Source organism: Geotrypetes seraphini, chromosome 10, assembly GCF_902459505.1.
Source record: "Geotrypetes seraphini chromosome 10, aGeoSer1.1, whole genome shotgun sequence".
Taxonomy (NCBI): Eukaryota; Metazoa; Chordata; class Amphibia; order Gymnophiona; family Dermophiidae; genus Geotrypetes; species Geotrypetes seraphini.
The window spans coordinates 111,179,660-111,251,431 of NC_047093.1; the positions used below are offsets into that span (position 1 = coordinate 111,179,660).

Below are 71,772 nucleotides of genomic sequence, written 5' to 3' on the forward strand. Positions count from 1 at the left end.
AAAAGAAAAAAACATTTCCTGCACAGCTAAGTCCGTGTGAAGTTACCTTGTGCTGTATTTGACATCTAGCAAGGTCTCTGTTTGGAAGGAAAGATCTAAACTTAAAAATGAAGTGGCCAGAAGTTATGGTAAAAGCAGATAGTGTAGCTGGTTTTAAGAAAGATTTGAACAAATTCCTGGAGGAAAAGTCCATAGTCTGTTATTAAGACAAGGGGGAAGTGTCTGCTTGCCCTGGATCGGTAGCATGGAATGTTGCTATTCTTTGGATTTTGACCAGGTATTAGTGACCTGGATTGGCTACCATGAGAATGGGCTACTGGGCATGATGGACCATTGGTCTGACCCAGTTAGGCTATTCTTATGTTATGTTGTCATCTGTAGGGACCTTTGTTTTCACTTCTTATTTTAATGTATTTTTTTCTGGGAACTTATCAGTGTTTTTTTTATAATGGGAACAAAAATGGAAGAGAATTAATGTGTGTGGAATGGGGGTGTAACTAATTTCTTCAGCTAAATAATTCAATCCACCTCAACCAGACATAGGAGAACTCGCATATCATTCACACACCCTCCAACCAAAAACGTCAAAAGAAAACAACCTCCTAGTCATTCGAGCTGCAATACTCGACCCCCAACTCTACAACCTATTGACCTTGACCACAGACCACAAAACCTTCAAAAAATAAATAAAAACCCTTCTATTAAAAAAACACATAAAACCGAATTAACACAATCAGAACTGTCCCAAGCATCACCTGCAACTACTCCATATGTACTTCTGATGTCATGACAATTCAGACATAATTTATGTTATGTTATGTTATGTTATGTTTGGAATAATGGTTACTGTCTTAGATTTTAGGACCTGGGATTGGGGAGAGATGGCATCCTCAGTACTTTATAATGCAAGTGAAACGAAGATTTGGTCAGACTTTTGAAGGGCCTGCAGAAGAAAAATATTGTATAGGCCGGGGACATGAGACAGCAGGAAATGGGAACTTTTCTTCCTTCTATTTTTGTGAATGGCAAGGCTGAGGATGTCAGAGAGTTCAGTTAAAATATGTGCTTTATAAGAAAATATAATAATGTGTTTTATAAAGTTTATAAGCATTGCTGGCCTACCCGGTGAGATGTTCCTAATGGTAGTGGTGGTGGCAGCGTGTCAATGTGTTGAGAGGAAGAGGTGGTCTGGGAAATTCTGCTGAGCAAACTTCGGGCCCATTTCCACCCCTTAATTAGTCCACTCCACTCAACTGGTTCACACACTGAGTGGGTCTTTGGGTGTTGTTCCTGGGATCTCTTCCAGTGGTTTGTCAGTATCTCCTTCTGGTCCAAGGAAGGAAACTTTGTTAACCTTAGCATTGACCTTCAGAATATGTTTGTAACAGCGCTGCTTGTAATGTAATGTAATATATGAGGTTCAATAAAAAAAAATTTTCACTGCCTGTTTCTATTCTGACCATTTATTCCGTTTCATGGTCATTACAAAAAATATTTTTTTACATGGGGGGGTGTCAAAAAATTATGGGCCCTGGGTGCCACATACCCTAGGTACGCCTCTGTGTATTCTTCCCAATTAATATTTCCAAATTAATAAAGTCTTTTTGCTTATTTGTAAATAGGTTTCTACCAGAGCCTTTAATTCAGTAGCATAATTAAATGAAATAACTATTTCTGAAGTTTATAGAGATGGGCGGGTATGGAGGGGATTCCTCACGGGGACGGGTGGGGACGAAGGGGATTCCTCGCGGGGACAGGTGGGACTTTGGCGGGGATGGGTGGGATCTCTGTCCCTGCGCAACTCTCTACTTGGGAATCCCCACTAGCTCAAGTATTCATAAATTGCATTCGGGCAGGGAGAAACTTTGGTACCCATCCACTAATTTTGGGCTCCAGTCCCTCCCCCAAATCAGCTGTATATGACTATGCCACTGAATACAAAAATAATTGTGATGCACGTAACCCAAAGCTAACATATTCCAGTTAATAAATTCAAAATAAAACAATTTTTTCTACCTTGTTTGGATGTTTTGTTTTTCCATCATCTTGGTCCTAGTTTCTCTTTCTGCTTTTTCTCTATCTTCAACTAATTCTCTTTCCAGTGTCTGCTGCCAATTTTTTCTCCTCTTCTCTCGTTCCATTTCCTTCTTATGCCTGTCTCCAACGTATTGATTTTTCCCTTTCAGCTTTCATAATTTTTTCTGCCTCTGTCCACTCAAATCTTAAGCTAAGTTGAAAGTATTAGTGGCAACCTGAATTGCAAGAAAGTTTCTTTTGACCTATTTGCATACAGTAGTTTCAATTAAGTAATCAAGTGTTACAAACTTAGTTGATACACTTTTACACCTTTGAGCTGGTCTCGCTTTTAACATTTATTAAGCAATGATTGGAAGACAAACTCTTTTCCCAAGAGGGGGTAACCTCTCCCTCTTCAGAGTTTTATTTCTCTGAGCTAAGTTTTTGTATAGCGAGCCCTCCTCTTAGGCTGTGTATATTATTGAGTCAGTCTGTTTTTCTTATAGCACAACAGATGTGGCTTTTGAGGCCTCTATACTTGCTGCAGATTCATCTATCTCGCCCTAGCTTCCAGGGACTTCTTTGGTATACCTCATTTGTAAGGAATTGTATGCTATTTGCACAGAAAAGGATTAGGTCCTTACCTTGATAATCCTTTCCTACAGAACAGCAAATGATTCCTTAGGTCCCACCAGAATGGACTGCGCCTGCATTTGACAATTTGTCTTGGTGAAGTTCCAGTGGCTTGACTTGAGGCAGCCAAGAGAAGATATGACAAAGTTGTGTGTGAATGAGTCTCACTGCATGCTATACTTACAGTTGTAGAGCTACACAAAGGTGAGCTTGTACTCCTCCTCTATGTCCAGCAATCAGCAATTTGTTGTGATCTGCCCCTACTTCCCAATAGGTTTAGTAACAGATTGGCTGACTGCTTGATATCATAATTGCATCTTGGGAATTGTGGCAGAGCAGGATCCTGAAGATCAGGGGCTCCTCCAAATCCATCTCTGGCCTGAAGGCCCTCCCGAGAACTGGCAAAATAGGCTGGAGGTTCAAAAGTACCGTGACCTGACCCCACCTAGGGCAGGGGTCGGCATCCTGCGGCTTGTGAGCCACATGCAGCTCTTTTTGCATATGGATGCAGCTCTCCAGCCCTGACTCTTTAACGTTGCTTCCAGGGCCTAACGGTGGTCCAGCTGGTATGTTTGTAAGAGGAGCACGAGCCTCATTCCTGTCTTCTAAAATAGCTCAAAAAATAAAATCCCTAAGGACTAACGTAGCCAGTATTGTCCAAACCAATCTAAATAGAAATTGGCTAACAGTCTTCGTCCCTTGAGGGGGATGTCAAGGATAGAAACCAATCTATTAAATGGACATCAGTATGAGCCCTTCAAAAGTAAACGAGGGATTATGGGCTCGGGCAATAACTCATAAGTGACCAGCACCAGCCATAAGTCTAAATAAGAATTGATCCTTATATCATTTAGTCCTTTTCAATATAGCACAGTTACTTACCGTAACAGGTGTTATCCAGGGACAGCAAGCAGATATTCTTGACTAATGGGTGACGGCACCGACGGAGCCCCGGTACGGACAATTTTAGAGTGATTGCACTCTAAGAACTTAGAAAGTTCCAGTAGGCCGCACAGCGCACGCGCGAGTGCCTTCCCGCCCGACAGAGGCGCGCGGTCCCTAGTTAGGATAAGCCAGCTAAGAAGCCAACCCGGGGAGGTGGGAGGGACGCAAGAATATCTGCCTGCTGTCCCTGGATAACACCTGTTACGGTAAGTAACTGTGCTTTATCCCAGGACAAGCAGGCAGCATATTCTTGACTGATGGGTGACCTCCAAGCTAACAAAAAGAGGGACGGAGGGAAGGTTGGCCATTAGGAAAACAAATTTTGCAAAACAGATTGGCCGAAGTGTCCATCCCGTCTGGAGAATGCATCCAGACAATAATGAGATGTGAAAGTATGAACTGAGGACCAAGTAGCAGCCTTGCAGATTTCCTCAATAGGAGTGGAACGGAGGAAAGCTACAGATGCTGCCATGGCTCGGACTCTATGGGCCGTGACAGAACCTTCCAGTGTCAGTCCGGTCTGAGCATAACAGAATGAAATGCACGCTGCCAGCCAATTAGACAACGTACGTTTAGAGACAGGACGTCCCAATTTATTCATATCAAAGGACAGAAAGAGTTGAGGAGATGATCTGTGGGGCTTAGTGCTATCTAAATAGTAAGCTAGAGCCCTCTTACAGTCCAAAGTATGCAGAGCCTGTGCCCCTGAATGTGAGTGAGGTTTCGGAAAGAAGACAGGCAAAACAATAGATTGGTTGAGATGGAACTCAGAAACAACCTTGGGGAGAAACTTTGGATGTGTACGTAGAACCACCTTATCATGATGAAAGACTGTGAAAGGTGGGTCAGAAACTAGTGCATGGAGCTCACTGACCCTCCTGGCAGAGGTGAGAGTTATAAGAAAAAGTACCTTCCAAGTGAGAAACTTGAAAGTGGCAGTAGCTAAAGGTTCAAATGGAGGCTTCATTAAAGCGGAGAGAACCACATTGAGATCCCAGATAACAGGAGGGGCTTTAAGAAGTGGTTTCACATTGAAAAGACCCCGCATGAATCTGGACACCAGGGGATGAGCTGAAAGGAGTTTCCCATGGACTGGCTCATGAAAAGCCGCAATAGCACTGAGATGGACTCTGATGGAGGTAGATTTAAGGCCAGAGTCAGACAGAGAAAGCAGATAATCCAACAAGGTCTCTACTGCAAGAGACGTGGGATCATGATGATGACGAAGACACCAAGAAGAGAACCTTGTCCACTTTTGATGGTAACATTGCAGAGTGGAAGGTTTTCTGGAAGCATCCAGAATCGAACGAACAGGTTGAGATAGGAGAGAATCATGTGAAGTTATCCCGAGAGATACCAAGCTGTCAGGTGCAGAGATTGGAGGTTGGGATGCAGAAGGGTCTCCTGATGTTGTGTAAGCAGAGAAGGATACAGAGGCAGAAGAAAAGGTTCCCTTGAACTGAGTTGAAGTAGAAGGGAGAACCAATGTTGTCTGGGCCACCGTGGAGCAATCAGAATCATGGTGGCTCCCTCCCTCTTGAGCTTGAACAATGTTCTCAACATGAGAGGCAGAGGAGGGAAAGCATACAGGAAGAGATTGGACCAATCCAGGAGAAATGCATCCGCTGCCAGACGGTGAGGAGAGTATAGTCTTGAGCAGAAGAGGGGCAGCTGGTGATTGTGAGGAGCTGCGAAAAGGTCTATCTGAGGAGTGCCCCACTGACCGAAGATGGACTGTAGAATTAAAGGATCGAGTGTCCACTCGTGAGGTTGGAGAATTCTGCTCAGTTTGTCCGCTAGAGAATTCTGTTCTCCTTGAATGTAGATTGCTTTTAGAAATAAGTGGTGTGCTGTGGCCCAAGACCAGATCTTCTGGGCTTCCTGGCACAAGATGCGAGAGCCCGTCCCCCCCTGCTTGTTGATGTAGTACATCGCAACTTGGTTGTCTGTGCACAACAGGAGGACCTGAGGAAAGAGAAGATGTTGGAAGGCCTTGAGAGCATAAAACATCGCTCTGAGTTCCAGAAAATTGATGTGATGCTTCATTTCCTGTGCTGTCCAAAGTCCTTGCGTTTGGAATTCGTTCAAATGAGCTCCCCATGCATAAGGGGAAGCATCGGTGGTGATGACCAGTTGATGAGGAGGTAGATGGAATAGAAGACCTCTGGAGAGATTTGAGGATATCAACCACCATTGTAGAGATTGACGAAGAGATGATGTCACAGATATGTGTCGTGAGCAAGGATCCGTCGCTTGGGACCATTGGGTAGCTAGGGTCCATTGAGGTGTGCGCAGGTGAAGACGTGCCAGGGGGGTGACATGAACTGTTGAAGCCATGTGTCCCAATAGTATCATCATTTGCTTGGCAGAGATGGAACTTTGAGGAAGAACCTGCTGACACAGAACTTGAAGCGTGTGGAGACGGTTGGACGGCAGGAATGCTCTCATGAGGACTGTGTCCAGCAGCGCTCCAATGAATTGAAGTCTCTGAGTGGGGATGAGATAAGATTTGGGAAAATTGATCTCGAACCCCAGCAACTGTAAGAACAAGATGGTTTGATTGGTGGCCAGTAGCACTGTTTGAGGAGAATTGGCCTTTATCAACCAGTCGTCCAGGTAAGGGAAAACCTGAAGATGATGTGAACGAAGGAAAGCAGCCACCACAATCAGACATTTGGTGAACACTCTTGGAGATGAAGCAAGCCCGAAGGGGAGAACTTTGTATTGGTAATGACAGTGGTTGATCATGAAGCGGAGATACTGTCTGGAGGCTAGATGGATGGGAATATGAGTGTATGCCTCCTTGAGGTCGAGGGAGCATAGCCATTCGCCCTGATTGAGAAGAGGATAAAGAGTTGCTAAGGAAAGCATCTTGAATTTCTCCTTGACCAAGCATTTGTTGAGATCTCGAAGATCTAATATGGGTCTGAGATCTCCTGTTTTCTTTGGAACTAGGAAGTAACGGGAGTAAAATCCCTGTCCCTTCTGATCTAGAGGAACTTCCTCTATAGCGTTCAGAAGAAGAAGGGATTGAACCTCTTGAATAAGGAGAGAGGTTTGAGGAGTGTTCAAAGCAGACTCTTTTGGCAGACTTTGATTGGGATAAATCTGGAAGTTGAGAGAGTAGCCGTGGCGAATGATGTTGAGGACCCATTGATCGGATGTAATGATCTCCCAACGGCTGAGATAATAGGTCAGGCGCCCTCCTATTGGTTGAGGAAGATGGGCAGATGGTGGAATAGTGGCTATGCTCTGGAGAAACACGTCAAAAGGGCTGGATAGACTTTTGAGGTGGAGGAGGTTTCTGCTGCTGTTGCGTCGGCCTCTGAGGTTGACGTTGTTGTTGTCGCTGACGTCTAGGCTGTTGAGTAGCCTGAGGCAAGGGGCGAGCAGCATAGCGGCGTTGGTAGGCCGATTGTTGTCGGAAAGGCCTAGTAGGGGGAGTCTTCTTTTTATTTTTGAGGAGAGTATCCCAACGTGTCTCATGCGCCGATAGTTTTTGTGTTGTGGAATCCATAGAATCACCAAACAGCTCATCCCCTAAGCAAGGTGCATTCGCTAGACGGTCTTGGTGGTTTACCTCTAGTTCTGAGACCCTGAGCTATGCCAACCTACGCATAGCCACTGACATAGCCGTGGCTCTAGAAGTCAATTCGAAGGTGTCATAAATTGATCTTACTAGAAACTTCCTCAACTGGAGAAGAGAGGAAGTACAGGCATGAAAATTAGATTTTTTGCGATCAGGAAGATATTTCTCAAAAGTAGAAATTGTTTGGATTAAATGCTTTAAATAAAATGAGAAATGAAAAGCATAGTTTCCTGATCTGTTGGCTAGCATGGCGTTCTGATATAAACGCTTGCCAAATTTGTCCATTGATTTTCCTTCTCTGCCAGGAGGCACAGAGGCATATACATTAGCTCCCGCTGATTTCTTTAAAGTGGACTCCACCAAAAGAGATTCATGCGGGAGCTGAGGTTTATCAAACCCAGGAATAGGAATTACCCTGTATAATGAGTCCAGTTTACGAGGGGCTCCTGTGACAGTCAATGGAGTCTCTAGGTTTTTATAAAACGTCTCTCTCAAAATATCATGGAGAGGAAGTTTAAGAAATTCCCTTGGAGGCTGGTCAAAGTCCAATGCATCAAGAAATGCCTTAGATTTCTTTGACTCAGCCTCCAAGGGAATAGACAAGGATTCACACATTTCTTTTAAGAAAGATGGAAAAGATGTGGAATCCAGATGAGAAGAGGGATTTGTAACTAGGCGTTCCTCCTCATCAGAAGAGCATTCACCTTCGGACAGAAAGGGCTCTTCAGAATCACCCCATAAATCAGGATCCCTAACCTGAGAGCCATGGTGTCGAGACTCTGGTGTGGAGGGTTCCAGGTGTCGGGTTTTATGGGTGGACTTGCCCGACCTCATGGATACGGTAACAGGCGATGCAACCTGTTGTGCTGGTACCGAGGTTTGTACCGCCTGGTGGTGAGATTTAGGTTCTGGAGCTAAAACCGGCATCGAAGTCGATGAGGTGGTAAGAACCGGTACCGATAAAGTGGATGCCGATAAAAGAGGGCGTTCCACCATCGGTACCGGTGGCTCCGACCAGACCGGAACTGGAAGGTTCTGGGGTAAAAGGGCAGGAAGAAGCTGTTGGAGTTGCTCTCTCAGCTGTACCTGCAGAACAGCGGCAATACGCTCGTCCAGCGAAGGCACCGGTACCGCTTTTTTCTTCTGCGGTACCTTGGGTGCCGCTCGACACTCCGACGAAGAACCCGATGTCGAGGGGCTAACTTCGATCGGAGCGGAGCGCTTCCGTGGGCGCCTCGCGGTCGGCAGGATTGGACTCACTGCAGTGGAGACCAGAGGACGCTCCAGCGGGGAAGGCTTCTTAGCCGGCTTACCTGCTGGATGCGACGCCGGCGCGGTATCGAAGTCGGTGCCGATTGAGATTGGACCGATGTCTGTGCCGGTACGGTGGAATCGGACATCTCGGCACCGAAGAGCAACCGCTGCTGGATTTGGCGGTTTTTAAGTGTTCTTTTTTTCAAAGTTGCACAGCGGGTGCAAGTGGACGCTTGATGGTCTGGCCCAAGACACTGCAGACACCAGTTATGCGGGTCTGTCAGTGAAATTGGCCTAGCGCACCGCTGGCACTTTTTAAACCCGGGCTGAGGGGGCATGAAAGTAAAGACAGCCTCTGCCAAATCGAAGGCCGAGGCTTTGATTGTGGCAACAGGCCCCGCCAGGGCGAAACGAAAATTGAAAAAGAAATGAACTAAAGTTAGTTTTTTTTTTTTTAAAGAAAAACAAAAGAAATAAAGAAATCTTTATTTCAAGCAAGGTTTACGCGAGCGGAAAGATCGAAAAAATTTATTTAACGGCCGTTGAGGAAACGCGTCTTCTTAGCTCCGCGGAAACTAAGAAACTGGGGACCGCGTGCCTCTGTTGGGCGGGAAGGCATTCGCGAGTGCGCGGTGCGGCCTACTGGAACTTTCTAAGTTCTTAGAGTGCAATCACTCTAAAATTGTCCGTACCGGAGCTCCGTCGGTGCCGTCACCCATCAGTCAAGAATATGCTGCCTGCTTGTCCTGGGATAAAACCACTATAGCCAGTGTGAATATAGAATAAATGCCTTTTTAACATTACCATTAAGGGAGAAGACAAAGTGAAAATAATAAAGAAAAAATATAGAAAAAAATCATCAATAAACAACCAAAATCGTCAGTGTATGAGGTCCTTAAAGTGCAAGTGCTCTAAAAACGTTCATGCTAAAGTGCTCTAAGAAAATTCATACTAAAAAATTCATGCTGGAAATCTTCAGGGATACGCTTTGAGAGACGGCGTTGACAGATGAAATGCAACTCTGCTGCCTTATTTTTGAAAGCTTGCTCTATGTGAATCTCCGCTCCTGACGAAGGTGGTGAAACGGAGCTCTGTCGAGTGGTGATACTAATTTCTCCAGGGCAGCATATGTTCTCTAAAAGATTCAGCTAAGTATTTTTTCGTGTTAAACAGTTCTTGATGAATTTTTCACAATATAAAGTGGTGCCATGAACTGTCAAGCCCCAGGATATTATTCTCAACTTAACTTATGAATTATATTTTTACTTATTGCTAACCTTTTTAGTATTTAAGAGTTTTTCCAATACCACTTTTCTTCATTTATTGTCCACATTAATTTTCATTCTTTTAATGTATTTAGTCATGTTTTCAGTTTAAGAGACTAACAAATTTTAGCGACAATTTTTGTAGCCCTGAAGATTTCCAGCATTGTGACAGCACTGTGACAATTTTGAGAGTTTATTAATGATTTTTTAAATATTTTTTCTTTATTAGTTTCACTTTGTCTTCTCCCTTGATGGTAATGTTAAAAAGGCATTTATTCTATATTCACACCGACTATAGTGGTTATATTGAAAAGGACTAAATGATGTATGGGGCAATTCTTATTTTGACTTATGTCTGGTGCTGGTCACCTATGAGTTATTGCCCAAGCCCATAATCCCTCGTTTACTTTCGAAGGGCTCATACTGATGTCCATTATTTAATAGATCGGTTTCTATCCTTTACATTCCCATCAGGGACAAAGAGTGTTAGTCAATTTCTATTTAGATTCTAAAATAGCTGCTATGACCTCACATTTCCTGCAGTATTGTGAGCCATTTTAGAAGGTAGCTGCAAGGAGGCATAAGAGAGCCACGCTCCTACCACAGCGATCCCTACTGGACCACCAGGTACCTCTGGTAGGCCCAGGGGGAGGGGAGAGAAGCTATACCTTACGGATCTTAAATCTTGGGTCAAACATGTTGGATAAATTGGCTCTTTGCTGTAAAGAAAGGTTGCTGACCCCTGCCCTAGGGGCTCAAGGGCTTCTAACCAGTAAAGAATTCAGCTTGTGATCAAACATACTGGTCATAAGATCATCCAGACCTTTTCTTGTGAAAATGTTCCTTACATAGTAATTTATACAAGGTCACCTTGGAGAAGGAATCCCCCATCCACCGTGGGCCAAAATGGAATAAGCATTTTATTAACAAAACTCTGAAAAGATAAATGCAGTGCATCAGCTACCTAATCCACTCCAGATATAAGAAACTAGTGATGGCTCCTGCAACTGTAGTATCCAGCTCACAGTGCACCCTAGAGTGATGTCAGGTGACAAGATGCCACTGCAATTGACTCCAGCTCACAGTGCACCCTAGAGTGACATCGGTGACAAGATGCCACTGCAGCTTTGTTTAAACTGGAGGTCACAGCCTCTGAGATCTTATGAAGCAAAAGCAGCCTGTTGTCCTAGACACATTTTAATACCATGCAAATTTCATTAATCCACTTTCAGTTGAATAAAGAGCTGGTTAAATTCAGCAACCACTAGAAAGAGCTGGCCACCTGAAGGGGCCCCTCCAAGACCTCCCAATGTCCTATGAGCATATTTGTATATAATGAAGAGGGATAAACAGGTGGTTGTGCTTTTGTGCTGTTCATAAATGAACACTGTGTTGTCCCTATCTTTAATTCCTGGAGGAATTCCATGATCAGTTCCAAACACACTGAAGGAATTAACATCCTGTGCAGTCAGGTTCTTTCTGAGATTAAGGGCCTCTACCAGATCCAGTTCCCCTCAAGAAATGATGTAGCATCTTCTGCTATAGAAGCCCCTGACTGCGATAGTAAAGGCATGGGGGGGGGGGAGGTTGAAAAAGGGCCCTCTCCAGCCCAGTCTTCTTAGACTGGACCTTCAAGTCTTGGGAATTGTGCTCTTAGGGAAAGCCCTGCCATAATCGCCAAGGGTTCCATGTGGCCCTTATTAATCCTGGAAGCTTCAGACATCATATTGATGAATTCAAGGGAGAAACCCCTGTACACGAAATCACCTGCAGACATTCATGAGCTCCTTTCTGTGGCTTTGCAGCTTTGTCAATGCTGGACTTTTTTCCTGGCCCTCACATCATCTGGGTACTAAGCACCCCCTTGATGGACTAGAGGGAGCTAAGCCAGAGGCTCCTGCTGCACAGCATGTGGGACAGACTAGAAATCTGCATGGGAATAGGGATTACAGGAATCCCCCATAGGTCCATGGGACTCCCGTGGTGATCCCCCCCCCCCAGTCCATCCCCCTAGGTCCACAGGACTCCCGCGGGATGGACACTGGTTCTACGTGGTTCCCACAGAAATGCTAGCCTACCTTTGTTCCAATGTTACCTCTAAGTTTCTTAGATCCCTCAACGCACCAGTTGCTGATTGCCACTCACATGGGAGAGCTCTGTACATCCACCCATTAAGGAGACAGAGCTGGAGTTTGATGGCCAATCATGAGCACTTCCTTGTAGAAGTGTTCCCAGATGGGTGGATGTGCACAGCTCTCCCAGTAGTGAGCCTTGGCATGAGACCTCCTCTCAAGAATCTTGTTGGCTCAAGCCTACCATCACTCACTGTGGCTGTGCAGAGGAGCACAGCAGAGACAGGGCAGCATAACAGTGCAGCTCCAGAGCCAGACTACCCTGCATTAAACTACTTAAATATGTAACCTTAAAAAAAAAATAAATAAAAAGAGCGGAGGGGAAGAGAATTGCTGCACTGGGCTGCACAGGTATGTTAGATAGATTGCAAGCCCGCCGGGACAGACAGGGAAAACTGCTTGAGTACCTGAATAAATGCATGTAAACCGTTCTGAGCTTCCCTGCGAGAACGGTATAGAAAATTAAATAAAAATAAATAAATAAAAATCTTCTTTCTGTTCATCAAATTCTGCCTTAAACCTATTTCTTTGGGATAGCATTTTGTTGATATGCCAACCCCACTTGACTGGGGGGGGGGGAGAAGGAATATTGGTTTTATGCCTGAGTTTTCTATAAAACTGGCAGATTTTTATGGGGGGAAGAGGAGATTCTGGTGGGGATGGGCAGAAGTCTTGTGGGGACAGGTGGGATTTCTGTCCCTGCACAACTCTCTAACACAGACAATCATCAGATGGCCATCTATTGCAAATGTGACAAGTGTGTGACAGTATCTTGGCTTGAGTCCATCACACCTGTTTTTAATGAAATTTTGAATTAAGCAGACAGAAGCTTTCATTTTGAAATCAGGAAAAAATAAAAAATATTGTCACAAGATGGCCACAGTGGCAGCAATTTTAGTTCCAAAGGCAGCCCAGGGAAGCTACACTGGAAGAACTAGCAATTTTGAAATTTTAGAGATGAGGGGGGGGGGGGGGGGGGGAACATTGACTAACCCCAGAACTCCACCCCCGATTTTTTTTTTTTTTGGGGGGGTGCAGGCAGTCATCTTATTATTCAGTGTGCCATGCTATATGCTGGAAAATGCAAATAGCTTATAGGGAGAACTTCTGCCTCAACAAGACTGGAATCTGAATTGCTTGTCTTCTGACTGCCTCTTGGGCCTGATGAATCAGCCAAGATCTCAACTCCCATATGCAAATGTGGGAAGAAGCAGTCAGCCCCAATCCTGTTAAAAAAAACAAAACCCACATAGCTTGTGCTCAAGCCTATTGCCGATGAACCTGGGGGTGAATTTTACTCCCAAGGGAGTGATCCCTGAGCCGTCTCCCCCCCCCCCTTCCCCAACTTATAGGTTGTCCAACTGGGTGCACTGAAAAGCAGTCTGCTCCTCAGAAGACTCTCAACCCGTGTCTCTGCTCTCCTGCAGCCAGAGATCTCTCAAGAATGCAATCCTCTGCAGCACCAAAAAGCCTTGCAAATGGTCCAAAAACCAAATAGAAAATACCGACTCCTACCATCTCACTTGTAAGATAACTAAAAACAGGCCAGAAGGATGAGGCAGAATGAAGCTCCCTACATGAATTCTCATGAAAAATATTGACTACTCGCACATCGCACTAGAAATCCTTTTACAATAGTAAATTAAATCACTAAATGAAGTTGAATGGGACTTGTATATTGCTTTTCTTGCGATTACAAATTTAAGACGTGCATACAAAGTATTATTTTATACCTGGGGCAATGGAGGATTAAGCAGGATACAAAGTATTATTTTATATCTGGAGGATTAAGCAATTTGCCCAGAGCCACACATTACAGTGCTGGAATTTGATCCCATAACATCAAAGATACTGTATTTCCTGGTCACTTCTACCATCCTTGCCCTCATGGGTCAGCTATGGCCAACCCCTCTCAAAGGCTACCTCTTATGACCTCCATGAACCTGGAGTCAGACTGTCCTCTTAGTTTTGTAGGCCTTCAGCTCATGTGCTTCTTCCTCTACCCTTATGGACAGGACTTATCGTTTCATCTTAAGCCACTCAAGCACACATGACAAAATAAAATTAATCTCTTGAACTTTGCTTTCAACTATTCCTTCATCTTAAATCTCTACCATCTTCAGCTGCAAAATTCAGAGCCATGTAATCTCTGCCTTGGGCCATCAAACCTCAAAATCCACCGAGTAAAATCTACTATATTTATTCAAATAAATTTCAGAAAATTATAGAGACTTGTGTGCTGGAGTGCTAAAGTTTAACTCTGGAAAAACTAGCATGAGTGCTTAAGAGTACAGACTAGGATGTGAAGTGTTTAATTGTACTGCTGCCTACTTTAAAGTGATCAACTCTAAAGGGCAAGATATCTAGGGCTGCTCCTAATACATTCTGAGAGTAAAACGAACTTGTGTTCCGACAACCTTACCTACTAAATGCTATGATAAAGTTACAAATTATGACCTTTAAAAATCCCCAATGTTTTAACAGATGAATATAGAGCTTCATTTAGCAAGTGCTATCAGAAAGCATACCAGCGCAATCCATTTTGAAACCCCAGCTTAAGACAACAAGGCAAGGTGCTATGAAATATGCTTTTAATGTGATGTTTAAGTCTGTATGGCAAAGAGAACAAGAATATCAAGAGCACAACATGAAGATCAACAACGTGTTTCAACATGAATAAAGTTCATTCAGCATTCAACATAATTTACAAGACAGCTAATGCAGTTTATGCTACTTCCTCTTCAGCCTCTTCTTCAAACTCGCCCTCTTCTTCAGCAGTAGCATCTTGGTATTGCTGATATTCAGATACCAAGTCATTCATATTACTCTCTGCTTCTGTGAACTCCATTTCATCCATACCTTCCCCCGTGTACCAATGCAAAAAGGCCTTTCTGCGAAACATAGCTGTGAACTGCTCAGAAATGCGTTTGAACAGCTCCTGGATGGCTGTGCTGTTACCAATGAAGGTAGCAGACATTTTCAGGCCACGGGGTGGGATATCACAGACAGCTGTTTTAACATTGTTGGGGATCCATTCAACAAAGTAGCTACTGTTCTTGTTTTGCACATTAAGCATCTGTTCATCCACCTCCTTCATGGACATACGGCCTCTAAATACAGCAGCCACAGTAAGGTAACGCCCATGACGAGGGTCACAAGCGGCCATCATGTTCTTTGCATCAAACATCTGCTGTGTGAGCTCTGGTACAGTTAAAGCACGGTACTGTTGACTACCACGGCTAGTAAGTGGGGCAAAACCAGGCATAAAGAAGTGCAAACGTGGGAAGGGAACCATATTTACTGCTAGTTTACGTAGGTCAGCATTAAGCTGACCAGGGAAACGCAAGCATGTTGTGACACCACTCATAGTTGCTGACACCAAATGGTTCAGGTCACCATATGTTGGTGTGGTCAGTTTCAAGGTTCTGAAACAGATGTCATACAATGCTTCATTGTCAATACAATAGGTCTCATCTGTGTTCTCTACAAGTTGGTGGACTGAAAGGGTAGCATTGTATGGTTCTACAACAGTGTCAGATACTTTAGGAGATGGCACAACGCTAAAAGTGTTCATGATTCTGTCTGGGTATTCTTCACGGATTTTGCTAATTAAGAGAGTACCCATGCCAGAGCCTGTACCTCCACCTAGAGAATGTGTAAGCTGAAAACCCTGGAGACAGTCACAGCTTTCTGCTTCTTTTCTCACAACATCCAAAACTGAATCAACAAGTTCTGCACCTTCTGTGTAGTGACCTTTGGCCCAGTTGTTTCCAGCACCACTCTGACCTGGGGGGAGGAGGAGAAAAAGACACCAAACACTGGTCAGTAGCATACTGTCTCCAAAAACTATATCCATATTAACAGGGCTTGACATGCTACTCAAAAGCCACTTCCTCCTAAAATCTAGTTCGGCATGGTTGAGGAGAAAGACAGTAATCCCTTCTAGTGTTTTGGAAAGCTCATTAAAAGCCTGTTCTCTACAGAGCAGTTGTTTCCATGGTCAGGCCTGGAGTACCCCTCTACCAGGTTTTCAGCATATTCACAATTCATATGTATGGAGATTAATTTGTATATAATAAACTCCAGTGTATACAAACCTTGTGATATTCAGGACATCCTGAAAACCTGACTGGCACTGGCTTAGGTGGAATCAGGCTCTTTATATGCCCTTGTTAAGGAGGGATTGGGAATTTAGCATCCACCCCCCCCCCCCCAAAGCATACTATCAAGATCATCTAAGCCAAAAAGCATAGAGTTGCTTATTTTCTAGTCCTATGTTTGAGTCTAAAACCTTGCTTTTCTCTGTACTATTATATTATAAACAAGGTTTCCTTACTTTTAAGGCAGCCAGGGTTTAAATAGAAGGACAATTACAAGGTCCAGTTTTTAAGTACTATACTAGAGAATGGCATGGTGGCTGTTACCTGCGGCTAGCCCACCAAAATTGAGAGGGGGGGGGAAGTCGCTACGGTTAAGGGGACAAGGCTCATTTACCACCCCGTGGAGCGGTGAATGGCCTTGTCTCCGCAGATAATTGAAGGAGAATGAACGCAGTTACTGCACGATCTAGCAGCAGCAGTAGCCCCCCCCCCTCCCTTTCGCTGTCGCTTCTGAGCTGCCTGAGCCTTTAAACAAGTCGCATGGCAGCTGCTTAAAGCTTCTTCCAACACAACCGGAAACAGGAAGTTGTGTCAGAGGAGAAAGTTTGGGTAGCTGCACGTGGCTTGGGCAGCTCAGAGAATCGCCAGTCCTGTGTATCACACCATGTGTCGGTCCATCAGGCCAACTACAGGGGAGACAGATCTTTCACACAGAGAAAACAAAGGTAAGACGCATAAGCTGCCACCATTCTGGATCAATCTCATAAAGAAAGCTTTTAAAAAAGAAAATGATAAATGATCGTTAACACTGGTGGGGACTCTAGTACAGAAACATTTGAACTTTTGAAGTACTTGTTGCCAAAGCTTTTATGCTCTAACATTGCAATTTATGTGTTGCCTCTGACTGTTGAGGGCACTTTCAGCAAGTTTTTTTTTTTTTTTAAAAAATAGCAGCCGTATGTAAAGCACAGTTACTTACCGTAACAGGTGTTATCCAGGAACAGCTGATATGCTAACTGAAGGGTGATGGCACCGACGGAGCTCCGGTACAGACACTTTAGAGTGAATTACACTCCAAGAACTTAGAAAGTTCTGGCTAGCCCGCACCGCGCATGCCTTCATAGAAACATAGAAAATGACGGCAGAAAAGGGCCATAGCCCATCAAGCCTGCCCACTCTAATAACCCCCCCTGGCTTTATACCCTTAGACCCCACGTGACTATCCCATTTTCTCTTAAATTCTGACACACTGTTGGCCTCGGATCACCTGCAGAGGGAGTTGACTCTTTTGGTGAAGAAATACTTTCTGGAATCACCATGAAAGTTTACCTCCCCTGATTTTCAGCGGATGCCCTCTGGTAGACGAGGGGCCTATAAGGTGGAAAATATCATCTTCCACCTCGATACGACCTGTGATATATTTAAATGTCTCAATCATGTCTCCTCTCTCTCTTCGTTCCTCAAGTGAATACAGCTGCAATTTATTTAGCCTTTCTTCATACAGGAGATCCTTGAGACCTGGTGGCCATTCGCTGAACCGATTCAATTCTCAGCACATCTTTCCGGTAGTGTGGTCTCCAGAATTGAACACAATACTCCAAATGAGGTCTCACCATGGATTTGTACAACAGCATTAAGACTTCAGGTCTCCTGCTGACAAAACCTCTACGGATACAACCCATCATTTGCCTTGCCTTGGAGAAAGCCTTTTCCACTTGATTGGCAGATTTCAAGTCATCACTGATGATTACTCCTAAATCGCATTCTGCCGTGGTTCTAGCTAAGATCTCACCATTTAGTGAGTAAGATCTGCACGGATTTCTTTTATCCAGGTGCATTACTTTACATTTTTTAGCATTGAAGCTTAGCTGCCAAGTCGTTGATCATTGTTCCAATAGTAGTAGGTCCTGCTTCATACTGTCATGCAAAGTGCTTTTACCTACTATGTTACATAGTTTTGCGTTGTCGGCGAACAATGATATTTTTCCTCTAAGCTCTTGGGTCATATCTCCTATGAATAAGTTGAATAGAATCAGGCCCAAGACCGAGCTTTGTGGCACTCTAATGGTCACATCCGACGTTTTGGATGAGATACCGTTTACCACCACCCTCTGAAGTCTACCGCTCAGCCAATCCTTAACCCATGCAGTTACTGTTTCTCCTAATCCCAGCGTTTTCAGCTTGTTCACTAACCTGCGGTGCAGGACGCTATCAAAAGCCTTACTGAAGTCCAAATTCACTATGTCTAGGGACTCCCCGGCATCCAGTTGACTTGTTACCCAGTCAAAGAAACCAATCAGATTTGATTGGCAGGACCTGCTCTTGGTAAATCCGTGTTAGTGGGGGATCACGTAGATTTTCCTCGTCCAGGATTGTGTCAAGTTTCTGTTTGATCAGTGTTTCCATGAGTTTGCTCACTACGGATGTGAAACTCACTGGTCTGTAATTTGCAGTCTCTGTCCTGCAGTCCTTTTTGTGGAGTGGAATAACGTTAGCTGCTTTCCAGTCTGAGGGGACTCTTCCCGTGCATAGGGAAAGATTGAAGAGCTCGGATGATGGTTTCGCCAGGACTTCACTCAACTCTCCGAGCACCCTGGGGTGTAGGTTGTCTGGTCCCATGGCTTTGTTCACTTTGAGTCTTGAAAGTTCGCAATAGACGCTGCTAGACGTAAATTCGAAATCTTGAAATGGGTCTTTCTGGCTTTCCCTTGTCTTTAGCTGAGGACCGGCTCCCGGTGCTTCACATGTGAAGACTGAGCTGAAGTATTCATGAAGTAGTTCTGCCTTAGTGGAATCTGATTCTGCATATTTCCTGTCCGTTTGTCTAAGGCGTTCTATCCCATCTTTGTTTCTTTTCCTATCACTAATATACCTAAAGAAAGATTTATCCCCTTTCTTAATGTTCCGTGCTAGATTCTCTTCTACTCTGAGCTTGGCCTCTGACTGCTTTAGACCTGTCCAGATAGTCTTCTTTCGCCTCCCGCTTTCCTAAGTGTTTGTAGGCAATAAATGCTTTTTTTCTTCTCTTTGACGAGATCTGAAATTTCAGTACTGAACCACTGGGGTCTTTTGTTTCTCCGACTTTTGCTTACTGTTTTTATATAGCGACTTGTTGCTTCATGCAGGGTGGATTTCAGAGTTGACCACATAGCCTTCACATTGTCTGTTTTTGCTTGGTTGTGCAGCTTCCGATGGACAAAAGCTCCCATGCTGTTGAAGTCTGTGACTCTAAAGTTGAGGACCCTCGTCGCTGTGTTTAATCTAGAGAACCCTTTCTTGAGGTTAAGCCATACCATGTTATGGTCACTGGAGGCCAGCGTATCGCCCACCGAGATGCTGTCTCCGTTGGTGAGTGCCAGGTCCAGTAACGCCTGGTCTCTAGTGGGCTCCAATACCAGTTGTTTGAGTCGAGCACCCTTTATAGAGGATAATATTCTTCTGCTGCCACATGTAGTCGCAGAGAGTGTGTTCCAATCTGCATCGGGCATGTTGAAGTCACCTAACAGTATTGTGTCCCCACGAAAAGGGATGTTCTCTATGTCATAGATTAATTCCATGCAGATCGCCATGAGGAAATGGCTGTAGGGAGTTCCCGACGTAGTCTCGAGATACTACGGGAACTCACAACAACCATTTCCTCATGGCGATCTGCACGGGGCAGGAGCGTAGGAAGATCGCTCCTGCCCCGAAAGCCCTCTAGACCACCAGGTAAGGCCGGGAAGGCGGCAGGGAGGAAAAAAATGTGTTATTTTAAAATTAAGACTGCTTTTTTTTTTTTTAAAATTCCCCCCCCCCCCCCCGAAAAAAAATCACGATTATATGAAACCGCAAATGGATAAACCGCGAATGGGGAGGGAGAAGTGTAGTGAGAAGTGAAGGTATGAACGGAGGATCAGGTGGCAGCTTTACAGATTTCCTCAATAGGAGTAGATCTGAGGAAAGCCACAGAAGCTGCCGTAGCTCTAACTTTATGGGTTGCGACACAGCTTTCCAGTGTCAGTCCGGTCTGAGCATAACAGAATGAGATAAAGGCAGCTAGCCAGTTGGAAATCGTTCTCTTGGAAACAGAATGCCCCAACTTTTTTGGATCAAAAGAGATGGAAGAGTTGGGGAGAAGCTCTGCGAGGCTTTGTGCCATCAAGGTAATAAGCCAAAGCTCGTTTACAGTCCAAAGTATGCAAGGCTGCTTCTCCAGGATGAGAATGAGACCTAGGGAAAAATACTGGTAAAACAATCGACTGATTGAGATGAAAGTCGGAGACAAACTTTTGGAAGTAACTTTGGATGTGTACGCAGAACCATCTTATGATAGAAAAAACTGTGAAAGGTGGATCTGCTACTAATGCTTGTAACTCACTACTCTTCTGACAGAAGTGAGAGCAATAAGAAAGACAACTTTTCAGGTAAGAAATTTGAGATGAGCTGAGGCCATTGGTTCAAATGGCGGCTTCATCAGACTGGAAAGAACCACATTAAGGTCCCAGACGACAAGTGGAGGCTTGAGAGGTGGTTTCACATCGAAAAGCCCCTTCATGAATCTGGAGACCAAAGGATGAGCAGTAAGAGGTTTTCCTTGTACTGGTTCATGATAAGCAGCAATAGCACCAAGATCGACTCAAATGGATGTTGACTTAAGTCCAGACAGAGAAAGTAGATAATCCAACACCAATTCCACTGCCAAGGAAGTTGGATCATAATTATGAAGAAGCCACCGGGAAGAAAATGGAGTCCACTTTTGTTGTAAACATTGCTGTGTGGCCGCTTTCCTGGAGGCATCAATAATCTGACAGACTGAGAAAGGAGAGTTTGAGAGAAACCAAGCTGCAGGTGTAGAGACTGCAGGTTGGGATGTAGAAGCGATCCCTGATTCTGAGTAAGCAGAGTAGGAAATACTGGAAGAAGTATGGGTTCCCTGGAACTGAGTTGAAGAATAAGGGAGAACCAATGTTGCCTGGGCCACTGTGAAGCAATAAGAATCATGGTGGCTACTTCTCTCTTGAGCTTAAACAGAGTTCAACATGAGGAAGTAGAGGGAAGGCATATAGAAACTGACCTGTCCAATCCAGAAGAAAAGCATCTACCGCCAGACAGAGAGGAGAGTAAAGTCTGGAGCAAAACTGGGGCAACTGGCGATTGTGAGGGGCTGCGAATAGGTCCACCTTTGGAGTGCCCCACTGAGCAAATATGGACTGGAGAGTTGCAGAGCTGAGAGTCCATTTGCGAGGTTGAAGAATTCTGCTGAGGTTGTCTGCTCGTGAATTCTTCTCTCCTTGAATGTAGACAGCCTTCAAGAACAGATTGTGAGCTGTCGCCTAAGTTCAAATTTTCTGGGCCTCTTAACACAACAGGAGAGAGCCCCTGCCTCCTTGCTTGTTGATGTAGTATATAGCTACTTGATTGTGCAAAGGAGGACTTGAGGGCAGAGAAGATGTTGAAACGCCTTGAGGGCATTAACATCGCTCTGAGTTCCAGGAAATTGATGTGGAATTTTGGCGCCCTGGCAGTCCAAAGACCCCTGAGTCTGCATATCGTCCATTTGTGCCCCCCATGCATAAGGAGACGCATCTGTCATGATGATTTTATGATGAGGAGGCAAGTGAAAAAGGAGACATCTGGAAAGATTGGATGAGGTCAACCACCACTGAAGTGACTGCAGAAGAAACAATGTCAAAGATGTGTGCTGTGAAAGACGATCCGTCGCCTGAGACCACCGAGAAGCCAGTGTCCACTGAGGAGTGTGCAGATGGAGTCTTGCCAAATGGCTTGACATGGACAGTGGAAGCCATATGGCCTAGAAGTACCATCATGTGTCTGGTAGAGATGGTTTGAAGTGGACGCAATTGCTGACAGACAAAATGAGTCTGAAGACGATCTGGTGGAAGGAACGCTCTCATGAGAGTGGTGTCCAGAATTGCCCCAATGAACTAAGACGCCGAGTCGGAATGAGATGTGATTTGGGGAAGTTGACTTTGAATATGAAGAAATGGTCCGAGATGTTGCTTAGACCATTTTCTGGGATGAAACAGCCTTGATCAAATCGGTCATCTAGGTAAGGAAAGACTTGAAGGCCGTGTGAACGGAGAGATGCGGCCACTACAATAAGGCATTTCGTGAATACTCTTGGACAAGATGCCAGGCCGAAAGGGAGTACCTTGTATTGGTAATGGCAATGATTGATTTGAAACCTGATGGATAGGTATATGCCACTACCCAAAAGTTAGCGGCTCATGAAACCAGGTGGGATACTTTAAGAACAAGAAGCCTCCACCTGCTCGTCTTTTCAGGCCACAGTCTTCTTATCAAAGATGTTTTACTGCTCGACCTCTGAAGACCTCTCAGTCTCAACCTCCTAGACTAAGGCAGCAGCAACAACCACGTCAGCTCCTGGAAGTGTACTGTTGTAAAAGAGGTACCTTGCGCTTAGGTAGATACTTCTGAAGGGCAGACACTTGCTGAACCAAGTGTTTAAGATAAAAGGAAAAATGGAAAGCATAATTGCCAGACCAGTTGGCAAACATGGCATTTTGAAACAAACGCTTGCCAAATCGGTCCATTGTCTTACCCTCTCTGCCAGGAGGAACAGAAGCATAAATACTGGCCCCTGCAGACTTCTTCAGAGTGGACTCCCACCAGGAGGAACTCATGAGGAAGCCGAGGCTTGTCAAAGCCTGGGACAGAAAGCACAGTTACTTACCGTAACAGTTGTTATCCAGGGACAGCAGGCAGATATTCCCACATATGGGTGACGTCACCGACGGAGCCCCGCAGCGGACAGCCTCGAAAGCAAACTTGCTTGAAGATCTCGAACTTTCGAGTGCTGCACCGCGCCTGCGCGCGTGCCTTCCCCCCGAACTAGGGGGCGCATCTCCTGAGAGGATCCTCAGTTCAGATACCTAGCCAAGAAGCCAACCAGGGGAGGTGGGAGGGTTGTGGGAATATCTGCCTGCTGTCCCTGGATAACAACTGTTACGGTAAGTAACTGTGCTTTATCCCAGGACAAGCAGGCAGCATATTCCCACATATGGGTGACCTCCAAGCTAAGTAAAAAGGGATGGAGGGAAGTTGGCAATTTACGAAAAAAGATTTTGCAAAACAGATTGGCCAAAATGGCCATCCCTCCTGGATAAAGTATCCAGACAATAATGAGAGGTGAAAGTATGAACCGAGGACCAAGTGGCAGCCTTGCAGATTTCCTCAATAGGAGTTGAACGGAGGAAAGCTACAGATGCCGCCATAGCTCTAACTTTATGGCCCGTCACTCGACCTTGTAGAGGAAGACCAGCCTGAGCATAGCAAAAAGAAATGCAAGCAGCCATCCAGTTGGAGATGGTACGCTTCGATATAGGATGACCCAACCTGTTTGGATCAAAGGATATGAAAAGTTGAGGAGACGTTCTGTGAAGCTGAGTGCGTTGCAGGTAGAAAGCCAAAGCACGTTTACAATCCAAAGTATGAAGAGCCGCCTCTCCTGGGTGAGAATGAGGCTTTGGAAAAAATACAGGTAGAATAATAGACTGATTGATGTGAAATTCTGAAACAACTTTAGGCAAGAATTTAGGATGAGTACGGAGAACAACCTTGTCATGGTGAAAAACAGTGAAAGGTGGATCAGCCACTAGCGCTTGTAATTCACTGACACGACGAGCAGAAGTGAGGGCGATCAGGAACACAGCTTTCCAAGTGAGATACTTGAGATGAGCTTTGTCAAGTGGTTCAAAAGGAGATTTCATAAGTTGAGCTAAAACAACATTGAGATCCCAAACCACAGGAGGTGGTTTAAGAGGAGGATGAAGATTGAGAAGTCCTTTCATAAAACGAGAAATCATAGGATGTGCAGAAAGGGATTTTCCATCCAAAGGCTGATGAAAAGCAGCTATAGCACTAAGATGGACTCGGATAGATGTAGTCTGAAGTCCAGATTGTGATAAATGAAGTAAATAGTCCAGAACTGATGTCAATGAAGCAGATCTGGGTAGTAAATTACGTGTAGAACACCAAGCAGAGAATCTTGTCCACTTTTGACCATAACATTGCCTAGTGGATGGTTTTCTGGAAGCAAGTAAAATATCTTGTACAGACGGAGAGAATTGAGAAAAGTCTGTTAAAGAGAAAGGTACCAAGCTGTCAAATGTAGAGACTGTAGATTGGGATGAAGCAAAGATCCTTGATTCTGCGTGAGTAGAGAAGGAAATATTGGTAGAAGTAGAGGCTCCCTGGTGCTGAGTTGAAGTAGAAGGGAGAACCAAGGTTGCCTGGGCCACCGAGGAGCTATCAGAATCATGGTGGCATGGTCTGATTTCAACTTGACCAGAGTCTTGAGAATCAGAGGAAACGGAGGAAAAGCATAAAGGAACTGATTCCTCCAGTCCAGTAGAAACGCATCCGCTTCGAGACGTTGAGGAGTATAGATGCGGGAGCAAAATTGAGGCAGTTTGAAGTTGAGAGGTGACGCAAACAGATCTATCTGCGGAGTCCCCCAAAAAGCAAAAATTTGGCGAAGAGTAGGAGAATTGAGTGTCCATTCGTGAGGTTGTAGAAGACGACTCAATTTGTCCGCCAAATAGTTGTGTTGACCCTGAATGTAAACTGCTCTGAGGAAGATGTTGTGGAGAATTGCCCACTGCCACAATTTCAGAGCCTCTTGACAGAGGGAGTGAGATCCCGTCCCTCCCTGTTTGTTTACATAATACATGGCTACTTGGTTGTCGGTACGTACTAGAATCACCATGTCGTGAAGAAGATGCTGAAAAGCTTTGAGAGCATAGAATATCGCTCTGAGTTCCAACAGATTTATAGGACACCTCCGGTCTGCTTGGGTCCAGAGCCCTTGAGTGCAAAGACCGTCCACATGGGCTCCCCATGCATACATTGACGAGTCGGTTGTGAGGACCTTCTGATGAGGAAGAGGGTAAAACATTAAACCTCTTGAAAGATTCAAAGAGAGCATCCACCAACGGAGAGACTTCTTTAATGAAGGAGTGATGGAAATTAGTCGAGTTGGTGGATCCACTGATTGTTGCCATTGAGATGCCAGTGTCCATTGAGGAATGCGAAGATGAAGCCTGGCAAAAGGAACCACATGAACTGTAGAAGCCATGTGACCGAGCAGAACCATCATTTTCCTTGCTGGAACAGTGGAAAGTTGGAAGAATTGTTGAGAAATTTGAAGGAGTGCATCCTGACGTGGTTGTGGAAGGTATGCTCTCAGATTGATAGTGTCCAGAGTTGCTCCTATGAACTGGAGAGACTGAGAAGGAGTCAGTTGAGATTTGGGAAAATTGATGTGAAATCCCAGACTTTGAAGAAAAAGAATAGTCTGTTGGGTCGCTACAATAACCCTTGAAAGAGAGGGAGCCTTGATGAGCCAGTCGTCTAGGTATGGAAATACTTGGAGACCCTGGTTGCGAAGAGCTGCAGCCACAACCACAAGGCATTTTGTGAAAACTCTGGGAGAAGAAGCCAGTCCGAAGGGGAGAACTCTGTACTGAAGATGAAGATTTCCTACTTGGAATCTGAGGTACTTGCGAAATGCTGGATGAATGGGGATATGAGTATAGGCCTCTTTGAGATCGAGGGAGCACATCCAATCCCCTTGATCCATCAAGGAATATAGAGTTGGCAGAGTGAGCATTCGAAATTTCTCTTTGACTAGATATTTGTTGAGAGCTCTGAGATCCAAAATCGGTCGCAAATCCCCCGTCTTTTTGGGAACTAGAAAATAACGGGAGTAAAATCCCGAGTTCCTTTGGGAGAGAGGAACTTCCTCCACTGCTCGCAGGAGAAGAAGAGCCCGAGCTTCTTGAAGAAGAAGAGGAAGATGAGACTGATTTGAAAGACACTCTCTTGGATGGCGATCTGGAGGCACCTGAAGGAGTCGAAGAGAGTATCCCTCTCGTATGATGGTAAGTACCCAGATATCTGATGTTATGAGCTCCCATTGATGATAAAAATTGGACAGGCGACCCCCTATGGGGAGGGGAGAATTTGGAAACAGAGAAATTTGAATGCTCAAGTCGAGATTGTCAAAAAGACTGAGCAGGCTTAGAGGTAGCAGGGGTCTGTGACTTTTGTTGTCGTTGTTGTGGAGGAGGCCGACGAGCAGGAGGTCTAGAAAAAGCAGGAGTTGTTTTCTGAGGATAGCGACGTGGAGTTTGTTTGAAACCTCTAGTTGGTACAGATTTAGGTTTTGGACGAATGAGGGAAGCAAAAGAGCGCTCATGTTCTGAAAGACGCTTTGTAGCTGCCTCAATTGAGTCATCGAATAATTCATTTCCTTGACAAGGAAGATTAGCCAATCTATCCTGAAGGTTAGGATCCATGTCCACTATCCGTAACCATGCTAATCTACGCATGGCTACTGCAAATGCCGAGACTCTAGAAGAGAGTTCAAAGGCATCATAGGAAGCTTGTAGCATGAAAAGTCTCAACTGGGAAAGAGTCTTAAGGATATTTTTAAATTCTGATAGACGATTGGTAGAGATGTCCGGGTAAAAGGAAGACAAAATCTTTAAAAAATGATTGAAATAGGACGTAAAAATGTAATTATAATTCAGAACTCTATTTGCCATCATAGAATTCTGGTATAAACGTCGACCAAATTTATCCATGGTACGGCCTTCCCTACCAGGAGGAACTGAAGCGTAAATTTTGGAGGGATGTGCTTTCTTTAATGATGACTCTACCACTAGAGATTGATGAGAAAGTTGAGACTTTTCATATCCTTTAGATGGAACCGTTCTGTAACGAGATTCCAATTTAGATGGGATAGCAGTGATAGAATAAGGAGTTTCCATATTGCGAGTGAAGGTCTGCTGGAGAACAGGAGTCATCGTCAATCTGAGTGACTCTTTAGGAGGATGGGGAAGCTCCATATCCGCCCAAGTACTCAGGAGTATATTTAGAGTCTGAATGAAGGTCTAGCTTGAGAGCTTGGCCCATATCAAAAATAAATTTGGCAAAAGAAACTGATTTTGGGTCAGATGATTCTTCAGGAGAGCCACTGCGAGATTTAGGTTGAACTGAGTAGGATGGAGAATTTTCTCTAGAGTATGTGGAAAGGTCCGATTCCATACGCATAGTGGCAGAAGAAGCTGTACTGTGAAGTGGAGTAAGAGAATGTTTCCTCTTCAGACTCCTGGATGGAGAAGTACCCGGTGTACGTGGCACAGAATGAGTCGAGGTGTGTGGAGAACTGTCTCGACGGACTGGCTTCGATGGGGTTCTGGATCGAGAAGGGCTTCGAGTGGAGGCTCGATGTCGAGATCCCTGCTTCGTCTTCGAAGAACGAGACAAAGAAGCCTCGGTATCCAAGGTCGAAGACTCCCTCCGAAGCTTGGAGGCAACATGTCTTGAATGCTTCGACCGATGCTTCGGAGGAGGTGAGCCCGTAGACGACGCCGATGAAGAAATGTTCTTCGGTGTTCGGGATCGGCTTCGGGAGACTGGAAGCTCCGGTTGAGTAACAGGCTGGTCAGCCCGAGGCAAGGTCGAGGACGGGACCAGTTGAGCCACTAAAGAAGTAATCTGAGTGGTGAGGATAGATTTTAACATGTCCTCCAGCATCGGCACCGAGACAGAAGGTTCTGACCTCGTATGTGCAGCAGTACGCTCCGAAGAGGGCGACCTCGAAGGTGAGTATTCCCTTATCTTGGAGGTACGCTTTGAAAGTGGGCGCGCCGAGGACTCTGGTGGCTTTTTGGATACGGCACCTGAAAGGGAACTCGGAGACTTACCCCCCGTAGAAGGCTTCGTGGAAGACATCGTCTTCGAGGCAACCAAAGTAGAAGAGGTCGAGGCCTTCGAGACCGAAACTCCAGCCGGAGTCTGGGTCGAGGCCTTCGAGACCACAGGTGTCGAGGTCGTCGGAGTCGAGGCCTTCGAGACCGGTGCAGCCGCCACGGTCGAGGCCGGCTCCGATGATTGCTCCATACCGAAAAGTTGAAAAAATTGAGCACAACGCCGCCGAAAAGCTCGTGGAGTGAGGGTAAAGCAGCGATGACAATCTTCTGGGGAATGAGAAGAACCCAGGCACTGTAAACAACGGCAGTGGGGATCGGTGACCGAAATCACCCGATTACACTGTCGACAACGTTTAAACCCGGTAAGAGGCCGGGACATGGAAAAAATAAAGTCCGTGTCGAACGAAGGAGCCTAGGCCTAGGCCCAAAGCTCGACGGCCGAACTGAAAAGGAAAAAAGTATATACTTTTTTTTTTTTAAACGAAAAAGAAAAGAATAAAGATAAAATGAACACAGCGACCGACTTTAAAATAAAAGAAACAGCCGCGGTGATGAGAAGGCAATGCTGCAGAGAAAGAAAACGTGTCTTCTTGTCTCCGCGGAAATAAACGAACTGAGGATCCTCTCAGGAGATGCGCCCCCTAGTTCGGGCGGGAAGGCACGCGCGCAGGCACGGTGCAGCACTCGAAAGTTCGAGATCTTCAAGCAAGTTTGCTTTCGAGGCTGTCCGCTGCGGGGCTCCGTCGGTGACGTCACCCATATGTGGGAATATGCTGCCTGCTTGTCCTGGGATAAATCACCCTAGAAAGGGCATCAAGCTTATGAGGAGCTCCAGGGATGGTCAAAGGAGTTTCAAGGTCTTTATAAAAAAAAGTCTCCCGCAGAATGTCATTAATGTCATTTTGATCAGCCGTCTAAGGAGAAACTCCTTAGACGGCTGATCAAAATCCAATGCATCTAAAAATGCTTTAGATTTTTTTTTTTTTTTTTTTTAATCAGACTCCAGAGGGATAGAAAGTGTCTTGACATTTCCCTCAAAAATTTTGAGAGGTCTGTGCTGGTTTAGAAACAGGCTCTTGAGAGGAAGGATCTTAGTCAGAAGAAGCCTCATCACCACTTTCCTATCCATCTAAGAAGGGGATATACTTAAGATGGATAGGAAAGTGGCTGGAAAACAGAAGACAGAGTGGGCATAAATGGGAAATACTCAGGACTGGAAGAAAGTAACTAGTGGTGTGCCTCAGGGCTCGGTTCTTGGGCCTATGTTGTTCAATATCTTCGTAAATGACCTGGAAGAAGAAACGACCAGTCTTATCATCAAGTTTGCAGATGACACAAAGCTATGCCGGGCAATCAGGTCACATAAAGGACAGCGAGGAACTCCAGAGAGATTAGAACCAACTTGAGAGATGGGCAGAGAATTGGCAGATGAGTTTTAATGTAGAAAAATGCAGTGATGCACCTGGGCAGGAAAAAAAAGGAGCACGAGTATAAACTGTTAGGTATAACAATGGGGAAGAGCGAACAAGAAAGACCTGTGGGTGCTGATAGACAGGACCCTGAAGCTGTCGGCTCAATGTGCAGTGGCGGCAAAGAGAGCAAACAGGATGTTAGGCATGATAAAGAAGGGAATCATGAGCAGATCGAAGGAGGTCATAATGCTGCTTTATAGAGCAATGGTCAGACCACACTTGGAATACTGTGTCCAACACTGGTCTCCATACCTAAAGAAGGATAACACTGCTGGAGAGGGTGCAGAGGCGAGCAAAGCTAGTAAAAGGTATGGAGAACTTGAGCTACAATGATTGCCTCAGAAAACTGGGATTATTCACCCTCGTGAAGAGAAGACTGAGAGGGGATCTGATAGACTTAAAATACTAAAAGGAATCGATAAAATGGAGCAAGCTCACTCACCAGCAGGGGGAAAGGATGGTGAGCAAGTAACAACGTTTATTCACATTGTCAAATGTGACTCAGACAAGAGGTCATGGACTGAAGCCGAGAGGGGACACGGCCATAACAAATGTCAGAAAGTTCTGCTTCACACAGCGAGTGGTGAACGCCTGGAACTCTCTCCTGGAAGAGGTGGTGGATGAAGCCACCATTCTAGGATTTAAGGAAAAATTGGACACACATCTTCTTGCAGGACACATTGAGGGATACGAGTGACTAAGGTATTCGCCAGGGTACGCCTGGCTGAGCCTCCGCGTGTGCGGATCACCGGACTAGATGGACCCCAGGTCTGATCCGGTGCAGGCATTTCTTATGTTCTTCGTCTGTCAAAATAGGCTCTTCAGAATCTTCCCAGAGATCCAAGTCCCGCAGCTGTGGTAAATGACCTCGAGAACCCGGTGTCAAAGGCTCAACATGCTTTATCTTGAGCATCGATTTCCCCGATCTGACCGACATCATGTCAGGAGGTATGGGCAGAAGAACGATGTCAAACTGGCGGCATCAAAGAAGACCTTTGCTGAGGCGGCACAACCGTAGACGCCGGTGTCGCCATGACAGGGAATAAAAGTTATAACTGCTCCCGTAATTGGACTTGCATTATAGCTGCAATTTTGTCCTCCAGAGATTGTACCAGTACCGCTTACTTTCTCGCCAGTATCTTCGATGCCGCTCTGCGCTCCGGAGATGAGGAGGCCTATGATGAGGCACTTACCTCAATGGGAGTCGAGCGTTTCTTAGGACGCCTCGAGGTCTGCAGGACTTGGCTCATTGCTGAAGTGACCTGAGGGCCCAAAGGAGTGGGGGAAGGCTTCTTAGCCGGCTTGCCCACTGGCTGCGACACCGAGGTGGATTCCTGCGGTGTCGAATCTCCTTCCATACCGGACCCGAACAATAACTGCTGCTGAATAGCACAAGTTACTTACCATAACAGGTGTTATCCAGTGACAGCAGGCAGATATTCTCTACATCACAGTTCTTCAACCGCCAGCCCGCAGGAAATTTTTGCCGGTCCGCACAGGGCCGGCAAAATCAACATCTAAAGTCTGCGCTGGGCCGTAGAGATCTTGGGGAGCCTCAGACAGTGGCTTTCTCCCCTCTCTGCAGCTCTCCTTTACTACTTCTCAGCGCAGCGATTCACGAAGGCAGCCTCGGGGCTTTTGCTGAGTCGCGGCTGCTGATGATGCAACTTCCTCTTTCCTCAGAAGCGGCGTGATCCAACAAAGGACCCGAGGCTGCCTTCCTGAATCGCTGCGCTGGGAAGTAAGAAGAGCTGCTGGGAGGGGAGAAAGCCACTATCAGAAGCTGCTGGGCAAGGGAAAAAAAGGAACAGCTGCTACTGGAGAGGGAGAAAAGAGAAGGAGAGATGCTTCTGAGAGGGAGAGGAGGGAAAGGAATCTGGAAAGCTGCTGGGCAAGGGAAAAAAAAGGGACAGCTGCTACTGGAGAGGGAGAAGGAGAGATACTGCTGGGAGGGGAGGAAGGGAAGAGAGTTACTGCTGGACAGGAGGAGGAGGGAAGGGAGAATGAAAAAAAGAAGGAAACAGCTGGTAGAGAGATTAGAGGAGGGGAAGGGGAGACACAGGCATGAGAAAGCAGAGGCTTCTCAATCTGAGAATCTTGGAGAGAGCGAGACCAGAAGGCTTTGAGCATGCGCAAATGCTCAAAGCCCAGTCCAGCCCGGCACAGGGAAGAAGGAGGATCTGCCTCGCACCGCCAGCCCAGCCCAACGAGGGAGGATCTTCGGGCACTGGCACGTCCTGTGCATTGGTGCTGGTGCCCAATCGGGTAAAAGATGTTTTGCGGTGCTGAGGGGGGGAGAAGGATGCCGGTTCGCAATGAAAAAAAAATTTGTACAACGCGCTCACCGTGTATAACGCGCACGGTTTGTAAAATCATGTATAATGCGCGTGTTATATGCGTGAAAATACGGTAACTGTACTTTATCCCAGGACAAGCAGGCAGCATATTCTCTAAATTTGGGTGACCTCTAAGCTAACTAGGAAAGGACGGTGGGAGAGTTGGCAATTTAGGAGAACAGATTACGCAAAACCTACTGGCTGAACCAGCTGTCGCGTCTGGAAAAAGCATCCAGACAGTAGTGAGAGGTGAATGTATGAACCGAGGACCAAGTGGCGGCCTTGCAGATCTCCTCAATAGGCGTGGACCTGAGCCAGCGACAGACACCGCCATCGCTCTGACTTTATGCCCCGTGACCTGACCCAGCAGCGGAGGACAAGCTTGAGCGTAGCAGAAGGAAATACAAGCAGCAAATCAATTGGATAAGGTGCACTTGGAAAACAGGACGGCCCAACCAATTAGGATCAAAAGAGATGAAAAGTTGAGGAGCTGTCCTATGAGACTGGGTGCGTTGCAGGTAGAAGGCCAACACCCTCTTACAGTCAAGAGTGTGAAGCGCCACTTCACCAGGATGAGAATGGGGCTTCGGAAAGAACACCGGAAGAACAATGGACTGGTTGAGGTGGAAATCTGAAACCACCTTGGGCAAAAACTTCGGATGGGTACGAAGGACCACCTTGTCATGGTGAAAAACAGTAAAAGGCAGGTCCGCAACCAGAGCTTGCAGCGCACTCACTCTGTGAGCAGACATGAGAGCAACAAGAAATACCACCTTCCAAGTGATGAATTTCAGGTGAACCTTATCCAGGGGCTCAAATGGAGGTTTCATTAATTGAGCCAGAACCACATTAAGATCCCAAACCACCGGAGGAGATTTGAGAAGAGAATGAATATTAACGCCCTTCATGAATCGAGAAACCACTGGATGGACGGAGAGCGATTTCCCATCAATTGGCTGATGAAAGGCAGCAATCACACTAAGGTGGACTCGAATAGAAGTCTACTTGAGATCGAGACAAGTGGAGCAAATAATCCAGCACAGAGGGCAAGTCGGCAGACAGCAGCTCCAGGGCACACAAAGCAGCAAACCTAGACCACTTCTGGGAGTAGCATTGTTGAGTAGAACGTTTGCGAGAAGCCTTAACAACATCCCAGACCGACTGAGAAAAACCGAAGGAGGGAGTCAGCTGCACAGGAACCAAGCTGTTAAGTGTAGAGACTGCAGATTGGGATGCAGCAGCAAACCCCTGAGACAGCAGAGAAGGAAACACAGGCAGAAGCAGTGGCTCCCCGACACTGAGCTGAAGGAGAAAGGAGAAGCACGGCTGCTGGGGCCAATGAGGGGCTATCAGAATCATGTCGGCATGAGCCGACTTGAGCTGCACAAGGGTCTGCAGAATCAGAGGAAACTGACCATCCAATCCAGAAGGAAAGCATCCACCTCGAGACGGTCCGGGGAGTAAATCCTGGAACAGAAGAGAGGCAACTTGTGATTGAGGAGCGAGGCGAATAGATCTACTTGCGGCGTCCCCCAGCGAACAAACACCCGACGCAGAATCGAGGCATGAAGCGACCATTCGTGCGGCTGGAGAAGACGACTCAGCTCGTCTCACAAAGCAGTTGTGCTCTCCCTAGATGTAGACTGCCCAAAGGAAGATGTCATGATGTATCGCCCACTCCCATAGTCGAAGGGCCTCCCGGCAAAGACAGGGAACCCGAACCCCCGTTTGTTTACATAATACATCGCCACCTGGTTGTCCGTGCGCACTAGAACCAGCTGATCGCTAAGCAAATGCCAAAAGGTGACCAGGGCATTGTAAATGGCCCGAAGCTCCAGCAGATTGATGTGGCAGCGACGATCAGCGCTCGACCAAAGACCCTGGGTCCGGAGGCCATCGAGGTGAGCCCCCCAGGCATACGCAGAGGAGTCTTGTCGTCAGGACCTTCCGTGGTGGGGGCGCGAGAAAGAGAAAACCTCTCGAAAGATTTGAAAAGAGCGTCCACCAATGGAGCAAACGCCTCAAGTAGGGAGTCACTGCAATGCGTTGAGAAGCGGGATCCCGGTCCTGCCTCCACTGGGACGCCAGAGTCCCCTGAGGTATACAGAGGTGAAGTCTGGCAAAAGGAGTCACATGAACGGTGGAGGCCGTGGACTGAAGGGAGACCTGCCGGCAGAGGTGGATAAGGGTGGCCTGCTTAGGCAGGAACGAGCGAAGGCGAACCGTGTTCAGCACCACCCCAATGAACTGCAAAGATTGAGAGGAGCACAACTGGGACTTGGGAAAGTTGACCTTGAAGCCCAGGCTCTGAAGGAAGATAATAGTCCATCGGGGCGCTGAGATAACCCCCCGCCACGACGGTGCTTTGATAAGCCAATCGTCGAAGTACGGGAACACCTGAAGACCCTGGGACTGCAGGGCCACCACCACCACGAGGCATTTGGTAAAGATTCGGGAGGACGATGCAAGCCTGAACAGGAGGACCTGATACTGCAGGTGAAGGTCCCCCTCCTGAAAGCAAAGGAATCTGCAAAAGGCCGGGTGATATCGGGATGCGAGTATAGGCCTCCTTCAGGTCCAAGGAGCAAAGCCATTCCCCCTCGTCCAACAGGGGGTACAAAGTGGGAAGTGAGAGCATACAGAACTTCTTGACTAGGAACTTGTTCAGCTCTCGGAGGTCCAGGATAGGGCGCAGATCCCTGGTCTTTTTGGGAACCAAAAAATACTGGGAGTAGAACCTGAAGCCCTCCTGACCCAAGGGGACCTCCTCCACCGCCCGGGGGGGGGGGGGGGGGGGGGGAGAGTTGCGCTCCACTGGAAGGATACCCGCCTGGGGCCCGGTCGCCCAGGAATACCCCTCTCCGATGACGGAGAGGACCCAATTGTCCGCAGTCAGCACTTCCCAGTGGGGATAGAAGGCCCGGAGACGGCCCCCTATAGGCAGAAGGGAAGGTTTGAGGACTTGGGAGGGGGGGTGGGGGGGGGCAGCCTGTTCCCACCTAGACAGTCAAAAGGATGGCGCAGGCTAAGCCACCGACGGGGCCTGAGGTTTCTGAGGGGCCCGCTGCTGCTGCTGACGCCGAGGAGCTGGTCTCAAACGCCGGTGTTGATTTCTGGGGATAGCACCGGGGAGGCAACTTATAAGACTTGGGAGGAGCAGGCTTCGCCTTGGGCCGGACCAAGGAGGCAAAGGAGCGCTCATGCTCGGAGAGGCGTTTATTGGCCGCCTCGATAGTCAAAGAATTCGTTGCCCAAGCAAGGGAGATTTGCCAGCTGATCCTGCAGATTCAGGTCCATATTGACTATGCGGGGCCAAGCCAAGCGGCGCATGGCTACCACAAAGGCGGAGACCCTGGAGGAGAGCTCAAAGGCATCATATGTCGCCTGAAACATATAAAGCCTAATCTGCGATAGTGTATCCAGCTGGCGAAACTCCGCCTGGTGATGAACCAGCAAATCCTCCAGGAAGGAGAACAGAGACTTAATGCACTTGTAGTTCAGGACCCTTTTCGTCAACATCTAGTTTTGATAGAGGCGCCTGCCAAACTTATCCATAGTCCGGCCCAGCCACATAGACATGGGAAGGATTGGACTTCTTCAGGGTAGATTCCACCACCAGAGACTGGTGGGAGAGCTGAGACTTTTCAAACCCCTTACAGGGGACGGTCTGGTACCGGGATTCCATTTTGGACGGAATGGCCGGGATAGCATAAGGCGTCTCCAAATTCCTGAAGAAAGTTTGCTGTAAAACCGGATTCAAAGGGAAATGAAGGGATTCCTTCAGCGGAAAAGGGAGCTCCATCTCCTCCAAATATTCCTGGGTGTACCTGGAATCAGATTGGAGGTCCAATTGCAGCGCCTTGCCCATGTCCACCACAAACCTGGTGAAGGAGGACGGCCTGCCCACAGAAGGGCCCTCCAGGGGGGAATCCGAAAACGAGGGGGGAAGCCTCCCTAGAATACTGTGCCAGCACATCAGTCTCCACAAGCACGGACGTCGAGGAAGCCCCACTAAAAGAACGATGAGAGGGGGGGGGGGGGGGGGGGGTCGACGACAATTTGCGTTTAGCAAGCCAGGTAGGCGAGAACCTCGGGGTCTGAGGAATGGAGATCCGAGGAGCCAGCCCCGGCGAGCCCTAGGAAGAAGAAACCCGCCAACATGGAAGGGAGGCGGGGGTCCTCGATATCGGGGCCCCACGGTCCAGGGACGGCACAGGAGAGTAGGGTCCGACCGCACAAGGTCAGATGGCTGAAAAGACCCCGCAGTGCGAGGGTCAGGCGATCTGCCCCGCTTCAGGGAAGAATCTTGGGGCCGCTTCGCAGACCGCTGCTTCGAAGGAGAGATGCTTCGCACAAGGCCAGGCGGTGGGAGAAGTCCGCCTTGAGGGAACAGGTGAGGAATCACTCGAGGAAAGGCGTCGAGACCAATGCTGCCTGCCTCGAGGGCCCTCGGCACGACGCTCAGGCTGGTCCACCACGGGCGAGATCGAGGTAAGCTGGGCCAAAGCCGAGGAGATCTGCGTGGTTAGAATTACCTTCAGCATGTCCTTGAACATCGGCATCGAGACCAAGGGATTTGGACCTACGGACACCCCCCATGCACTCCAACGAGGGCGACCTCGAGGTAGAGTATTCCTGTAAAGTGGAGGCATGTTTGGGAGGAGGTCTCATCGAGGTCGGCAGGACTACACTCACTGCCTGGGAGGCCAGAGACTCCGAGGATGGCTTCTTCGGTAGTTGAGCTGAACCTGAGGAAGGAAGAGGAGACTTACCCGAGGTCGAGGTCTTTGAAGCCGGAGCCCCTGAGTGCTTCGAGGTTGAGGGGGACTTGCTCGGAACCGAGGTCAACATGGAGACCGAGGTCAAGGTCGGACCTGCTTCCATGGCAAAGAGGTCCAGAATCTTGGCCCAATGCCGACGGAGAGCCCGAGGTTGAAGGGTGGCACAGCGAGGGCAAGAGTCTAATGGTGCGGGTCAGTGATGGAAATAGCCCGACCGCACTGCGTGCACTTCTTGAACCCGGTAAGAGGCCGGGACATATGCAGAGAGACAAGCCACGGCCACCGAAGAACCGGAAGTCCCCAGTGGCAGGAGGAAAAATGAATATTTTTTTATTGGGGGGTGGTTGGAAAAGAAAAAAAACACAGTGCACAGCGACTTCCGACTGGAAAACAAATAAACGATGCCGCGTTGTGAGAAAGGCACTTAGGATCGCAGAGAAGAGAGACAGGGCTTTTTGGCTCCGTGGAAAACTAAGAACTGAGGACCACATTGAGGGGACTCACCCTCTAGCTGAGCGGGAAGGCACGCACATGCGTGGTGCAGTAATAGCAAACTTGAGATCTTCAATCAAGTTTGCTTGAAAAGCTGTCCGTGTCGGGCCTCCGTGGAAGACATCACCCACATATAGAGAATATGCTGCCTGCTTGTCCTGGGATAAAGCACAGTTACTTACCGTAACAGGTGTTATCCAGGGACAGCAGGCATATATTCTCACATGAGGGTGACGTCATCTACGGAGCCCCGATGCGGAAGCATTTTCAAGCAAACTTGATTGAAGATTTAAGTTTGCTCTGCTGCTCCACGCATGCGTGCCTTCCTGCTCCACTAGGGGGTGCATCCCCTCGTGGTCTCCAGTTCACTTAACTAGCCAAGAAGCCAACCTCGGGGAGGTGGGCGGGTTGTGAGAATATATGCCTGCTGTCCCTGGATAACACCTGTTACGGTAACTAACTGTGCTTTATCCCAGGACAAGCAGGCATGATATTCTCACATGTGGGTGACCTCCAAGCTAACTGAAAAGGGATGGAGGGAAGTTGGCAATTTAAGCAAATAGATTTCGCAATACCGATTGGCCGAACCGGCCATCGCTTCTGGACAGTGAGTCCAGACAGTAGTGGGAGGTGAAGGTATGAACCGAAGACCACGTGGCAGCCTTGCAGATTTCCTCAATAGGTGTGGACCTGAGGAATGCTATGGAGGCTGCCATCGCTCGGACCTTGTGTCCCGTTACTCGACCATGCAGCGCGAGACTAGCCTGAGCGTAGCAAAAGGAGATGCAATCAGCCAACCAGTTGGACAAGGTGCGTTTGGAAAATGGGTGACCTAACCGGTTTGGGTCGAAGGACAAAACAGTTGTGGGACTTTCCGGTGTGACTGAGTGTGTTGGAGGTAAAAGGCCAACGCTCTCTTGCAGTCAAGAGTGTGGAGCGCCACTTCTCCGGGGTGAGAGTGGGGCTTGGGAAAAAACACAGGCAAGACAATGGACTGATTGAGATGAAAATCAGACACTACTTTAGGTAAGAACTTTGGATGGGTGCGGAGTACCACCTTGTCGTGATGGAATACCATGAAGGGTGGGTCCGCTACCAGAGCTTGTAACTCACTAACCCACCGGGCGGAAGTGAGCACGAGCAGGAAAATCACCTTCCAAGTGAGGAATTTTGGATGGCATTTGTCTAGGGGCTCAAATGGAGGTTTCATTAGTTGAGCCAGAACCACGTTAAGGTCCCAAACCACCGGGGGGGGGTTTGAGAGGAGGGTGGACGTTCAGAAGACCCTTCATGAAGCGAGAGACTAAGGGATGGAGCGAGAGAGCTTTCCCTTCCAGGGGCTGATGAAAGGCCGCAATCGCACTGAGGTGTACTCGAATGGAATTGGTCTTTAGGCCGGAATGAGATAATTGAAGTAAATAGTCAAGGACCAGAGGGACGGGGACCGACACCGGGTCCTGGCTGTGGGAGGAGCACCAGGTTGAGAATCTGGTCCACTTTTGGGAGTAGCAGGTTCTCGTCGAGGTCTTTCTAAAGGCCTCCAATATCTCCTTGACTGATTGAGATACGGGGAGAGAAACCAAGCATTCAGATGAAGAGATTGAAGATTGGGATATAACAGCGAACCCTGACCCTGTGATAGTAGAGAGGGAAACAGAGGCAGAGGCAGTGGATCTCTGACACTGAGTTGAAGTAGAAGGGAAAACCACGGCTGGCGTGGCCAGCGAGGGGCAATCAGGATCAGGGTGGCTTGTACTGTTTTCAGGTGGACAAGCGTCCGCAGTATCAGAGGAAACGGCGGGAACGCGTACAGGAACCTTCTCTCCCAGTCGAGGAGGAAGGCGTCGGCCTCGAGCCGGTCCGGGGAGTACATCCGGGAGCAGAAGAGAGGCAGCTTGTGGTTGTGGGGGGATGCGAAAAGATCTATTTGAGGCGTCCCCCACTTTTCGAACACCTGTCGTAGGATCTGAGAGTGCAGTGACCACTCGTGTGGCTGGAGGAGGCGGCTGAGTCTGTCCGCCAGACAGTTTTGTTCTCCTTGTATGTACACCGCTCGAAGGAAGGTGTTGTTGGAGATTGCCCATTTCCAGAGGCGCAGGGCTTCCCGGCAAAGGGACCAAGACCCTGTTCCCCCTTGTTTGTTTACGTAGTACATTGCTACTTGGTTGTCGGTTCGGATGAGAACCACTCGGTCGTGGAGCAGATGTTGAAAAGCTACAGCTGCGAGATAGATGGCCCGAAGCTCTAGCACGTTGATGTGGCAGCGACGGTCTTCTGCTGACCACATCCCTTGAGTGCGTAGGCCGTCGAGATGGGCTCCCCAAGCGTACTCCGACGAGTCCGTGGTGAGTATCTTGCTGTGAGGTGGGGTGAGGAAGAGCAAACCTTTGGAAAGATTTGAAGAGTCGGCCCACCAGCGGAGCGATCGTTGCAAAGAAGGCGTCACTGTCACGGGGCGGTCGATCGGGTCCCGGTCTTGACGCCATTGAGAGGCCAAGGTCCATTGAGGAAGTCTCAGATGGAGGCGGGCGAAGGGTGTGACGTGGACGGTGGAGGCCATGTGGCCCAGAAGAGTCATCATCTGCCGAGCTGATACCGAGGTCAGCAGGGAAAACCTTCGACTCAGACTTACTAACGCCTCTAGACGCGGAGGGGGGAGGAAGGAACGGAGGCGAACTGTGTCCAGCGTGCCCGATGAACTGCATGGACTGGGAGGGGCGTAGTTGGGATTTTGGGAAGTTTCTCGAACCCCAGACTTTGTAGGTAGGTAATAGTCTGTTGGGTCGCTGAGATAACCGCTTCCCTGGACGGGGCTTTGATCAGCCAGTCGTCCAGGTAGGGGAATACCTGGAGGCCCTGGGAGCGTAAGCTTGCTGCGACTACCACGAGGCACTTGGTGAAGACCCGAGGTGACGATGCTAGGCCGAAGGGGAGGACACGGTATTGTAGGTGCCAGTCCCCTACCTGAAAACGCAAGAACTTGCGGTGAGCGGGGTGCACTGGGACATGCGTGTACGCCTCCTTCAGATCGAGGGAGCAGAGCCAGTCGCCCTCGTCCGATCAGGGGGTAGAGGGTCAGTAGGGAAAGCATCCGAAATTTTTCCCGTACCAGAAATTTGTTGAGGCGTCTCAAGTCTAGTATTGGGCGTAGGTCTCCCGTTTTTTTCGGTACCAGGAAGTAACGGGAGTAGAAGCCCTTCCCCCGTTGGTCGGGGGGAACCTCCTCCACTGCTCTCAGGCGAAGCAGGTCTCGAGCTTCGGAGAGGAGTAGGGGTAGCTGCGTCCGGTTGGGAGGGCAATTCCTTGGGGGGGTTGTCCGGAGGAATGGCCCGAAAGTTGAGAGAGTATCCTGATGAGATCACGCCAAGGACCCATGCGTCCGACGTGACTTGTTCCCAGCGAGGGTAAAAGGCTTTGAGGCGACCCCCGATGGGAAAGAGGCCTGGGACTATGGCGGAGGGGGCCCACCCCCTTCCGCGTATCCCGTCAAAAGGACGGGGATGGTTTGGTAGTCGCAGGCGGTTGGGACTTGGGCATGGCCCGGTGGTGGGCTTGCGGACGCCTGGGTGGAGGCCGCGAGAAGGCAGGGGTGGATTTTTGTGGGTAGCGGCGCGGAGGGGCCCTGTACGGCCTGGACGCGGGCGGTTTAGGCTTTTGCCGGATGAGGGAGGCGAACGAGCGTTCGTGTTCGGAGAGGCGTTTTGTAGCCGCCTCGATAGTGTCATCGAACAGTTCTTTTCCCACGCAGGGGAGGTTAGCCAACCGGTCCTGCAAGTTAGGGTCCATGTCGACCAGGCGCAGCCAAGCTAGTCGGCGCATGGCGATAGCAAAGGCTGCCTCTCTGGAGGAGAGTTCGAAGCCATCGTATGCCGCGTGGAATAGATGGAGGCGCAGGTTGGAGAGGGACTCTAAAAGCAGGCCAAACGCTCCTTGCTGGGAGGCCGGTAGGTCAGTCTCAAAGGCTCTCAATAGTCCAATGAGGTGTTTGAGGTAGGATGTGAAGGTGAAAGTGTAGCTTTGCACCCTAGAGGCCATCATTGCATTTTGATATAGTCTCCTGCCGAACTTGTCCAGGGTTCGGCCTTCTCGGCATGGGGGGACCGCAGCTGAGAGCCGGGATGGGTGAGCCTTTTTCAAGGAGGATTCTACTAGCAGCGACTGGTGGGAGAGCTGTGGTTGTTCGAATCCCGGATAGGGTACTGTGCGGTACTTGGCCTCCATTTTGGAGGGTACGGCTGTGACCATGTAGGGGGTCTCCAGGTTCCTGAAGAAGGCCTGTTGGAGTACCGGGTTAGGTGGTAAGCGAAGGGACTCTCTGGGCAGTGATGGCATATCCAGCTCCGCTAGGTACTCCTTAGAGTATCTGGAGTCGGACAGGAGGTCTAAGTCCAAAGCGTGGCCCATGTCCTGGACAAAGCGAGTGAAGGATGGGCGGGATGTTCCCGGGGCCCCGTGCGGGGTCGGTGAACGAGACCTCCGTCGGGTGGAGAAGGATGGGGAGGCTTCCCTCGAGTATCGAGGTTCCTGCTCCGATCCACGCTCCGAGACCGGGGAAGCACTGTGAGAGTGTTCCGGGGTCGTTGATCTTCGGCGTCTCGGGGAGCCCCTCGGAGGCGATGCCGGGGTTCGGGGTACCGATCGATGTCGAATCGGTGACCTCGACCCGGACTCCCTCGGAGAATACCTGCAACCTCGGGTCGGGGTCCCGGTCCGAGAGGGAGTTCGGAGGATGCGCGGGTTGGAGAGTGATAACTCAGCCACCCTTAGTGGTCCCGTACGAGGTGTAGGAGAACGGCCTCGTAGAGTTGGTGAACCTCGGGCCTTCTTGGAGGTACGGCAGTTCGAGGTTTCTGTCGTTTTAGCACGACGTTTTGCCCCGCGGCGGTCTGCGGAGGGAGAGCGTCTTGGGCGCCTCGGCGAGGAGTCCGAGGAGGATGGGATGCGGCGAAGCTTGTGCACTTTTCCCCAAGGTTTCTCGATGCGAGGCTCAGGCTGGTCTGGCACCTGCGGGGTCGAGGTTGATTGTAACTGGGCCATTGCAGCGGACAGCTCCGACGAGATCATCGCTCGGAGTAGGTCCTGGAAGACGGGCACGGACAGCATCGAAGGCATGTCCACTGCCTCGGTGCACTCCACCGGGGGCGACCTCGTATCAGAGTATTCCCGTGTGGTGGAGGCACGGCCCGAAGGCTTGGAGGGCTTAGCCGAGGCTGTAAGCATGGGGCTTCCGCCATGCGTCGACGGTGTCCCCGAGGCTGGCTTCTTCGATGTTACGGAACCTGAAGAAGGAAGAGGGGACTTACCCGGGGCCGAGGCTTTCTGCTGTCCCGAGGGCTTCGGATTCGGGTCTATGCCGAGGTATTCGGGGCCGAGGTCAAGGCCGGGGCCGACCTCGAGGCCGAGGTAGAGGGTTGGTCCGGAGCAAAAAGGTCCGCCATGCAGGCTTTTCTTCGACGGAGGGCCCGGTTCTGGAAAGTAGCGCACTGGGGGCAGGAGTCGGTTGGATGAGCCGCCCCCAGGCAGAGGATGCACCGGCGATGTGGGTCTGTGATGGAAAGAAGTCGCTCACACCGGGTGCACTTTTTAAAGCCGGTCAAAGGCCGGGACATAGAATCGAAAGTAGCCGCGGCTCGAGTAGCCATGCGGCCAAGGAAGCCTCCGGGTCGTCAAAAACGAAGCAGGAATCAAGTTGAAAAGAATTCGCGCACAGCGACTTAATCGAGAAAAAACAAGAAAAAATCACAGTGCTAGAAGGCAGTTGGGGCAGAGCCTGAAAAACACGACTTCTAGGCTCAGCGGAAAATTTTGAACTGGAGACCACGAGGGGATGCACCCCCTAGTGGAGCAGGAAGGCACGCATGCGTGGAGCAGCAGAGCAAACTTAAATCTTCAATCAAGTTTGCTTGAAAATGCTTCTGCATCGGGGCTCCGTAGATGACGTTACCCACATGTGAGAATATCATGCCTGCTTGTCCTGGAATAATCAACGATTCTTAGGGTCCTCTTCTGAAGAGAAGAACGGGTGCATGAATCAGCCTTGTGGTCTGGACCCAAACACTGGAGGCACCAACGATGAGGGTCCGTGAGGGAAATAGAGCAAGCACACCCTTTGCACTTTTTGAAACCCGATTGTGGATGAGAAATGAATAGAAACACGGCCTCTGCGAAATCTAAGGTTGAGGCCTGAATCATGGCAACAGGCCCCGCTGGGCAGCGGAAACACAAAAAGCACAGTTACTTACCGTAACAGGTGTTATCCAGGGACAGCAGGCAGATATTCTCACATGTGGGTGACGTCATCTACGGAGCCCCAGCGCGGACAGCTTTTCAAGCAAACTTGATTGAAGTTTCAAGTTTGCACACTGCACCACGCATGTGCATGCCTTCTCGCCCACTAGAGGGCGCATCCCACCTCGTGGTCCTCAGTTCCATAACTAGCAAAGAAGCCATCCCCGGGGAGGCGGGCTGTGAGAATATCTGCCTGCTGTCCCTGGATAACACCTGTTACGGTAAGTAACTGTGCTTTATCCCAGGACAAGCAGGCAGCATATTCTCACATGTGGGTGACCTCCAAGCCAACCAAAAAAGGGCAGGTGGGATGATGGCAATTTAGGAAAACAGATTACGTAACACCGACTGGCCAAACCGGCCGTCGCTTCTGGACAAAGTGTCCAGACAGTAGTGGGAGGTGAACGTATGAACCGAAGACCAAGTGGCAGCCTTGCATATGTCCTCCACAGGTGTAGAACGGAGGAAAGCCACAGAGGCTGCCATCGCTCCGACTTTATGCCCCGTGACTCGACCCGGGGGCGGAAGACCAGCCTGAGCATAGCAAAACGAAATACAAGCAGCCAACCAGTTGGACAAGGTGCGCTTGGAAACAGGATGTCCTAAGCGATTAGGATCAAAGGACAAAAACAATTGAGGAACCTTCCTTTGAGACCTGGTACGTTGAAGGTAAAATGCTAACGCCCTCTTACAGTCAAGCGTGTGAAGCGCCGTCTCGCCAGGATGGGAGTGGGGCTTCGGGAAGAACACAGGAAGGACAATGGACTGATTGAGGTGAAAATCAGACACAACCTTTGGTAAAAATTTCGGATGGGTGCGGAGAACCACCTTATCATGATGAAACACAGTAAAAGGGGGGTCCGCAACCAAAGCTTGCAACTCACCAATCCGTCGTGCAGATGTGAGGGCAATCAGAAAAATTACCTTCCAAGTCAGAAATTTCAAATGAGATTTGTCGATTGGCTCAAAGGGAGGTTTCATTAGTTGAGCCAAAACCACATTCAGATCCCACACGACGGGAGGAGGTTTCAGAGGGGGACAAACCTTGATTAGCCCTTTCATGAAGCGTGTCACCAAAGGATGGAGCGAAAGAGAGCGTCCATCCTGGTGACGATGGAAGGCCGAAATGGCACTGAGATGAACACGCACAGATGACGTTTTCAGACCAGAATTAGACAGGTGCAACAAGTAATCCAGAACCGAAGACACCGGGACCGAATCAGGATCCAGGTGATAAGAGGAACACCAGGAGGAAAACCTGGTCCATTTCTGAGAATAACAAAGCCTGGTCGAAATCTTGCGGGAGGCTTCCAACACTTCCCTCACGGATTGAGAAACCCGGGGCGAAGTCAAGGGGCAAGGAACCAAGCGGTCAGGTGTAACGACCGAAGATTGGGGTGCAACATCGAACCCTGACTCTGAGACAGCAGAGAAGGAAACACAGGTAGAAGTAGAGGCTCCTTGGTACTGAGCTGAAGCAGCAGGGAGAACCAATGCTGACGCGGCCACCGAGGCGCAATGAGAATCATAGTGGCCGTGGATGATTTGAGACGCACCAACGTTCTCATGATCAGAGGAAAGGGAGGGAACGCATACAGGAACCTCCCTCCCCAGTCTAGAAGAAAGGCATCTACCTCTAGACGGTCCAGGGAGTACATCCGAGAACAATACAGGGGCAGTTTGCGAGTTTCCGGAGAGGCAAACAGATCCACCTGCGGGGTCCCCCAGCGGTCGAAGACTTCGCGCAGGACTCTGGAGTTGAGCGACCACTCGTGCGGCTGAAGAAGCCGACTGAGCTTGTCTGCTAAGCAGTTCTGTTCTCCCTGGATATAGACCACCTGTAGGAAGATGTTCCGGGAGATCGCCCACTCCCAAAGGCGAAGTGCCTCCCTGCAGAGGGGCCAAGAGCCCGTCCCACCTTGCTTGTTCATGTAGTACATCGCCACTTGGTTGTCCGTGCGTACGAGGACTACCTGATTTTGGAGTAGGTGGTCGAACGCGCGAACCGCCAGAAAGATGGCACGAAGTTCCAGCACGTTGATGTGACAGCGACGGTCTTCCGTCGCCCACAGACCCTGTGTCCGTAGACCGTCGAGGTGGGCCCCCCACGCGTACTCCGAGGAGTCCGTGGTCAGAACCTTGCGATATGGAGGGACGAGAAATAGCAAACCCCCGGAAAGATTGGAAGAGTCGATCCACCAACGGAGCGATCGTCTGAAAGAAGGAGTCACCGTAATTAGACGAGACACCGGATCGCAATCCTGGCGCCACTGGGAGGCCAGGGTCCACTGAGGAATTCTCAGGTGTAGCCTGGCGAACGGAGTGACGTGGACCGTCGATGCCATGTGGCCCAGAAGCATCATCATGCGCTGGGCCGACACCACAGGCAGTTGAGAGACCAGACGGCCCAGCCGAACCAAGGCTTCCAACTGAGGAGGCGGGAGGTACGAACGTAGGCGCACAGTGTCCAGCACTGCGCCTATAAACTGAAGTGACTGGGCCGGGGATAACTGCGACTTGGGAAAGTTTACTTCGAACCCCAGTCGTTGAAGGAAGATGATAGACTGTTGGGTCGCTGAGATAACCCCCTCCCTGGTCGGGGCTTTGATCAGCCAATCGTCCAGGTACGGGAAAACATGAAGCCCACGAGATCTCAGGGCTGCCGCAACCACTACCATACACTTCGTGAAGACTCGAGGGGACGAGGCCAGGCCGAAGGGAAGGACCCTGTACTGAAGGTGCAGTCCTCCCACCTGGAACCGTAAAAATTTCCGGAAGGCAGGATGCACCGGAACATGGGTGTATGCTTCCTTCAGGTCGAGGGAGCACATCCAGTCCCCTTCCTCTAAGAGAGGATATAAAACCAGGAGAGACAGCATCCGGAACTTCTCCCTGACCAGGAATTTGTTGAGCTTCCTGAGGTCCAGTATGGGGCGTAAGTCCCCGGTCTTTTTTGGGACCAAAAAGTAACGGGAGTAAAAGCCCGTCCCCAGCTGGTCGTGGGGTACCGGTTCCACCGCCCGAAGCTTCAACAGGGCCCTGGCTTCGGCCAGAAGGATAGGAAGTTGGGCCCGATTGTAAGGGGAAGCCCCCGGAGGTTGATCCGGCGGCGCTGACAAAAAATTGAGAGAGTAGCCCTCGGAGACAGTCCGGAGCACCCAAGTGTCGGATGTTATCTCGGTCCAAGCCGCATAGAAGGACCGGAGACGCCCCCCTATGGGAAGGGGTTTCTGTGAGATCGCGGAGGGGAACCTGCCCCATCCGCTCAGCCTGTCAAAAGGAGGGCGCGGGTTTGGAAGGACCCTGCGCCGGGGCTTGCGTCTGTCCCCCTCTGCCTCGCTGAGATGGGTGTTTAGGCGGCGGCCTAGAAAAAGCCGGGGTTGACTTTTGGGGATACCGCCTTGGAGGAGGACGGAAGGGTTTCTGCGGCGGGGGCCTAGGCTTGGGACGGACCAAGGAGGCCAACGAGCGCTCCTGTTCCGACAACCGTTTGGTCGCCGCCTCTAAAGACTCATCAAACAACTCGGACCCCACACAAGGTAAGTCTGCAAGACGTTCCTGCAGGTTTGGGTCCATATCGAGGGTGCGAAGCCAGGCCAGACGGCGCATGGCCACTGCGAAGGCCGACACCCTCGAAACCAGCTCAAATGTATCGTACACAGCATGGAAAAGGTACAAACGCAATTGAGACAGGTTGGACACAAATTTGTCAAATCCAGCCCTTTGGGAGTCCGGTAAGGAGTCACGATATTGAGGGAGGTCCTTCACCATACCACGCAGATATGAGGTGAAGGCATAATTTAGTACCCTGGTGGCCATCAGGGAATTAGAGTAGAGGCGACGGCCAAACTTGTCCAGGGTCCGACCCTCCCTGCCGGGTGGAACCGCCGCAGAAACCCGGGAGGGTTGTGTCTTTTTCAGGGCAGACTCTACCAGTAAGGATTGGTGGGAGAGTTGCGCCTTCTCAAACCCCTTGGTAGGCACCGTCCTGTATTTCGACTCCATCTTGGACGGACAGACGTGACTAAGAGGGTTAGCCAGATTTTTCAGCCAGGTCTGTAGGAGGATCTTATTTAAGGGGAGCCGAGGGGCCTCCCTAGGTGGAGTGGGGAGGTCCTGCTCCTCCAGGAATTCCTGCGTATACTGGGAACCCGCCATGAGGTCCAACCCGAGGGCTCGGGCCATGTCCTGCACAAAGGTGGAAAAAGAGGACGGCCTGGCGGGCGGGGAAGGGGTTCTCGACCTCACCGCCGAAGAAAGGGGAGAAGCCTCGTGAGAATAATGGGGTTCTCTGCCGGACCCCGAGCCCCACGAAGTCAGCTCCAAAGGCCTCGAGGGGGTAGGAGAACGTCTCCGCCTCGAAGAGCCTCTAGGCGAGGTACCCGGAGTCCGGGGGCACTCTCCCTTTTCCTCGGCGAGGAGTCACGGGAAACCCATCTAGCAGGGGACCGGAGAAGGCTCGGGTTATCGAGGCGCAACTCCGACACCTGCAATGCCTCGCCCCCGAGCGGCGAGGAATGATCACGCCGCCGAGGAGAGCCCCGCGAACGCTTCGGCTTCCTCGGCCGGCACCTCGTCCGAGGAGCCCCGGGAGGACCTCGAGGAGGAGGAGGAGGAAATGCGTCGCATCCGCCGCATTTTGTCCCGGGGCCGCACGCTGCGCTCAGGCAGTGCCCCCGAGGCCGAGGTTAATACCGAGGCCGAGGTCGGTGGAGCCCCGATACCCGAGGCCGCCGAGGTCGGGGCCTCCGAGGTCGAAGCAGCCGGGGCCGAAGCCCGCTGCAGCTGTTCAAGGGCCCCCGACAGCTCCGACGAAATTAGAGCTCGAAGGAGGTCCTGAAAGGCCGGAATCCCGACGAAGGTCGGGAGGTCCGAGGTCGGGGCACGCTCCATGGAGGGCGACCTCGGTCTCGAGTATTCCCTCGGGGCGTGCATGGCCAGAGTTTTAGGCGGGGCCGAGGACGACCCACCCGCCGCGGCAGGAGCCGAGGATGGCTTCTTAGCAGGCCCTGTAGGGGATGGAAAGGAGGACTTACCTGAGGCAGGTTTTGTCCCCGACGTCGACTTCGAGGCGAAGCCGAGGCCCCCGAGGTCAAGGCCGGGGCCGAAGCCGAGGTCGAGGCCTTCACAGGCGCGGGGTCAACAGCAAACAACTCCGCCATTCTCGCCCGTCGGCAGCGGAGAGCTCTGGGCTGGAACGTTGAACAGCGGTCCCAGGAGGCCGTAGGATGATCGGGGCCCAGGCAAATTATGCACCACCGGTGGGGGTCAGTAATGGACAGCAACCGCTCACACCGGCTGCATTTCTTAAAGCCCGTCACAGGACGGGACATGAACAGAGAAACAGGCCTGGAACGACCGACGTCCCGCGGCCATGGCTGCCGGGAGCCCCCGGAGCCTAACGAAAAGTAAAATTTTTTTTTTTTTTTTGGAAAAACGGATCGATAACGACACGAAAAACAGAAATATAAAGCACAGCAACCGAATAGAATCCAGACGCGGTGACAGAAAGGCAGGCAAAGGGAGCTCAAAATCCACAGGACTTTCTGGCTCCGCGGAAAAAATTGAACTGAGGACCACGAGGTGGGATGCGCCCTCTAGTGGGCGAGAAGGCATGCACATGCGTGGTGCAGTGTGCAAACTTGAAACTTCAATCAAGTTTGCTTGAAAAGCTGTCCGCGCTGGGGCTCCGTAGATGACATCACCCACATGTGAGAATATGCTGCCTGCTTGTCCTGGGATAATAAAGATTTTTTAAAAATAAATAAATAAAATGGCAAAAGAACACTGAAAAATGACAAAAAGTCAGGAAAAAATAGCCGCGTGAGCGGGAAAGCAGCAAAAAAGTTCAGCCATTAAAATGTGACTTCTTAGCTCCGCAGAAACTAAGGGACTGTGTCGGGCGTGAAGGCACTTGTGCATGCACGGTGCAAGCTAGCCAGAACTTTAAGTTCTTAGAGTGTAATTCATTCTAAAGTGTCCATACCGGGGCTCCATCGGTGCCGTCCCCATCAGTGAGAATATGCTGCCTGCTTGTCCTGGGATAATTATTTAGAATTTTATACATTTTTGTATTTTGTGATGTTTTGTAATCTTTAGGATTATGATGTTAGCCACTCATAATTTTAGAGGAGCAGGATATACTATATTATAAATAAATATAAGTGTATGTCAAGTATGGCAGTTTTTATTGTTGTATAAAACTGAAGATCTGTGATGCAGGCTTGGCTTTGAAGGCTCAAGCCTTAGGACAGACCTGGATCTGGAAAGCAGAGCTGCCAAGTCACCTAGTTCAAGGAAGATTATAAAACCATTCATGGATTTCAGACAATCCTATCCTAATGCTTTGTGGAACTTTTAGCACTGACTGATTTCAATGGGCAGGCTACTGTAAAGCTTTAAGATGAATTCAAAGTAAGGACTGGCCAAAATATCTCCCTCCTGGAACTGGGTAATTTGGATTGTGGTTGTGGGTACGAGGATGGGGGTCACGGGAATAGGGACAAATTTTTTTCCCCATGTCATTCTCTACACAAGGGGTGTCCAATGTCAGTCCTTGAGGGCCGCAGTCCAGTCGGGTTTTCAGGATTTCCCCAATGAATATGCATTGAAAGCAGTGCATGCAAATAGATCTCATGCATATTCATTGGGGAAATCCTGAAAACCCGACTGGACTGCGGCCCTCGAGGACCGACATTGGACACCCCTGCTCTACACTATAGCAACTTGTACCTGGGGATTTGCATAGCTCATAATAAATAAATAAATAAATAAATAAATAAAATAAAATTAGTAATTCAATATTCTAAAACCAAATTAAACCTCACTTACCAAACACAAAGTTGTCAGGCCTAAAGATCTGTCCAAAAGGGCCAGATCGCACAGAGTCCATTGTTCCAGGCTCAAGATCTACTAACACTGCACGAGGTACATACTTCCCACCTGAAAAAAGGAATCAAGCATTTTAGCACCTGCAGGAATGTCAGTCTACATACTGACTAGATAAGATTTTTGGGCCCAAAAATGGGTGTGTTTATATTTGGGTCAGCACTGACCTACCCCCCTCCTGAACCTGTTGCAGGCCTCTGCCGGGCCTACTTTAAGACCTGGTGTTCCAGCAGTGGACTGGGACAGGAAGGATCACTCCTATCTCCTGTCCCGGTCAAGTTTTACCTCCCTTCCCCATATACCTTTTGAATCCCTGGTGGTCCAGCGGTGAACCGGGCAGGAGCAACCTACCTTTGCTGCTGCAGATATGCTGATTGGCTGCCATTGAGTTCTTGCGGAACCGTGAGAACTCACAACTCTGCATGGGCAGGAGCGAAGGAAGGTTGCTCCTGCCCGGTTCACCGCTAAACCACCAGGGAATTGAAAGGTACGTGGGGGAAGTGGAGTAAAACTGTCAGGAAGGATTACTCCTGTCCCAGCCCACTGCTGGACCACCAGGTCTTACGGCAAGCCTGGTGGAGGCCTGCAAGGCAGGGGGAGAATTGGTGCTGGATGTAGAACACTCACTTGACTTGCATATAAACAGAGGAGAGGGTTAATATTCAACTTATTTAAGGAGTGGGGGGGAGAGTTATCACAGTTTAATTTGGGTATATACAGTAGCTCTTTTGAAGATATGTGTTTGACTATACAACAGCCTACCTGTAGCTTCATTGTAATAAACATTAATCCTTTCCAACTGAAGGTCACTATCTCCATGGTAAGTTCCAGTAGGGTCAATTCCATGTTCATCACTGATGACTTCCCAGAACTGAAAGAAATATAGGATTTACACCAACTATAGATGTTAAACTTGGTCTGCTTTTCAGCTCTGTAGTTAGGGGCATCAGTGTGGATACTTCAGCTAGAGGGATACCAGCCCATTCAAGACATTCAGCTTGGGGTGGGGGGGACTGGACAGAATGCATTGCATGGTGATCTTTTGCTTTGTTGCCTCCTAGTCCCACCCTACTAATCCCCTCTGGATTACACTGCAGAGTGGTAAACAACCAGTGCTCATGTTGCCAAGCACTGCATCCTCCCTCAGTTTTCAGCAGTGCAAACTCCTGTTCTTCCAGGAATGCCAGCACTGCTTCACTAACAAGTATAGGACAGTCCTCTTTGTAGCACCCCAGTTTGACTGGGGACGTCCACAAGAACTTTGCTTACCACTTGGCTGTTGTGGACACATGAGCCAGACAGGCTCCCATGATTTCCTGATTCTCAATATTAGTAGCACGAATATGACTTGCATGCTATTAGTGAAGATTAGGAAATTATATTTCAGCCGTTCCCATGATGCTCCGCTGCATTGGAAAAAAACAGCACAGAGATTCTGAGCATTGGCCTGCTTGTAAAGTATGACTTGCAGGACCTTTAGCTTTCAGTACTTGGGATTTTTTTTTAATCTGGTCACTATCTTAGTTTTCGGTCTGAGGTTAGATTCTTAGGAGTGTTTTTTTCTTACTCCTTTGGTCTTTTCAAGGATTTGACACAAACTTAAGTTTGCAATACAACACGAAAAACAGTATAGCTTTTACCGTTCGTTGTAATACTACTTCTCATCTTTAAAGATAAGGCCACGTATCTTCCAACCCCGTAAGAACGTATCGCCATAGCTTTAAATGCGCCATTATAGGTTCTAAGACCTATAGTTACCAAGTGGTATTACCTAAAAACCGTTCCCATAGCAGAAGCCAGCTTTTTACAGACGCAACTTGAACTAACCGCGAGACATAGCGCGAGCATTAATCGTTAAACCCGCCCAGAAACTAAAGACCCAGTTTCTACCACAGTACGACAGCAGTATCTCATTGCCGTCATGTTCCGAACCGCTCGTGTCTTAGTATTCGACATGTATCTCTCTCCTACCCCCACACAGGTGAAAAAAAAACGAAATATAGCGCCACGTGAGCCCGCGAATTAGAGATCTACTTTACATTTAGGCCTTTTTTAGTCATCATCATCATTACTTAAATCCCTTTAAGATCAAAAAGACGATTACGCCCCATAAATCTCTACCATCCACCAGTTAAGAAACTCCCGCGATCATTCCCTATCCTTTTCTAAATCCACATATTGATCAGCAATCATCAATGGCAAGAAGCCATGAAAAAAGGAGTCGTTAAATAAACCCTTTTAAAAAACCCACAATCTCAAAAATCCTAACACAGTTTAACAAACACAACCTACCTTAGCTCCAATTTGGTTGCCACATTGGCCAGCTTGAAGGTGAACAATTTCTCTCATGATGTTGCGGGTGGTGTAAAACCTAGCAAGCAAGACCCAACGAACCTAAACAAAGATGGTTACTAAGCGGATACTGAAGTCCAGTCTCCTGCACATTGCCCTATATGGAAACCGCGCACCGTTCACACCCAGTGATTCAGAAGGCTCGATTTTCTATTGGACGACGCTCCACCAGATTCGCCAATCAAGATCAGTATTGCCGCCTCTTCAACGCCATACGTTTTGTATTGGTTAAGTAGTCTTGCTGTCAAATTGTGTCGTCCTCTGAAATTTGCTGACGATTGGGTCTTTTGAAATGATTGATTTTCTCAGCGACTGGTCAGCAGTGTTGGGTATACTGGAGTTGTCTATTTATGCAAGATCCGTGTCCTAGTAACGGTCGCAGCGCACCTAACAGAGAAATGGTGGGATTGGCAACTGCGTGCTACATTAAGGCCCTTATGAAGGAAGGGTGGTTACGTAGTCTAATTATTGTGCTATTTGCCCTTTCAAGAAATCTAAGCCATATTGGCCATCTTTAACGTAGTGTTTGCGGTTTTTTTTGGTGGATAGATCTGTGTTTTTATAGTAACGGGTACTATATTTTAAAACGAATATAACAAGACATTTCGAAACAAACTGTGCCCGTGGCTTTTCCCACTTCTTTAAATTCCAGAGAGATGGGTGAGCCTGGGTAAAAGCAGGATCCACTGGATCTTTAAAGTACCACCGTAAGACCAGAGTGTAATTTTCGTTTGGCAGCCACTGCTAGTTTTGGTATGGGGCAAGCCTCCATGCTGACCTGTTATGTCTGTCTCTTTGTCCTGTCCTGGCTCCACAGGTGAACCTACAGTGGTCCATCTGGATCCAGCCCCCATTGCTTTCAGGAGAGATATATCCACTTGGGTCAATATTTACTTTCACAACAAGTGCTCCTTCTATCTAAACCAGTGATCTCAAACTCGTGGCCCAAGGGCCACATGCGGCCTGCCAGATACTATTTTGAGGCCCTCTATGTTTATCATAATCACAAAAGTGAAATAAAACAGTTTCTTAATCATATGTCTCTTTAGCTATAAATTACAATATTATTATTAAGATTTAGCCAAAATGAAAGATTTATAAACTATAAAGAGTTTTACTTCATGCAAAATTGTCATTTCTTTAATAAGACATTAACTATTTTTCTGAGACCCTCCAAGTACCTATAAATCCAAAATGTGGCCCTGCAAAGTTTGAGACCACTGATCTAGACAGAGTTGTTCAGTCACATTGGAACTGCTTCTTGGAAATGCTTCCACTACAGTTTTTTCTGTAAAACTCATTGCTGTTCCAAGATACTGCTACAATTACAATAGAAATGTTTGTACTGTACCTCCCACACCAAAAAAAAAAAAAAAAAATCTTTATTAGTTTTCAAAGCTCTATAATTGAAGTCAAATATTTCCACCCTTTGTCATCTATAGTAATAAAACGCTAAGCATGCATGCACACTCCTACCTGCGTGATCCGTATGTCCATGGCAGGCAGGAGTGCACATGCGTTCTATTGGCAGAGCAATTGTAAAGCGCGGACCTCCCTGCTTTCCAGCTCCTCCAGGCATCGAGCGGCAGTCCTCCATCCAGTCCACCAAAGCAGCTCTTCTGTCTGTCCTCCTCTTCAAAAAGCCTACTGAGGATAGCGGCCGGCAATAGCGAACCTCGCAGGCCGCTCTGCACCTCAGTAGCACGTTCCCTTTGACGCACCGGATCGCCGGCCGCGATCCTCAGTAGGCTTTTTTGAAGAGGAGGACAGACACGAACGACCAGAAAGCCAAATGCTGGACAGGGGGAGCAGATAAGGGGTGCTGCTGGACAGGGGGAGCATGGAAGAGGTGCTACTGGACAGGGGGGGGGGAGGTAACAGGAAGGGAGGCCTACTGCTGGACAGGGGGAGCAGGGAAGAGGTACTGCTAGACAGAGGGGAGGTAAAAGGAAGAGAGAAGTCCTACTGATGGACAGGGGGAGCAGGGAAGAGGTGCTGTTAGACGGTGGGGTGGGGAGGTAAAAGGAAGGGAGAAGGCCTACTGCTGGATAGGGGGAACAGGGAAGAGGTGCTGTTAGACAGTGGGGGGGGAGGTAAAAGGAAGAGAGAAGGCCTGCTGGACAAGGGGAGCAAGGAAGAGGTGCTGTTAAATGGGGGGAGGTAAAAGGAAGAGAGAAGGCCTGCTGGACAGGGGGAGTAGGGAAGAGGTGCTGCTAGACGGGGGGGAAGGTAAAAGGAAGGGAGAAGGACTGCTGCTGGACAGGGGGAGCAAGGAAGGGGTGCTGCTGGACATGGGGGAGGTAAAAGGAAGGGAGAAGGGCTACTGCTGAACAGGGGGAGCAGGCAAGGGGTGGTGGTGGACAGCCGAGGAAAGAAAGAGACAGAAAGAAAGACAGACAGAAAGCGACTAAGCAGAGAGAAAGAAAGACAGACACACACATCTAATCTACCACCTGTTAATGTAATGGGCTTAAATACTAGTAATTCATATAAGGTCTGCATAGTCTTTGGACCTTTATCTCTCATAGGGTGACTAACCTCTAATTTATCCTTTACAGCAGGCATCGCCAGTAGATCGCAGAGCCAGTGTTCTCCCTAGCATTCCCCCAGTCACTTTCTCACCTTTAAAGTACTATACTGTAATTATGGCAGCCTGCAGAGTGAACGTAGCAGGATGCCGTCAGCCTCTGTAGCACGCTCTCTCTGCCGCGGTCCCGCCCCCGACACCAGAGGAGGTGCGGAACCGCGGCAGAGAGAACGTGCTACAGAAGCTGGCGGCAGCCTGCTACATTTGCTCTGCAGGCTGCCGTAATTAACTTTCAACTGTGGTAGGCCAGAGGGAAGAATGGAGGTGAGAACTGACCTGACAGTCACTGTGTGCAGGGAAGCAGCGGATATAAGGCCCTGCACGTCGGGGTAAAATTATGCCCATTGCGAGGACCCTGATGGGAGGGGGGATTGCCTTAGAGATACTGGATTGGAGGGTGGGGGGAGAGACAAAAGGACCTTGAGGGTGGGAAAGCAGCCTTGAACCAAAAGGGAGGGGGAGATTAGGTAGATCCTAGACTACTAGAGGGGTTAGAGAGGGGAAACACTCTGAACCGAGGAGAGAGAGATGCCAGGCCCTGGAGAGGGGGAAGACAAAGAGAGTAAGAGAGACAAAGACTTGGACCAAAGGTGGGAGGACTCAAAAAGTTAGCAGAAGGAAGATAGAGAGAAGGAGAAACCTGAAACAAAGGGGAGGCAGAAGAGAAGGGGGCAGATTTTGGACTATGGGAGGTACAGACAGAAGAGACAGAGGGGGAGAGACCCTGAGGAAGAACAGAGAGATGCATGATCATAACAGAGGAGGGAGACATGTTGCCAATAGGGGTGGAGGAAAGAGGAAGAAAAGTTGGACTTCTGGAGGGACATTGAGAGATATTGGTTGGGGAATGGAACGAGGTTTGGAGGACAGAAGAAGTGCACTAGTATAAGAGGTGGGCGGGGTCTTTTACTAAGGTGCACTAGCTGATTTAGCATGCGCTAAATGCTAACACTTCCATAGAATATAATGGGCGCATTAGCACTTAGCATGCACTAAATCAGCTAGCGCACCGTAGTAAAAGAGGGAGTATATGTTTAGTATTTTTATTGTTGATAGATCATTTTGACTTGGTCATTTTAAAAGTAGCTCGCAAGCCCAAAAAGTATGGGCACTCCTGCTTTACAGGATGTACACTCTGGATCAGCTGTGTGGGTCTGAGGATATTAATCAATGCAAAAAGCATCTAATGTCCTTTCTTTAGACATCTTATAGATCAGTGGTCTCAAACTCAAACCCTTTGCAGGGCCACATTTTGGATTTGTAGGTACTTGGAGGGCCTCAGAAAAAAATAGTTAATGTCTTATTAAAGAAATTACAATTTCGCATGAGGTAAAATTCTTTATAGTTTATAAATCTTTCCTTTTGGCTAAGTCTTAATAATAAAATTGTAAGTTATAGCTAAAGAGACATGATCAAGAAACTGTTTTATTTTACTTTTGTGATTATGATAAACATACCGAGAGCCTCAAAATAGTACCTGGCGGCGCTGCAAGTTTGAGACCACTGTTATAGATGAATCATGATATTTTGTCTTTACAACTATTTCAGACCTCTATCCCTGCTGTAGCCAGTTGTTGGGTTTGTGGAAGGTTTTTGAAGACTGTGTTAATGTTCTTGTTTCTGTGATGTATTCATTTTATGACCCTTTTCTGTTGTATGCTTTACTTTTAAGTGTGCTGGACCATAAGTTTGATAAACAGAAATAACAGCCTTCCTTCTAGGTGTATGCATCTTCCACTTTCCTATGTCTTCTATTAATTCCCTACCTAGTGGTTGCTGTTCATGTCTTTTTTTCCTCTCCTGTCTTGTTTCATTCCCTCTCTACACCTGTCTTTGATATACTGATCTTTCCTTTTTAGCTCTTTCTGCATCTTCATCCACTCAAATTTCACTCTTTTCCTTCTTTTTCATCTACCTATCAACAGTTACATAAGAACATAAGCAGTGCCTCCGCCGGGTCAGACCATAGGTCCATCCTGCCCGGCAGTCCGCTCCCGCCAGAAGGGGCTCCCTTGCCACCTTGGTTTTTCATTGAAGTCCTATCTTCCCATCGAATTCCTAACCCTCTGGTCTTGCGCATGCACGACCTGGTTGGGTTTCTATACTTATTACCTGGTTAGCTTTCTATACTTGTGTTACATCCCAGCTCCTCCCTCAGTATCCCACGATCCCTTTATCCCTCAGGAATCCGTCCAATCCCTGTTTGAATCCCTGTACCGTACTTTGCCTGATCACTTCCTCCGGTAGCGTATTCCAAGTGTCCACGACCCTTTGCGTGAAAAAAAAACTTCCTTGCATTTGTTTTGAACCTATCTCCCTTCAGTTTCTCCGAATGCCCCCTCGTACCTGTTGTCCCCTTCAGCCTGAAGAATCTGTCCCTATCCACCCTCTCTATGCCCCTCATGATTTTGAAGGTCTCTATCATATCTCCCCTGAGCCTCCTTTTTTCCAGAGAGAAGAGCCCCAGCCTATCCAACCTCTCAGCGTATGGGCAGTGTTCCAGCCCTCTTACCAGTTTCGTTGCTCTCCTTTGGACTCTCTCAAGTACTGCCATGTCCTTCTTGAGGTACGGCGACCAATATTGAACGCAGTATTCCAGATGTGGACGCACCATCGCTCGATACAATGGCATGATGACTTCCGGTGTCCTGGTTGTTATGCCCCTCTTTATGATGCCCAGCATCCTGTTGGCTTTTTTCGAGGCTGCTGCGCACTGTGCAGATGGCTTCAGTGATTTATCCACCATCACACCCAAGTCTCTCTCAAGACTGCTGTCTCCCAACAATGCCCCCCCCAATTTGTAGTTGAACAATGGGCTCAGCTCTGGAACAGTCTCCCTTCCCCTCTCCGCAATTTGAGTCCACTTCTACCATTCCGTAATCGTCTGAAGACCTGGCTCTTCTCCAAAACGTAACCCCGTCCCGTTCCTGGCATTCTTACACCTAAACCTCTCTCCTCTCTTACTTATATAATTCCATTGGATTTCCGTTCCTTCCCTAACCATGTAAACCGTGCCGAGCTCCATCAGTGGAGATGATGCGGTATATAAATCCAAGATTTAGTTTAGTTTAGTTTAGTTCTTTTTCCCTATATGCATGACCTTGCATTTTTCCACGTTAAAGCGCATTTGCCATTTGTTTGCCCAGTCTTCCAGTTTGTCCAGGTCCCTTTGTAGGTCCTCACACTCCTCCCTGGACCTAACTCTGCCGCACAGTTTAGTATCGTCTGCAAATTTTATAACCTCGCACTTTGCCTCTCATGCTCTAGCTCCTCCATTTCCCATCTCATACGCTCCACATTCTTCTATTTCCTTCTTTCACATACTCCACATTATCACATTCTCTAATCCTCATTACCATATTTCTGCCTCTGTAGTGTACTTACTATCCTCCTCTCAATCATCTCCTTGCCATCGCCCCATCTCTCTGATTTCACAATTTCCAATATATCTCCTCCTTCCATTGTTCTAATCCAGCATCTCCTGTACCTTTCCGTTTCATGGCCTAACATCTCCCTGTCCTTTATTCCTCCATCTTCCTGTCCCATCTCTCTTCCTTCCTCCACAGTCCATCATCTCTTCTCCTCCCCCTCATAATCCTACATTACTCCTGCTCTCTTTCCTGCTATTCTTTCCTCCTCAGCTCCATGATCCCCAGTATCTTCCGGAGGCTGTTATAGGGGAAAACACCCTCCAGGGATTCAAGACAAAGTTAGACAAGTTCCTGCTGAACCGTAACGCACGCAGGTAGGGCTGGTCTCAGTTAGGGCACTGGTCTTTGACCTAAGGGCCGCCGCGGGAACGGACTGCTGGGCACGATGGACCACTGGTCTGACCCAGCAGCGGCAATCCTTATGTTACTCCTGGTGGAATTCTGTGAAAAAATTTTGAAAATTTTGCAGTTTATTTGTAGTGTTTTGTGTAGAATTCTCCTATCCTAAGGCCTGAAATTTCTTCCTGCCTTTTCCTCTCTAAGGTTCCAGCCTCCACTGTTCCTTCTTTCACTTCAACTGCAATTCTGCCTCCCTTTAAATCCCACCCCTCTTTCACTTGCACCCTGAATCCCCTCCTTGTCCTCCATAGTTTGATCTCTTTCTCCACTGGCTAAGAGCTTTTGATCTTGGTCACTCTCTCTTCCTCTCTCTACCACCCCCAACCCCCCCTTGTGTGTCTAGTATCCCTGTCCCCTCACTCCACTAACCATCTCTTTTGCTTGCATCCCCATGGTCAGGCATCTCTCTCTCCCTCTCTCTACGATCAAGCATCTCTTCCTTCTGGCCTGGTTTTCTTCCTCACCCCCTTTCACTTCCACTTACTGATCTATCATCAATGTCTCCTCCCCTCTTCTCCTTTCCATCCAAGTTTAGCATCCTCCATGTCCCCTCCACCCCACCTCTTACAGTCCACTGTCCATGTCCCCTCCTACCCCCCAAAACAATTGTGGTCTAGTATTCATTAGTGTTCCCAATTCAGCCTACCCATGACTCCGACTCCAGTACCCAAAATTGCCTCTGACTCCTCGACTCCGACTCCACAGTCCTGCCAGCCTGCACAAGCAGTTTTGGAGCTTGGGGCCATCCCCACTTTCAGTCTTTTACGTACTTAGCAGGGGTTCGAGCGCAGGCTGTTAGGCATCCGTAGGAGGCTTAGCAGTGTCTCACAGGGTGCCAGCTGCATTTTTTACCTCTCCCCTTCTGGTAGCGCATCTGTCAGTCTACAGGGGTGGGATTGCAGTCAGATGTCATGTCTGACTAGCAGCCCGTAGATCAGCATTGAAGAAGCATTTCCAGCATGAGGCAATGATTTTTCTCCTTTCTAGTTACTGTAAAGAGCTGAGGCAGGCTGCAGCACATTGCCAGCACAGTGAGTAAAGCTGCTACAGCCTATGATATGAATCTGGTGGGAGGGAACATAAGAACATAAGAACAAGTTTTGAAAAATCCTAAATTTGCCAGTTTTTTACTTTAGTTAGATTTTTTTTTTAGTATTTTTAGGCACAAAAATCTTGACAATGGCTAACTTGGATTTTTAGCAATATTTTTTCAAAAGTTCCCTGCACTTCCAAAATGTAAATTTCTGCCTTAAAACTAGTTAGGATAGAGTCTTTGGGCTCTTTTACCCAGGATTGCACCTGCGCCTCAGGAGTGTCCTTGCACCACGTGCCACATGGACTGGAATGGTGGGAGCGGCCAGCATAATTTCTTCTCCTGTGTTCTCAGGTGACAAAAAGGGTGGCTAGCCCACTGGGGCACCCTTTTCTGTTTTCGGAGCCTAGAAATAGTGACCGTTCTGTGTGTAAGGATGCTGATGACCAATAGCTCAAGAAACGCAAAAAGACCGCATAAAACACCACAAAAATAAATAAATAAAGTGAGCAGATCAGAATGACACCTTCATGCTCACCTACACAAGAAAGAATTGAAGATGGCAGCAGAGTACGGGGAGAAGAAGCTGAAAAGCTGTGATTGACATCTACAGAATGCTCGCAAGTAGGCATGGATAATTCTATGGTTCAGCATACCATTCCTAGTGCACTGGAATTAGATTTGACAGTGTTCCACACAGACGTCTAATAAATAAATTGAGTGCCCTCGGTATGGGCCTCAAAGTCACGAACTTGGTTAGAAATTAGTTGAGTGGAAAGCAACAGAGGGATATCGCTCTGAGGAAAGGGATGTTACCAGTGGTGTGTCTCAAGGTTCAGTTCATGGGCTTGTTCTTTTTAACATTTTTGTAAGCGATACTGCTGAAGGGCTGTCAGGTAAGATTTGCCTCATTGTGGATGATACCACAATCTGCAATAGAGTAAATAGCCCTGATAGTGTGAATAACATGAGGAATGACCTAGCGAACTTGAAGAACGGTCTGAAATTTGGTGGCTAAGATTTAATGCTAAGAAATACAAGGTCATGCATTTGGGCTGCAAAGACCAGTTTAGGTGGTGAAGAACTTTTGTGCAAGAAAGAAGAGCAGGACTTGAGTATGATATGTGATGATCTCAAGGTAGACAAACAGATTGAAAAGGCAATGGCGAAGGCTAGGAGGATGCATAGGGAGAGGTATAGCCAATAGGAAAAAGGAGGTATTGATGCCTTCATTTAGAATATTGGAGACTGCACCTTCAAAAGGATATAAACAGGATGGAGTCGGTCCAGAGAAAGGCTACTAAAATGGTCGGTGGTCTTCGTCATACGGTGTATGGCAACAGACTTAAAGATCTAAGAACATAAGAACATAAGAAGCGCCATCTCCGGATCAGACCTTCAGTCCATCATGTCCGGCGATCCGCACACGCGGAGGCCCTGTATACTTTGGAGAAAAGGCGGGAGAGGGGAGATATGATAGAGATGTTTAAATACCTATGTGGCATAAATGCACGAGGCAAGTCTTTCATTTGAAAGGAAGCTCTGGCATGAGTGGGCATATGAAATTAAGAGGAGATAAGCTCAGTAGTAATCTAAGGAAATAGATTTTTTACAGAAAGGGTGGTAAATACATGGAATAGTCTGGTAGAGGTAGTGGAGACAGACTGTGTCTGAATTTAAGAAAGCATGGGACAGGCATGTGGGATCTCTTAGAGAGTGGAGAACATAGTGGATGCTAAGGATGGGCAGACTGTATGGGCCATTTGGACTTTATCTGCCATCATGTTTCTATCTCTACCTAATTCCTCTCCCACTACCATGTCCAACAATTCTCCCCCTCCCTATGCCCAACAATTTCCTCTTTCTTCCTTTCCCCATGTGCACCATCTCTTTTTTCCTCTCACTCACACACTCATGCCCAACAATTTTCCATTTCCTTCCTCACCCTAGCATCTGTCCCTCCCTTCTGTGTCCAAAGTTCATTTCCACTCCCTACTTCCTTCCTGCCTTTGTCCCAAGTTTGTGCCCCCTACCTCCCTTGTGTCCCAATGCGCTCCCTCCCTTCTGTGTCCCAAGTTCATGCTCCCTTCCTTCTATGCCCCTCCCCTACCCTCCCATGACCCAACACGCCCTTCTCCCTCCCTTCTGTGTCCCAGGATTGTGCCCACCTCCCACAGGTGTGTACCTGTGTTCGGGCCAACTCTAAGACGGTTCCTATACGCTTCCTTAGAAACCTTCCCTCTGACATTAGAGGGAAGGCTTCTGGGTCAGCTATAGACAGCTGCTCACAGCTTTGTGAAGAAACAAGTGTTGCTGGAAGGAAGAAGGAGGCCTACTTGCATATCTAAGCCAAGAGACACGTACACCACGGGAGCCCTGCAAGAGGTTTTTCCATCCCCATTGACCCAGCCCCGTTCCTACCAGCAGTCGTCGTCCCCGTCCCCCCCGACACATATGCCCTTCTCTTCAACTGCCAACTCCAGACTCTGTCCCTTTTACCTTGCTGTGCCGTATGCTTGGAACAAGCTGTCCAAATTCCTACAGCGGGCTTCGTCTCTGGCAGTCAAGGCCCAGTTAAAAGCCCACCTCTTTGAGAATGCTTTCAACTCCTCTCAACTTGGATTCTGCATCCCCAACTCTATATGTCATGTTTGTCTGTCCAAGTTAGATTGTAAGCTCTTCCAAGCAGTGACTGTCTATAAATGTCAAAATGTACAGTGCTGCGTATGCCTTTCAATGCTATATAAGTGATTAGTAGTAGTAGTAATAGTAGTGCTGAAGCATATGTTCCAGCTAGTAGATAAAAGTTTGTACATCAGGAGAGAGACCATGTGATGCCTTGAGCGGAGCAGGATGTGCCTGCCTGGCGCTGCCTAGAGGACTCCCCAGAATCCTTGATCATCCATTATTCTTCATGCTTTTGGATTTTAACACCCTACCAGTGTGTAATTTGAACCTATCATTAAATTTCCAAAATTGATGGCATCTAGACTCTCTAAAAAGGACAAGTCTGCGCATATAAAGGCTTCAAAAGACAAAATGATGCTTACCTCCCCTCAAAAATTGGGCAGTTCTTTGTCTACTTTAAAAAATGAAATTACTGCGGCAGTGGTAGGCGCATTGGACTCCTGTTTTCAATCGCTTAAGGAACAACTTATTTCTCTCCATGGAGTGTGTTCTGATATTGCTAAGTGAGCTGGTGGTGCGAGTCTCCGACCTGGAGGACTTATCTCAAACTTTTCAATCCGAGGTAGCCCAGCTACAGAAATAAGTGCGGAATGCCATGGACAAAATTGATGATCTGGAGAATAGACTGAGGTGAGATAATCTTCGTTTTGTGGGATTTCCAGAGACTCTTTCTGATGCCCAGCTCCCATTGATCCTGAAGGACTGATTAACTCAATAATTTCCTCCACCAGTGGATGGCAGACCAGGTTGCAGACATGAAGGGGGAGTTAGGCCTCAACCAGTCATTGCAAAATTTCACAACTACAAGCAAAAAGCTGAAATTTTACATTGCTCTAAGTTAAAACGTGCGGATCTTCATTATGAAATTTTGTCCATTCAGATCTTCCAGGATTACTCTCAAGCCCTATCTGATTACCAACGGGTCTATCATGAAGTTTGCACCAATCTGGTGGAATGCAAGATGCGCTTCATACTTCTTTATCCGGCCCAACTGAAAGTGAACATTGACGGCAGCTGGCGAGTTTTCATTCTGTGGAAGAGGCGCACACCTGGCTTGCTGCTTTGCCATAGCCCCCTTTATCTCTGGTCTGGATTCTGATACTGTCCTCTTTGATCGGGCTTATTACTTGACTGCTGCTTTGTCTGCCTTGGTAATACAGGGTTGCTTTCAGGTGCTACGCATTTCCTAGGTGCACTGTTTGTGCGTCTTGCACAAACAGTGCACCAAGGAAATGCACTGTTTGTGACAGCGCTGTTTGCACAGCGCTTTGTGACAGCCTCTGATTAGTGGTCTTTACTATGTTGGCCTTCTCATTGAGTTACTTCAAAGTTACTGTTTTGTAGATACACTGTGTGGGGAGATCTGGGGGTCTCTCTTTGGCTAGTCTCACGTGGTTTCTCCAAATTTTCCTTCGTGCTTTGGAGCCTTTGGAAAAGATTGGGGGCTTTGGTAGTGGGGGAGCTGGAAGATGGGAGGGTTTTCGAATAGGGTTCTTTTGTGGTTGGGGTTTGTGGGCAGGGCAGGAATGTGAGAGACGATATGATTGTGATTGTATGGGGCTTTGCATTATGTCACACTTATCAGGTTTGGCTGCTGAATTATTGGACACTCAAGGTGAAGGCTAGACACCCGGGTGTCCTCTCATTGATTTCTTGCACCTTGTCCTTTTCTCTCTCTGGGATGATTGTGGTTAAATCTTTGTCGCTGAGAGCAGCGACTTGGAATGATTCAGGTGTGAATTGTCCTATTAAACGGGCTAAATTACTATCTTATCTAAGTCGTCAAAAGGTGGATATAACTTGTTTACAAGAAACCAAATTGTCTGATGTAGAACATATGAAACTCAAAACTGGATGGGTGGGAGAGGTTTATTGTTCCTCTACTACTTGCAAGAAAGGAGGGGTATCAGTACTTATTAGCAAACATCTACAGTCCCGAACTAAACTGCTTGCCAAAGATACTTATGGCCGCTTTGTACTTCTGCAGGTGAGTTTGAGTGCATTCACAACCTATGAGCATGCTTTCTTTCAATCCCTGCTTTGGGACCAGATGCAGGCCCCCTGATCTTGGCGGGGGATTTGAATCAAGTACTTGACCCTCTTTGTTGGACTATTTACACTCACTATTTAGTCAAGGTACAAGTGCTCTGATTCTACAGCTGGATATGAGTAGTGCTTTTGATTTGGTTGATCATATTATTCTTTTGGATTGTTTGGAATCCATTGGAATTTCGGGAAATGTCTTGGTTTTGTGGATTCTTGGGAAAACGATCGTACCAGGTGTTTAAGGATGATATTTTGTTGTATCGTTGGGAAAATTCCTATGGGGAGCCACAGGGTTCCCCTATGTCCCCTACTTTATTCAACATCTATCTTCTTTCTTTGGGAATTTGTTGCAAAGCTTAAAGCTTAAGTTTTACATCTATGTGGATGACATTACTATAATCATCCCACTAACCTGCCTGTCACCCGAGTTTATAAATTTTCTTGTAATTATTTTAAATCAGATTGAGCTCTGGATGACGGCTTTTAAATTGAAACTAAATATGAAAAAAACAATTCTTTTTAGCAACTTCCAACGACAAGATCAAAGAAACAATGATAAATGTGAATGGTTTGGACTATAATATTGAACAATCCATAAAAATATTGGGAGTAACATTGGATAAACATCTTACATTGGAAAAACATACTGATTTATTGTTTAAGAAATGTTCCTCGATTTCTTACAAATATACTGCATTATTTGCTTTGTCTGTTTCTCTTAGGAAGCTATGCAATGAAATACAAATATTATGTTGTATGCTCTACTAGGTTAAGCACACTAATCTCATATTTTCTGTTATTGAGTGGGTGTGGATTTTGCTAGTTGTTACATATGTGTAATTTCTCCGTGCTCACAAGAGCACCCTTAAATTGTTTTAAAATTTGCATGATAGTATGGTACATTCCCTTTCTGACCATACATTATGCTGATATTACTGTTCCCTCTTCTCTTATTCTTACATTTTCTTTATTTCTCTTTTTAGACAGGAGTGTCTACCTGGCCTTACGGCTACATCAGTCATTTTTCCTAGACAGTTGGGATATATATTTTGTCTTATTACTGCACATCATAGACTATGGCTGATCCACATGCTCTTTCCTTTAATGTGAATGGTTTGAACCATCCCATTAAAAGAAAAAAGATAGCTAATTATGTGTTAAACAAACACCCTGATGTAATTTATTTACAAGAAACCCACCTCCCGCCCGCTGATGCCTCGAAATTCCAATTAAAGGGATTCTCCACTCATTTATACTCCCCTGCAACTCACCGAAAGAAAAACGGTGTTTCAATATTTCTCAATGATAAACTATCTCCGGTAATTCATTCTTTTAAAACAGACACGGATGGAAGATGGTGTCTAGTGTATGCTGCGGTGCACTCAATAAATTTTGTTTTTCTTAATATATATGCCCCGGTCCAAGACCACCCAGATTTCTTCAAAGACCTACAGCTGGCATTGATTGAATTTGATTCTTGTCCTATGATATTAGGAGGGGATTTTAACCAAATTCAAGACTTATATATTGATAGATCATCTTCTTGCAAACCCTCTAAATCCAGGTCTTTCACAGCTCTTCATGCTTTAAATGATGCCTTCTCCCTTGTGGATCCTTGGCGCTTGCTTCACCCAAAAGGCAGAGAATACACACATTTTTCACCACCACATAACACATACACAAGAATTGATTTTTTTCTCCTGTCCTCTACTCTTATTCAAGATTTTACCAATGCTATTATACATCCAATTTCTCTTACAGACCACGCTGCCATTTCTCTATATATATCCATATCGGCCCCACGTAAAGAATCCCCTTCTTGGCGACTGAATAACACCTTACTCTTAGATGAGGAAATTGTTGAAAAAATCAACTCTTTTACTGTGGAGTTTTTTGAAAATAACTCTAAAGATCCTGAAATCTGTCCTTCAACTATCTGGGAAGCATACAAAGCAGCCCTCAGAGGCGAATTGATTAAAATAGCTTCTTGGAAAAAGAAACAGTCTATAAGAAAGGAAAAAGACTTAGAAAATTCTATTAAAGCCTTAGAATTACAACATATGTCTAACCACTTACACGACCCAGCTACTTTCCAACGTATCCAAAATCTTAAATATGAATACAACACTTTGGTTTCATGTACAGCCCGACGTGATATCTTCATCTCCACTTCTGGTCACTACATGGGAGATAACCTTATGGGTCGGCCCTTGGCTAGATACCTTAAAACCAAATCTAAAAGACTACATATCACAACTATTCAAGATACATCAGGTCATTTAGTCAAAACCAGATCTTTAATTTCCTCTCAATTTGAAAACTTTTATGCTTCTCTATACCAATCCGAATTTGCTGCTTCTGAATCAGATATAGATTCCTTTCTTACCTCCTTAACCCATCCGATCATATCAGACTCTGCTAAATTGGAACTAGATTCCCCTATAACTATATCAGAAATTGAAACTGCCATATCTTCCTTACCAGCTGGGAAAGCCCCAGGCCCAGACGGCTTTACTAATGAATTCTTTAAACAATTCCGAACCCTCCTAGCTCCTTATCTTCTTATATATTATGATTTCCTCCACTCCACCCCGGACAAACAATTCAATTTCACTGAGGCTACAATTGTAGTAATCCCCAAACCTGATAGAGACGCCACCTTGGTCAAAAACTTCCGCCCTATTTCTCTCCTTAACTTAGATTATAAGATAATGGCAAAACTACTTGCATTAAGACTTACCAAAGTAATCCCGCCTCTCATACATAAAGATCAAACAGGGTTCATTAAACAAAGATATATAGGAGATAACCTGCGTCTTTTTCATCATATTAACGCTTATGCTAAAACAATGTCAGACCCTGTAATTGGCCTAGCTATCGATGCCGAAAAAGCCTTTGACCGGGTGGAGTGGTCTTTTCTTTTCCATGTCCTGAAATGGTATAATTTTGGCCCATTCTTCACAGACTGGATTGAAACGCTATATCGCCAACCCACAGCTCGTATTCTGATTAATAACTCTTTATCCAATAAATTTTCCCTTTACAGAGGTACACGACAAGGCTGTCCTCTCTCACCATTGTTATTTAATTTAGTGTTGGAGCCCTTCCTTTCAGCTATCCGACAATGCCCCTTAATCAAAGGCATACCCTCCTCCAATAGAGACTTCAAATTAGCAGCTTATGCTGATGATGTTTTACTCTTTCTTAGGAACCCTCTAATATCTCTTCCTCACCTTATTCATATTGTCACTCAATACTCTCTCCTCTCTGGTTATTCTGTTAATTGGGAGAAATCAGAGATTTTCCCTCTGAACGATAATACTCTCCCCTCAGATCTAGCTCACTTTCCCTTCTCATGGTCGCATGAAGCTGTGAAATACTTGGGGATCTTAATACATAAAGATCCGGTACATGCTCAAGATCTCAATATATCCAAAGTCAAAAATATAGTTCTAAATACTACATCTCGATGGTCTCCACTTTTTCTATCCTGGTGGGGTAGAATAACAGCCATCAAAATGACTTTGGCCCCTAAAATCAATTACATTCTCTCTATGCTACCTCTTCTATGCCGGAAGTCATTTTTTCAATGGCTAAATAGGAAGCTATCTGAATTCATTTGGAACAAGAAAAAACCTCGAATTGCTCTCGCCAAGCTGAAAGCCTCTAAGATTAACGGTGGTCTTAACTTTCCGGATTTTTATCATTATTATATTGCTTCACTAGCTAAATATGGTGCTTACTGGCTCTCTGACTCCTCCTTCCAAGATCCTCCTGCCTGGTTTGAAATGGAGAGTTTTTTATGCATGCCTTTACACACCTCCTGCCTACTAACAGTGTCAATACCCAGACACTTGAGAAGATACTCTTTGTTGAGTTCAACGCAACATGCTCTTCATCTTTTAGATAAATTGGCTGAGATCTCAATTTATGATAGTCCACTCATGTCCCTTTGGAATAACTCTAAAATCCAAAACCATGGCAAATCCCTCTCATGGAAACGATGGCAGCGGGCGGGTCTATGGTTTGCCCATCAATTGTCTACTCCAAATCTGTCTGTCCCTTTTGATATTATTTGCTCTACATATTCGCTGCCTCCTTCTGTTTATACACAATGGCTCTCATTCACTGAAATACTGTCTTCTATGCATATACGTTTTGACTTCATGACTTCCACTCATACTATTCGTCATTGGTCTACTGTCTCTACTTAAAGGCAAGGCGATATCTCTTTTCTACAATATTTTAAGAGATCATTCCTTCACTTTTTCACCCCAATCTATGAAACACTGGGAAACTATACTCACTATTCCACTTTCTGACATCGATTGGGAACTTTTTTGGTCTTCAACAAATCGCCCACTTTTATCTTCTAGAGTCTCACAATCAATGTTCTTTATTATGTGGCATGCAGTATGGACTCCATTTCGCATGTGGAAAGCCAATCTAAAACAAGACTCTCTTTGCTGGAACTGTTTAAAAGATGTGGGAACTCTCGATCACATGCTTTTTTATTGTACACAGGTCCGATCCTTTTGGACTCGCATTTGGAGCACCATACAATCTATTACTAACTGCTCGGAAGAGATCTCTATGGACATTGTAATCCTTCGCTCTCAACATCCCTGCTTTGCACAATCAAATTGTCCTCCTAAACTCATTGATACCATGTTTGTGACTGCTCTCATGCACATTCTTAAAAACTGGAAATCATCTTCATTATTAGACTATACTTTTTGGTGGAACTCTCTGTGTATGTACCATAGATTTGAATCATATGCATATGAAAAAAAAATTACATCCAGAACCCTCATGAACTTGAAGTTTAACAAATCACCTTGGTCATTTCTAGATACCTATGTACGCTCTGCTTCGTAGACACTCCTGTCTTCCTCTTCTTTAATTTCCTTTTCTTTATTTTCCTTTCATCTTTTTCCCTTTTTTCTGTTGTTCTCCCTTACTTTCTTCTTATATTTTCTTTACATGCAGTTCTAATAGTAGGAACCTTTCTCACTGTTATGTTCCTCTATAGTTAAATATAGATTTATATGTTCTTTATACTGAAAGCTTTATTTTAACTTCATGTATCTGAACTGCTTCCTGTATTTTCTAAAAATACTCAATAAAAAACTATTGAACTAAGAAATGTTCCTCGGTGCTTTGGAAGCTTCGCACCATTAAGAAGTACCGTATTTTCGCGGATATAACGCGCGCGTTATACGTGATTTTACGTACCGCGCATACCCCTCGCGCGTTATATGCCTGAGCGCGGTATACAAAAGTTTTTAAACATAGTTCCCACCCCGCCCGACGCCCGATTCACCCCCCCAGCAGGACCGCTCGCACCCCCACCCCGAACGACCGCTCGCACGCGCTCCCACCCGCACCCGCATCCACGATCGGAGCAAGAGGGAGCCCAAGCCCTCTTGCCCGGCCGACTCCCCGACGTCCGATACATCCCCCCCCCGGCAGGACCACTCGCACCCTCACCCCGAAGGACCGCCGACTCCCCAACAATATCGGGCCAGGAGGGAGCCCAAACCCTCCTGGCCACGGCGACCCCCTAACCCCACCCCGCACTACATTACGGGCAGGAGGGATCCCAGGCCCTCCTGCCCTCGACGCAAACCCCCTCCCCCCAACGACCGCCCCCCCCCAAGAACCTCCGCCCGTCCCCCAGCCGACCCGCGACCCCCCTGGCCGACCCCCACGACACCCCCACCCGCCTTCCCCGTACCTTTGTGTAGTTGGGCCAGAAGGGAGCCCAAACCCTCCTGGCCACGGCGACCCCCTAACCCCACCCCGCACTACATTACGGGCAGGAGGGATCCCAGGCCCTCCTGCCCTCGACGCAACCCCCCCTCCCCCCCAGCCGACCCGCGACCCCCCTGGCTGACCCCCACGACCCCCCCACCCCCCTTCCCCGTACCTTTGGAAGTTGGCCGGACAGACGGGAGCCAAACCCGCCTGTCCGGCAGGCAGCCAACGAAGGAATGAGGCCGGATTGGCCCATCCGTCCTAAAGCTCCGCCTACTGGTGGGGCCTAAGGCGCGTGGGCCAATCAGAATAGGCCCTGGAGCCTTAGGTCCCACCTGGGGGCGCGGCCTGAGGCACATGGGCCAAACCCGACCATGTGTCTCAGGCCGCGCCCCCAGGTGGGACCTAAGGCTCCAGGGCCTATTCTGATTGGCCCACGCGCCTTAGGCCCCACCAGTAGGCGGAGCTTTAGGACGGATGGGCCAATCCGGCCTCATTCCTTCGTTGGCTGCCTGCCGGACAGGCGGGTTTGGCTCCCGTCTGTCCGGCCAACTTCCAAAGGTACGGGGAAGGGGGGTGGGGGGGTCATGGGGGTCGGCCAGGGGGGTCGCGGGTCGGCTGGGGGGGAGGGGGGTTTGCGTCGAGGGCAGGAGGGCCTGGGATCCCTCCTGCCCGTAATGTAGTGCGGGGTGGGGTTAGGGGGTCGCCGTGGCCAGGAGGGTTTGGGCTCCCTTCTGGCCCAACTACACAAAGGTACGGGGAAGGCGGGTGGGGGTGTCGTGGGGGTCGGCCAGGGGGGTCGCGGGTCGGCTGGGGGACGGGCGGAGGTTCTTGGGGGGGGGCGGTCGTTGGGGGGAGGGGGTTTGCGTCGAGGGCAGGAGGGCCTGGGATCCCTCCTGCCCGTAATGTAGTGCGGGGCGGAGGTTCTTGGGGGGGGGCGGTCGTTGGGGGGAGGGGGTTTGCGTCGAGGGCAGGAGGGCCTGGGATCCCTCCTGCCCGTAATGTAGTGCGGGGTGGGGTTAGGGGGTCGCCATGGCCAGGAGGGTTTGGGCTCCCTCCTGGCCCGATATTGTTGGGGAGTCGGCGGTCCTTCGGGTTGAGGGTGCGAGTGGTCCTGCCGGGGGGGGGGATGTATCGGACGTCGGGGGGGGGCATCAGGCTTTCAGGATGGGGACAGACCTTCAAGGGGGGACAGGACTTCAAGGGAGGACAGTGCACGGAAGTCAGGGGGGGTGAACGGAGAGTCGGGACAGCGCACGGAAAGTCAGGGCGGGCGAAAGGAGAGTCGGGCAGCATGCGCGTTATATGCCTGAGCGCGGTATAGAAAAGTTTTTGTACATATCATCGTGATTTCTGCGCGCTATACCCCTGTGCGCGTTTTACAATGGTGCGCGTTATATCCGCGAAAATACGGTATTTCAACAAAGCCTCTTTTCGTTTGTTGGTGCATTCCTCTGTCTTAAGTATTCTTGACTACTGTAACTTTGTATATTTAGGGGCTTATAAGAAAATTCTTAGAGTGGTCCAGAATACTGCTGTTCGCCTCATTT

At 48.0% G+C, this 71,772-nt stretch overlaps 1 protein-coding gene across 1 annotated transcript; it reads right to left on the reverse strand.

The window, feature by feature from the left end:
- Positions 1-14,408: 14,408 nt before the first annotated feature.
- On the reverse strand, positions 14,409-52,389 carry LOC117368692 (tubulin beta-4B chain). Its single transcript, XM_033962418.1, has 4 exons — positions 52,222-52,389; positions 50,692-50,800; positions 49,873-49,983; positions 14,409-15,620 (listed from the first exon to the last, which is right to left on the reverse strand). Exons 1-4 carry the CDS (start codon positions 52,276-52,278, stop codon positions 14,560-14,562), a joined length of 1,338 nt encoding a protein of 445 aa, XP_033818309.1. The 5' UTR covers positions 52,279-52,389; the 3' UTR covers positions 14,409-14,559.
- Between the last annotated feature and the right edge of the window lie 19,383 nt (positions 52,390-71,772).

Coding starts and splice junctions, on each gene's coding strand:
- LOC117368692 (XM_033962418.1), bottom strand. CDS start 52,278: ATGAGAGAAATTGTTCACCTTCAAGCTGGCCAATGTGGCAACCAAATT. Junction 50,801..52,221: donor GCAACCAAATTGGAGCTAAG/GTAGGTTGTGTT, acceptor TATTTCTTTCAG/TTCTGGGAAGTCATCAGTGA. Junction 49,984..50,691: donor TTATTACAATGAAGCTACAG/GTAGGCTGTTGT, acceptor TCCTTTTTTCAG/GTGGGAAGTATGTACCTCGT.